The sequence below is a fragment of the Zosterops lateralis genome, assembly GCF_965231275.1.
Source record: "Zosterops lateralis genome assembly, chromosome: 14".
NCBI classification, from domain to species: Eukaryota; Metazoa; Chordata; class Aves; order Passeriformes; family Zosteropidae; genus Zosterops; species Zosterops lateralis.
In genome coordinates, this window is record NC_139774.1 from 12,897,393 (window position 1) to 12,966,726 (window position 69,334).

General features: G+C 49.4%; 3 protein-coding genes and 1 long non-coding RNA gene across 5 annotated transcripts; 1 reads left to right on the forward strand and 3 right to left on the reverse strand.

The window, feature by feature from the left end:
* Positions 1-4,764: 4,764 nt before the first annotated feature.
* Positions 4,765-18,179, reverse strand: LOC310915033 (LON peptidase N-terminal domain and RING finger protein 1-like). The gene is made up of 12 exons (XM_083871578.1): positions 17,792-18,179; positions 14,046-14,164; positions 13,512-13,634; positions 13,177-13,302; positions 12,371-12,506; positions 11,525-11,618; positions 10,299-10,413; positions 9,551-9,672; positions 8,990-9,148; positions 8,363-8,525; positions 8,131-8,277; positions 4,765-7,039 (listed from the first exon to the last, which is right to left on the reverse strand). Exons 1-12 carry the CDS (start codon positions 18,162-18,164, stop codon positions 6,842-6,844), a joined length of 1,875 nt encoding a protein of 624 aa, XP_083727704.1. The 5' UTR covers positions 18,165-18,179; the 3' UTR covers positions 4,765-6,841.
* A 10,094-nt stretch (positions 18,180-28,273) lies between these two features.
* On the reverse strand, positions 28,274-29,068 carry LOC310915286. The gene is made up of 3 exons (XR_014591159.1): positions 28,997-29,068; positions 28,774-28,901; positions 28,274-28,331 (listed from the first exon to the last, which is right to left on the reverse strand). It is a non-coding gene; the product is annotated as an uncharacterized lncRNA (long non-coding RNA).
* Positions 29,069-34,177: 5,109 nt separating this feature from the next.
* On the reverse strand, positions 34,178-44,736 carry FAM114A2 (family with sequence similarity 114 member A2). The gene is made up of 14 exons (XM_083872018.1): positions 44,683-44,736; positions 43,291-43,496; positions 42,980-43,076; positions 42,444-42,539; positions 42,012-42,124; positions 40,914-41,048; positions 40,590-40,748; positions 40,112-40,235; positions 39,077-39,156; positions 38,345-38,473; positions 37,991-38,130; positions 37,183-37,255; positions 36,580-36,633; positions 34,178-35,850 (listed from the first exon to the last, which is right to left on the reverse strand). Exons 2-14 carry the CDS (start codon positions 43,492-43,494, stop codon positions 35,752-35,754), a joined length of 1,503 nt encoding a protein of 500 aa, XP_083728144.1. The 5' UTR covers positions 43,495-43,496; positions 44,683-44,736; the 3' UTR covers positions 34,178-35,751.
* A 47-nt stretch (positions 44,737-44,783) lies between these two features.
* On the forward strand, positions 44,784-56,603 carry MFAP3 (microfibril associated protein 3). Of its 2 annotated transcripts, XM_083871708.1 has the most exons (4): positions 44,788-44,858; positions 45,369-45,446; positions 49,405-49,854; positions 51,231-56,603. In XM_083871708.1, the coding sequence occupies exons 3-4, from the start codon at positions 49,575-49,577 to the stop codon at positions 51,974-51,976; spliced, it is 1,026 nt and encodes a 341-aa protein (XP_083727834.1). In that variant the 5' UTR covers positions 44,788-44,858; positions 45,369-45,446; positions 49,405-49,574; the 3' UTR covers positions 51,977-56,603. The 2 variants fall into 2 exon arrangements, with proteins under 2 accessions (XP_083727835.1, XP_083727834.1); XM_083871709.1 differs by lacking the exon at positions 45,369-45,446 and having other exon boundaries at positions 44,784-44,858.
* Positions 56,604-69,334: the final 12,731 nt, after the last annotated feature.

Here is a 69,334-nt window from a genome sequence, read left to right on the forward strand (position 1 = left end):
GGGAGTGCTCAGAAGAGCCAGGGGAAGCCTGGAGGAGAGAGTGAGACAATGAAGAGGGACGGCTGTGCCACAATACAGCCCTACCTGCAGCTTTTCAGTAATCACCCAACTGGGCTGGTTCTTTCCCCCCTCTCTCCTTTCTAGCTATTAAGATTTATGGGCAGGAAGGTGCCCAGCTGTGTCTGAGCACAATAAACCTCTCGTGGCTGCTAAAAACTGACGAGCTGCTCTCCCCTCTTGTTAGCAGTCAGGAAGATGGAAGGAAGTGGGAGGAATCCAGAGGGTGAGCTTTGCTAATGCCTCACTCTTCACTGCCGAACCCAGAGCTATTTATGGTGCAATTATCACCGCAGACAGACTCCTTTATCACTCAGCCAATATTCTGGGTAGAAATCCTATTGCAGCCCAGCCACTCCATACATCATCAGGGCTCAGGCAATGGCCAGGTGAAGAGGTTTGCTGGCAGGAAACATATCTGCCAGACACTGCTGGGCCCTGGCACCTCCACTCACCCTCTGTTTATGGCCAGGGAGGAGGCTGTGTCCTCCTGCCCTCCCAGCAGAGCCCAGTGCAGTGGGAGCAGGTGAGAACAGTGTAGGGTTGTTCTGTACAGTGATGCCAAAAGGGGCTTCCCACAGGAATCTGCTCCTGTTGGGCCATGATGGATGGGTTTTACTAGGAACACAAACAGCAACGAGACTTCTGGATTGGGCATGGCTCAGGGTAGCAGTGGAGGGAGAGGGATGGCAGGGAAGTGAGTTTTGAACCCTCTGTGATTTCATAAACGAGTCACAAGGCAGGGAGGGGAGTGAAGCACCTTACACCCTGGCCATGTCTCTGAAAAACAGTTCCCTGGGTGCCTGTGTGCTCCCACAGCTCTGGGACACCCTCCTCACCTCCTGCCTGGTCCTATTGCCTCAGTTAGTGCTGCAGGAAAGTCACCTTGGGTGGGCAGCACAGTTCCACCAACTGAAATTTGGATTTTCTTTTCTTTTTTTTTCTCTTCCGAGAACTCCTTTTACTCCAGAGAGGAAACTGCCCCATTCTCAGTCTGTGCTGGAATCCCTCATGAAGTTTGGCTGCACTTCTCTGTGGGGCTAGAGGGTCTTGGAGCAAGCTCCCACTCAGCTTGGGACAAGACCAGATAAGATTGAGTCACAGATGAGACCAGTGAACTGAGGTTTCCTCTTTAATATCTATCTTGAAAAAGACTGTAGTGTAGATTCTCTGCTGTCTAACAAGGGCTGAGCGTCCCCTCCCCACTGGAAGATGCATTTCTGTCACCCATTTCATTTCTCCTATTCCAGACCTTGCCAGGACCTCGATATATCTGGAAGCCTCTTCCCCTGTGCCAGACGTGGGTGGTACTGGGCAGCTGCTGGTGAGAACGAGCAGGAACACACACCAGGCTGCTGAGTCATGGAGCCTGATTCTCCTGGAGAATTGGACTAAACTCCCACCCACGTCACTGTTCCCACTGCCAGGGCAGAGCTGGGATGTGCCCTGCTCTCTGCTCCACCAGCTCCCCTTTGTCTTTCATTGCACAGAGCTGGGATCTATTTATTATGGGATGAGCCTCAATACTTGCAAGGAGTGAAATTCTTGAGGCACAGGAGCTAAAATAACCACCACTCACACTGCCTGTTTACCTTCTAATTGTCACTGACTCCTGCCTTTTCACGTTCCTGGTGCTTGAAAAGGGAAGAATAGATCTAGGCAATGTAATTTAATACACCAAACATATCAGCTTAATTGCAATCCCCATAAGCCAGGCAGACAAAACTCTAAACAAATTCGATTGATTTATTTCAATTTGCACAAGTCTTCCTCTCAGACTGTAATTAATGGAGGGAAACAATTAAGGTAAACACAGCCCAGCTGAGAGAGCTGTCCTTGCTAAAAGTCACATTTTGTTTTAATAATGCTGTATTTATAGAAGTTCCACACTTTTTACAAGTTTCCCATTTCTTTGATATTTAATCACTGCTGTAAATATTTTGCCAGGGCTCAAAGGGTTTTGTGAAATCAAGAATCAGCAGGGAGAGCCCAGGTCACCAATGGACACTTGGGAAGGATTCTGCTGTGAGCAGAGACTCAGGGGTTAATCCCTCCTCCAGGTGCTCCCCAGGACCTGAAAGGTGATCCTAAATCAGGCTGTGTGGGAGTGCTGGGAAGGAGCCCCTTTTACTGTCCCAAAGCCAGGACTTCCCAGATGCAGGCTGGTAGCATTGCTGCTGTGAGGAGGTTAAATGGGTTTGGAAAAGCCTTTGGAAAAAGGTTGTCACTGTATGTCAGTTTATTAATGGTGTGAATTACCAACCGTCATGCTGAGGCAGCTCCACCTGATGCATCATCCCAGATTTCCTGCTTGGATCAGGGCTTGGCTTTGCACAGTTCCCATGTGCAGCATAGCCAGGGAATGCCAGTGCAGCACCTCCAAAATGACACTGCACAGGAGACAGAGGCATTTGTCCAGCTGCCACTTGATCTCTGCCCTGGTCACCGTCAGCACATGCCTGTGATCACCACGCTCTGCTCTGCACAGCGCTGGATTTCACCCCCCGGTACAGCCTGGCCAGAGGAAGGGACAGCACAATCATAAGATCCCAAACATTGTCACAGTGTGATTTTTGGGGCTGTCCTGTGCAGGGCCAGGAGCTGGACTCAATGTTCCCCTTCCAACTCAGGATATTTGGTGTTTTTATGATTCTACCATTTCTCCAGGTGAACAGGCAGGTCCCACTCCAACTGCTCCAGCAGTCACTTTTTTTTTTTTTCATCACTTGTCATTTTCCAGCTTTGAATACATCCCGTGGGTGAGTTTCTTGAAGAGACAGCACATCTGTCTTCATTGCTTTCCTTTGCTTCTTTTTTCTTCTGAAAAAGCAGGAACAATACGACCCGTCTTTCACTGCACCAACTGGTATTGCTAAAGGGTGGAAAAAATTAGGTGCTGTTTTTTTTCCTTTTTCTTTCCACCTTCATTAACTTTAACATGTACTCTGCTCCTCTTACAGCACAAACGTAGCATTGCTAGAGAAGAAAATCTTAGCTCCAACAATCTTGTGTTGATTTTCCGCTCTCTCAAGTGCCGACTGGTCTAATTAGTTTGGAAATGCACCATTTGTTAAAGGAAGATGAGGCACAGTCTGACACCTGCTGTATTAATTATTTACCTCTTTATCTAATTGCTTGCCCACACTGTTAGGTGAGGGAAGTTGTCACCCATGTCTCGATTTGAAAGTATGGCATGGAAAGGGATGAAATGATGCTGCTGGGGAGGGGGTCACATTTTGGGGTGATGGAAGTGGGGCCAGTGCTAGCACTGGTTTACACCTGCCCATGGATATAAAAACAAGTGCAGGATACATCCCATCATCCACAGAGGAAGGCTGGGTGGGATGGGAAGAGGTCCCATTGGGAGAGTGACTACCAGGGACCTTGTGTGACCCTGGGCAGCACATTTCCTCTTCCCACCCCAGTTCCTGCCTGGGCACTGATGATGGGGAGCAGGACACCCCCAAACACCCCAGAGCCCTGCTCCAGCCCCAAGAGAGCAAACTGGCTGGAGTGGGGACAGGAGCCTGCAGCACAGACCTGGCATGCCTGGGGAGCTGGAGGTGGACTCAAAGTGACTGCACAGGTCCCCAGCTCTCCTGTGCTGATGGACGGCTCAGAGCAGCCCTGTTGGGGCCAGGGCTGGGAGTGGGGCTGATTTTGGGGCTGAGGGAGAGAAAAGCCAAGGCTTTGACAACAGCTGATGCTGCACATCCCTTCTCCTGTGCCTTCCTCCTCGCCCGCACTCAGCCTCTTCCTGACATCTAGTGGGAGCAGGGCAACACGGCAAAGGGATCCCTGTCAGCTCCAGACTCCCGGGCACACCCCAGCCACAGGTCGGGCACAAGGCTGGGCTGCCAGAGCCACCAAATGGACTGGCACCAGCCACAGGTCACAGCTGGGCTTCATCAGGGCACAGTTGCTTCTATAGAGCATTGCTGGGGAGGAATTCAAGGTGTAATTCCTCATGGAGGCAGATATTAATGGGATAGCAGGGACACTGCTCTGAGCCGTGGGATCTGTTTAGGGTTATCTGCCAGCTCAGACCACTTGAGCCCTCTCCCTCCCTGCTGCAGCTCTTCCATGTTCCCAGCAAAGGTGCACAGCAGTTGGGCAGTTCCCTTTTGTCCCTGATTTTGGATAGCACCTTTGGGAAGCAGAGGGAAGAGGCGAGATGGGAGCAAGAGACAGGTGAGCACTGTCCCAGCAGGACAACACCTTCCATCCAAGACCACCCTTTCATTTTAGACCCCATGCACATCGCCCCTGATTCTCTCATCCCTAATGCCAGCTGCCAAAAGCTAACCTACCCCCAGGTCCCAGCCCTCTGCCCATGGCTGCAAAGGCAGGACAGGGACAGATGCTGGCCACAGCATTTGGGGACATTGCCTCCAGGGTCATCACACACTGGTCAGCATCTACTGACCTCCCATCTCACCCTTCCCCACAGCCTTTAGCTGCAATGACAGGCAGGAGCTCATCCCTCCTGTCTTGTTCCACAGACATTCTGTGAGCAAAACCACCTCTTTTTCTTTCCTTGTTGCCATCTGCCCTTGCTGGACTGTGATCACTGTGTCTACCTTGCTGCCTGGAGGCCAGGGCATCACCTCTCCAAATGTCCCCACATCTCCCTGGGGATGGCCAAGCACTTTTATTAATGAGCAGCTAAAAGTTAAAACACCAGCAACAAAAAACAACAACAGCAACAACAACAACAAAGGTCTTTATTTTGATGACCTGAAAGAAAACGTAATTCCAAGAGCAAAGGTAGTCATAAAAACCAAACAAAACAAAGGTGCTCCAAGCAAACTGGAGCAATTTGCACGGATCCCTTCCCAAAGCAGCCAGGCTGGTGTGGCTCTGGTCCCTGGCTCCTCCCTAGAGTGACATGGTGCAGAGCCACACTTCTCCCTGCATCCCCCCCTCCATGCCAACCCCTTGCTGGGGGGACCCACAGGGACCTCTCAACCCTGGGGAAATGGCAGCTCAGGATAGGTGAGTGGCTTGGGGTGGGAATGTCACTGGGTGAGCCCACATTGGCTCAGAGGAAAAAAAAGGCACTTCCTGAACTTCAGTGTCATCCTGCCACCTGCCCTAGGACTGCAAAGCATCCCTTCATCACCTACCCCAGCCCATGCCAACCTGACACTCCAGGGTTATGGCTCCTTGGGAGTTGTGGTGCTCCCGGGCCAACATCATGGCTCAAAGGCAGAGGAGCAAATCCAGCCCTGAGCTGTCCTCAGCTGCCCTGTGCTCACAGAGGTCCCTGGGGAGCAAGCCCCCAGTTCCTGACTGTCATTCCAGGGAGGCACTTTGATGGAGAGGAGGGACTTTTCACTCCTGGAGGCAGAAGGACAGGGAAAGGTGGTGGCCCTGAGCATGGATCTCTCTGGAGCTGTGCCCAGTCTCCCACCCCAGGCTCAGCCCAGCAACACGTGCAGTATGGATCACTGCCCTGATCTTCTCTCCCACACACACATCCAACAGCTCTCTGAGGGGATGTAGTACCTTTGAGAAATGTAGGGATAAAATTCCAGAAGCAATGTTAATCCAATAACCAAGTGGATGTCACTCCATGAATTGAATCCAAAGCCACTGAAATTATGGATGAAAGACAAAAACCCGAAATTTTCAGAATTTCCATTGTCTGTCCAGAGAGTCTTTGCCCTGTGTCTAGAGACAAGCAGGAGCCAAGCACTCGCTCCCCTGACATGTGGCTCATGGCCTCAGACACTGATCCTACCCCCTCCCTGCCTTTCCAGAGATTTGGATCCCTTTGAGTTCACTGTGCTCTTTTGGGGGATCCTGAACTATTCTGAGTTCCAAGTGCAAGGGTCCAGCCTCAGCTGAGATCCTGATTTTCTCCTGAGGAGTCAGAAAGTTGACAAGAAACACAGAACAGGGGAAAACTGCATTAGTCAAGGAGCAGGAAGTCTCACAACAAAACTTCCAGGCTTAACTCCCTTAATCAGCTCCTCCCAGCCCCCAGGTCCGACACTGTAACCTGAACCCAGCCAGGGTTGGGAACAGCAGCCTTTGGGTAGGGGGAAAAGCACCAAAACTGACAAAATCCCCCTCCCACGGCAGTTCACAGCATTGGAGTGGCTGGCAGTGTCCTGGGGAAGGGTCTGGTGAGCAAACACAGCACAGCACTGAGCAGAGCAGTGGGAAGGGGATGTCTGGACCTGAGAGCATTCAAGGAGAACCATCTCCTCACCGTGTGGCCATGGAGGTGCTTAGGAGCAAGACCAGGAGTTTCAGATTGTTTAATTTAACCTTCTTGTTCAAACACAAACTAAGTCAAAGCTATAAGCAGTGGCAGAGCCGTCAGCTCCCAAGGAAGCCATTGGAACTTCCCTGCTTCCCCAGTGCCACCTCTCCCCAGCCTCTAAACCTCCTGTGTGAATCAGGATCATCTACCAAAAGCCCTAAGCTGTCCTTCAAAGTGGCAGAACCACAACTGAGGGGCAATCCCTGCACTCAGGAGGAGTGACCCTCCCTAAGGAGAATCCTCCTCAGTGCAGAACCCACTCAGTGAGCCACTTTGGCTTTGGAGACACAGCCCAGCTCTGCATCCCAGTATCCCCTCTGGTGGCACAGCACAGCAGCAGTGGCACCAGGCAGCTCCCAGAGGTGCTGACACGGACGGCACAGTGTCCTGGGCACAGCCCACCCAGCTCATGGCTGAGGTCACTTTTTTGTTTAGGGATGGGGCGGCTCAAACCACAACACACAGAGAGCCGGGAGTGGAGTCTGAGGGAGGGCAGGGCAGGGCCGGGCAGGGTCAGACACGGCCCCGGGGGCTGTGCTCGGGCAGGAGGTGGCGGGGTGGGGGCTGCTGCAGCAGCGCTGTCAGGATGTGCTGTAGCTGCGACAGGCGGGCGCGCAGGGACGTGCAGGAGAAGAGGCTCAGCTGGTAGGACGGGTCGAGGGGCAGGATGGAGATGAGCCACCAGCACCACGTCGGGCCGTCTGCTGAAGCCTGGGGAGGAGACAGGGAGAGATCCCCACATCAGGAGCTGCGAGGTGAATGCAGGGGTGGCCCCCGGGCAGCATCACTGATGGGAACAGTTGTTCTTGTTCCAGCTTTGGCCAAGATGCTCATCTGAACAGCCCTTTTGTCGTCCAAGCTCAAAACTGCTGGACAAACTAATTTAATTTCCAGACAAGCATTCCCCAGAGAGCCTCCAGATGCAGATGTAGCTGGTAAAAAGTCTATACTAAAGAGACAATGAAATATGTTGTGCATTTCCTTGTTTAAGCCAGTGCTTTTTGTAAAATCCTTCATGGCCAATGTTTTTGGGACATTGGCCATCTTGAAGAGTTGAGGTACAGGCCAGGCAGGCACAGCTGTTGGGCACTGCTTTTATAAAGTGGATTTTTTATAACCTGAGCCAAACTAAGAGGGAAAAGCTTGATTCAGCTGAAGGAGGATGAAGAATTTTGTAATTCCTGAGCACATCATTAACATGACTGTTGGCCAGGACAGCCTTAGCCTGGGACAAGCCAGCAAGAGTATATTTGTAACGATCCAGAGAGGAAACACTTTCTTAAAGGAGTGAAAATTAAATTCTGGGATTTTTTTTCTCCTTCAGAATCTAAATTTATCAGAGCAGTATAACCAAATTGGATCCTGTCCTCTTAGCTCCTCAACTCTGCCCAGCTTTGGGTGTCTCAAAGGATCACAGAGAAAAAAGAGACTGCAGACTCAAGCTGCAGGATTTGCTTCTTTGCCAATTTGTTTCTTTTCTTTTTCCCAAAGCATTTTCAAACACACAGAGTTCAGTTTCTCAGTTCTCATCTAGGAAAAGACTAGGGAAAGATTTTAGAACTCAGTGGTCAGTTTCCAAGACCAGTTTAAAACCATAAAGAAACATCAAGCAGTTTACAAGATGAACCCTCCCAACTCTCTGAATGAGAGATGCTGTAACAGGGGTGAAAAAACTGGATTTCTTTTGTTCATCCTGGGTAGAAGCCAAGTAGGGAAGCAGCTGGTTAGTGCAGAACAGCTCTGCTTCAGAGGCTCTCTTGGTACTCTGTGTGTTTGGTACATCCCTTCCCTCTGGGCATTACCTGGATGTCCTCTTCCTTTTCTGGCAGTGGTCCATGCTGCATCAGAATGTGCCTGGAGGTGAGGTCCCCGTGCTCACAGAACCGCTGGGCCAGGCGGTAGGTGCTCTCGTGCAGGCACTGCAGCTCCTGCAGCTCCTCCCCGGACACCTGAACAGAGGCAGAAGGGACACAGGTGTCCATGGGGAGGATCTGTCCCACTGCAGCCCAGGGTTTTGCCCAGCCCTGCCCTCACCTTCTTGTCCTCCAGGTACTCGATGTCAGCAGTGTGGTAGCCGTCCCTGTGGCCGCGGCTCAGCACCCGGAACCGCTGCCGGCCAATGGTGTCCACCAAGGACCTCCCGTCTGCCAGCACCTCCACCTGACGGATCTCCAGCATGCAGCCATAGTCAGCAAAGCTGCAGGGACACAGGGACAGGAAATGGGGGCTGAGATGGGGTAATGGGTGGCAAGAGAGCTGCTTCTCCTAAAGGTACTGTCTCCAAAGCAGGAAAAGGCCCAGGAATAAGATGTCCGAGCAGGGGCAAATTCAAAGATTCAATAAAGTCTCCTCCCAGTGCTCACCAAGAGGAGCTGGAGGTCACAGCCAGAGAACCACTCAGAGACATCCTGAGTCAGAAGCTGTTCCAAGAATGTTGTATTTAACAGCCACCACTGGCTCTGTGCAGCTCCTTGACTGGCCTCATTCCTTGATCCCATTTCACCCTGCACTGTGGGGAATGCACCACCTCCCTGCTGATTTTGTCTGCAAGATGGCACTGATAGGAAACCTTTCTGAACCACTCAGTATTTTAGACATTTGGGGCTAGGGCAGAGAGGGGCAAATCAGCTGGGGCAGGGGGAAGCCTGCCCAGGATCTCACCTTTTCCCATTCTCATATATGCACATGCCAAACCTCCTGGTGCCACTCTCCTGGCACCGCCGGATCATCAGGCGGTACCGAGGCTCGAAGACGTGCAGAGGGCAGGGGATGCCAGGGAAGGCCATTGTGCACACAAAGATGGGGATGTTCTTGGTCAGGCTGAGGGACAGAAGAAGAAATCACTGTGACGCCTCTCCAAGCAAATCCCATCCCAATGGCTGTGCATCAGTTATGTCCCCAAACCAGGTGTGTCCTTAACCACAAGAAGTGATGCTCCAGCACAGAGCAACACTAACATTCCACTTGGCTCACCAAAGGACCAAGGACAGAGTCTGCCCACAAAACAGCTTCGTGCAAAGATGGTCCCTCACCCACAGGTGGCCCATGGGGCATGTCCACACCCACCCAGCACTGCTGCAATGTGGTCCTGGAGGTGGGACAGACATCATTTGGGCAGAACTAAGCCAGAGCAATGGTATGGGGTGTGGACAGTCCTCTCAGAGCCCCTTCCAGTCCCCATGTGCACACACAAACAGACACAGAGGAGCGGTCCCTGCTTACTTGGAGAGCTCTGCCATCTCTGCCTGGTGCAGCTCCCGGCGCTCAGCCAGCTGTGTGGGGAAGGTGGCCAGCATGATGTCCTGCAGCAGCACTGTGGGGCTGTACCTCCCAGCCTTCAGGTACTGAAAGGAATCAGACCCAAAAACAGGTTGGAGAAGGTTTCCCTGAAGAGCAGGGAGGAAACCCTGAGGCCCTGCTGACTCTGAATCATGCTCACTTTTATTGGAACTGAAGGTAATTTTAGACCAGAGAAAGTAAAGGATAAAACCTATCGGGAAGGTTTTGAGCAGGATGGGATGTCAGCTCCACTGAGACCTCCAGACACAGCTCAGAGCCAGGGCCCATCCAACACAGTGTCCTGTCTTTGACAGTGATGCAGTCCTTGTATGACAACCTAATTTCCCTGATGGTCTCATCTGATTAAAGATTAAATCAAATCTCCAGGCTAGCAGGTTTTCCATCCATTTCCATTTTTTAAGGTAATTAGCATTTGCTTCTCTCTCCCTCTCTCTCTCTTCTCCTGTTTACAATCTCACTAAATCACTGTGGCATCTTGTGGAAATGAATCTCTTGGTCTTAATTATCAACTGTCTGGTCATTCCCATGTGAGTGGAGCTGACACCTCTATGCCAGGGAGCTGCTAATGCAAGAGCACCTTCCCACCCCAGCCCTGGGCACGCAGCCAGCTGAGCTGGAGCTGGTTCCCAGCTCTCCCTCAGGCTCCATCTCGTGGGACTCGTGCCCTCACCTCTCTCAGGCTCTGTTTGCAGAGGGGGCAGTTGGGCCTGTGGTCCAGGCAGCGTTCCAGGCACTCCTTGCAGAAGGTGTGACCACAGGGTGTTGTCACTGGCTCGAAGAACATCCTGCAAAGGGTGATCAGAGTCAATGGATTGCAGAGAGCAACAAGGGGGAAGGAGCACAGATAAGTCTGGCAGAGACTTTAATTAGCCTTTTAATTAGAAAGTCTGGGCTCAGACTGCTGGGCTTGCACAATGATGAGAACTATTCCAGGCCTGAGCTCTGCTCCCCCTCACTGCAGGGTCTCCATGGAGTCCCAGCAGACTCCACCAGCACAGACATGGCACCCCTTGGTCCTGCCAGGGCTGTGGTTCCCCAGACACCCACAGTGGTATGTAATCCAAAGGGCAGTGACAGGAAAGTTCCTCCTTCTCCCCTGCTCCAGGAGCAGAGCCAGCAGCAAGCACCCAAGTTTCTCACAGGTAGCTCCAGGATCCAAAATTAAATTAAGGTCTCGAGAAAGCCCTGATTCCTCCTAAACACTGTTTTCTTCTTTCAGAAGAGACCCAAATTCATGTAATTCAGATCAGATACAGCCTCTCTCTCCCCCATGCACAGACCTGGAAAAAGCTGCCATGAAGGACCTTGACCGACTTGCACGTCTGGCAGTGCAACACCCACCCAGCTCTCTGCCAGCAGCCACTTGCACAACGGCTCCACGTCCTGGGACACACCAGGAATAACAGCCTGGTTTCAGCATGACCTGTGGCAGTGCAACACCAGTCCTTCCCCAGCCCTGAGCCAGCAGACAAACACAGGCTCTGCCCCATTCCCTTTTCCAGCTGCACCAGGCAAAGAGCTCAGAAATGCTCCCTTCTGGGCCTGCAACATCCCCATCATGGAGGGAATTTCCCTGGGCAACATCCCCAGCCTGCAGGTACAAAGGGCAACCACTGCTTTTGGTCTTTGACCCCACTGAACATCCCCCCCTCCACCTCTGTGTCCCTGGAAACAGCCTCAGTGATGCTGTACCCTGAGACAGGGTGATCTGAACTCCTCCAGCCTGGGAGGGTGTCCCATGACCCTGCCCTCCCCTCTTATCTGTACCAAAACCTACATCTCAGCAATTGTCAGGACTGAGCTTGCATTAAGATGTGAAGAAAGATGCACACCAGTAAAGAAAACCCAGGAGGTGCTTATTCTTCATCCTAAAAGCTCTCCTGCTGGAGAACTCACCGTATGCAGAGGGAACACTCCAAGTCAGATATGCTCAGTGACTCCCTGAGGCATGGCTGGGGACACTTTTCTGCTGCTGTTTCCTCCTCTTTATCTAGTGGCAAAAGAGAAGAGAAAACAAGCCCATTTCAACATAGAAAATTAATCTTTGCTTTCTGACCTCATTCTGAGGCATAACTGCCCCACAAAGTGTCAAAGAAAAACAAAACCACTAGGAAATGTAACATAAACCCCTCTATTAACCCATCTGTTCATCCATGCCTGGTGTGTCAGTGGGTCTCATGGTGCTTCATAGAGGAAGGTGGTACGTCCTTTTTTTGCATGGAGGGAAACTGAGGCACTGGCCAGCAAAGTGGCCCATAAAGCCCCAGGATGGAAGTCTCTGGAGACCTGCCATGAGCCATCATTGCTTTATGCAAACCCAGGTATGTGGCAGCCACCTGGCTGGACACTGATGGCAAATTAATGCTGGTGGAGGTGCTGCTTCCCCAGCTCATGGCATGTCCTGTCCTCCACGCAGAAATTTAATCTAAACCAAAACCCACGGGAACCAAAGAAAGCCTCTCCCTGACTCCACACAGGGAACAAGTGATGACTGGTTTCAGCAAGAACTTCTCACCAAGCTGGAGCCAAACATCCACCTGCTCACACAGGAAGATCAGGTGGATCTTCCTCACGTGCATGAGAAGCAGTGAAAGTCCTGGCCAGAGCTGCCCCATCATGTGCCCCTGGGATATTTGTTTGTTGAGCTGGACACAGTGCAAACACCAAGTTTTCAGTGCCAAAATGGATTCCAAACAAGTATTTTTCATGACTGAACATTGTGGTACCTTTGATGACACTCACCCAACAACCACTGGCCCCGACTCTCTGCTGAAGTCTCCAGTTCTTGCCATGGCCCCGGCTGGGACAGAGTGGCTGTGTATTGGCTGTGCTCAGACCCAGCATCCCCTTGGCCATCTGACAGCTCTCCCTCCTCATCCTAGGCACAGAAAAATGAAATTGAGCCCAAACTCCCTTCTCCCTCTGAATGCACAGTCCCATCTGTCCCACCAATGGCACCGGGAGGTTTCCCGGTGTGTTGCTGCACATTAACACCTTGCATGTGCAGGACAGCAGGAGAGTGACGTTGCTGCCCATCACATGGTTAAAACATTGGTTCACTCTGTCCAGACCTACCAACTGTTATCTGGGTGTATCTGAGCCCATTTTCTGAATTCCCTCTTCTCTCCAAACATTTTAAGTTGGGCCTTTTGTTTATGGAAGGCAAAACTTTTAAGTTTGTTTATGGAAGGCAAAGAGGAAAATACAAGCTTCCCTTAACAGCTGCTAATGGTCTGAACTATTCTCAAATGTGGTTTTTAGATTAAAAAAAAAATAAACTCACTTTTTCTTTTTTTTTCCCCTGAATGTACTGAGATGAACAGAGAAAGTCTCCTCTGTTTCCTGAGTCTCCACAGCATTAGCCCTGCTGGTACCTGCTCTCCCAACCTTCATTACCTGCAGATTCTCACCCCAGCACACAAGGTAAGCATAGCTACATGTCCTGCACAACCTCCCATTATCACACCTCCTTTCCCATCACTGGGCAACTGGGGTGTCCCAGAGGGACATTAAGTCTCCTTGCAGACTCAGGTATTGCAGACTCTTACCTGAGCTTGTGTGGAAGATGAGAGTGCTGGGCTCCCTCCATTGACCTGGGAACCAGCTGAGCTCAGGGGAGCATCACCCAGGTGTGCAGCTGTGCATGGCTGAGGAGCATCAGATTCCTTGATGATCTGCAAGGACAAAGCAAGGGTTAGGGGATGCTAGGAGGAAAAAGCAAGGAGGTGGGAGGGCTGCCAGGCTCCCTCTTTTTCCCCAAAGCACCCTTCTGCTCACTGCAGGAGGTGTCTGTGCTGGCTGAGCACTCTGCTGGGTCCTTCAGAGGACAAGGACATCTCCCTGTGTGATGTGAGAGCACAGGAACATGGCAGAGCCCACACACCTTCTCCATCTCTCTCCGAGCTGGCTGGAAATGGGGACTGAGTGTCAGACAGTGTTTCCACACCAGCAGGGCTTTGTCTCTCTGCCCCATCTCCAGGAGCACCTTCCCCTTCCTGAAGAAGGCCTGCAGAGCAGAAAAAACATGTGGTGACTATGAGACAGTGACCAGCTGAGCATGTGCCCCTTCAGCTCCTGTGCCAGCCCCAGGGGAACGTCCCTTTGCCTCCTGCCTGCTCCCATCCCAAGTCAAAGCACCCAGACATGTCACTGCTCTCCTGATTAGATCTGCCTAAAAAAAACCCCCAGGACTCTCCAAAGTGCAGCAGTTGCAAAACCAAGCCTAGGGAGAGTTGGAGAAGGAGTGAAGGATGGACACGGTGCCAGACCTCTCCTGTCACCTGCCACCTTGATTAGCAACCCAGTGGGTCTGTCAAGTGCATTTCTGAGCGGGATGAATGCAGTGGAGCACTGAGGAGAGGGGGAAACTGCTGCTGTGCAGTAGGATTTGGCTCCAGTCACTGTGGCCTTCACTCACCTCGTGCTCTCCAGGCTCAGCCCTGCACACGGCATCCAGGTCCTCCAGTGCCTCTGGATACTGTCCCAGGGCCACCAAGGCCTCTGCCCGGCACAGCCGCAGGGAGCTGCAGTCCAGGGCTGCAGAGAGAAAGGTGAGATGAGCCCTCTGAGGCAATGGGGCTGCAGGAGGCTGGGGAGAGGCCACCACAGTGGGACAGTCCCTGTGCCACTGCCTCACGCTGAGCACAGCCTGGTCTTCATCAGGGGACACTGGCTTTATAAGCCTCTGCAAGGAAGTTATTTCCCCTAAATATCCCGTTTTAAATTGAGGCTCTTCCCTTTGTTTTTTACCCTCATCTTCCCTAAACACCGTCAGCCAAGAGGCCCCACCACTGCCTCAGGGCTCAGCCATGCTGGGATCTGGGCTTTCATCCATCTTTTAGGGATGGAGCAAAAAAGCTCTGCCATACATGTAGTCCTTACAGGGCTGTGGCCACAGGAGGCTCTGTGATGTGACTCACCCAGCAGAATCACAATAACACGTTACCAAACAGGACTGCAGTGCCCAATACCTGAATTTCCAGACCAAACTGGCTGTCACTGCTCTCCTGGGGCAGACAAGAAGCCAAGGGGGATGTAAGAATCTGCCTGCACCACATAACCTGGGGTTTCCAAGTGTAAGAAAAGGATGAGATTTCCCAAAACTGAGGAAGAGAACTGAGGATCCAGTTCCTCATCAGCAAGATGTCACTGATGGGACATTAGGGTGCTGGGGACAGGCACAGATCCCACAGACATTGATAGTCATGACACCAAGCATTACATGCTCCTGTCTTTTCCTAAAAAACTGGCACTGAGATCCTCTTCTTTCCCACCTTAGAAAACCACATAAAGACCTTGCTTCCTATCAGCACTGCCAGTAGCAGAATTGGGTTGGGAGATGTCAGGGAGAGTGAGGAAGCAGCACCCTAAGAGCCCACACTCATGGAGTAAGGTGTAGTAATGTTTGTGGGTTTGAAATGCAGAGATGCCCAGACCCACCCCGTTATATCACAGCTCATGGAGGTGACCTACATCCAGTGCAGTGCTGGTGTTCCAGCTCGGGTAACAGAGCTGTCATCCAGCCCTGCATCCCCCCAGCTCTGAGCATCAGCTCAAAGCTGCTGAGGGTTGGGGACTTGTTGCTCCCTGGTCCATGTGGGGAGGCCTCCAGTGTCATGCAGGTCCCCCCCCACTGGCTCCCAGCTCCCTGTGGGATGATGGTAGGTTCAGCACAGGTAACATGTGGTGGCCCTGCAGGATGCTGGCACTGAGGCCAGCCTTGTATCATAAATTAGGCACCATTTGCAGGCACTGCTGCTGCATTTACTGTGGCAAATGTGGTGTGGGCAACATCACCTTGCTGAAGGGCCAGGAGGCTCTCTCAGGGGCAAGCTGGGTCCATGAGCCTGGCTGGCAGCTGATCAGCAATCATCAGGAAACATCACAGTTGATGATGTCTCTCTGCACTTCCAAACCCAGCAGCATTTCCTCCTGGCCCGGGTCAAACACGGTGCTGATGCAGCTCTGCCAGCAAACTGCAGGTCAGGACTGGCAGCTCCACGACAGCTGAGTGCAGGAGGCACCTGCCCAATTCCCTGCCTGCCTCTGCTGTCACTCTGCCCAGGCACCCACCACTTCTTATCACACAGGAGGAAACTCTGCCATGGCTATGGCTCCTTGTCCCTGTACCCAGCACAGCACAGTGAGACTTTGCTCCCTGCCTGGTGTCACCCTAACCCAGAGAGCAGCCGAGCCAGGCACAGCCACTCCTGCACCAGAAGCTGCACTGGCCATGCTGAGCTGTGCAGCTGGTCCCTGGGAGTTTGTTTTCCTTTATAATATCAGCCAATATTAGGGCTCAAGTCAGGAATTGTGAGAACCTGCTGCTCAGTACTCTGTCCCCCATTTCATCCAGAGATGAAATATCCCAGACCCTAACAACAAGCAGGGATGAACAAATAGGTACAAAGTCTAGAGGCTTATTTTCCAAGTGGGCAAACCCATTCAAACATTTGCACAGCCTAGCAATAAAGTGACTGATTTGGCCAAAAAAAAAAAAAAAAAAAACAGATGTGTTAAGTGGGGCAGTGAATTCTGCACTTCTCTGCTGCTGCTGCAGCTATTTTTGATTTATGATATCATTACACACCAGGGCTATCAGCCAGCTGGCAGCCTCAGAGACTCGCCAGCCTCCACGCTCCAGGCATGTCAGAGGCCTCCTGTGCTACACATTACAGTGCATTTTTCTGTTGTTCACTCAGAAAGAATGAAGATAAAAAGTTGACAGTTTATTTCCACCCAAGCAGAGCGAGCTGCTCTCCAGGCTGGGCTGAGCAGGGCACTGAACACTGGACTATCACACCGCACTGCACCACAAATAAACCATCCCCGTGGGTCAAACATTTATCAGTGGTTCTATTTCAAAGCGAAAGGCAGCCTGTAAAAAATTGTACAGCTGGCTGCAGGAGTTGGAAAACACATCCTGAAAGCACCACCCACGTGGCTGAGGCTGGCAGCCCCAGCGAGCACAGGTTCACTGGAGCTGAGTGAACTGGAGCTGCAATTTCCTTGTTGCCCTCAGCCAGACTTTCCTGTCTTTCGGGGAACAGAATGTGCAGGGGAGAGTGAGGACGGAGTTTGCACTGTTTCCTCTTTAAAGTAACAAAGGATTTTTAAAGAAATGTCTTATTGTACACCCCAACCAGGCAAAAACCTGGCAAGTGAGTACTAGAGAAGTGTGTGTGTGCCTGTACTCCGAAGGAGGGTGTGCAGGGAGAGACGGATGCCTCTGGAGGTTGCATAAAGGGACTTGTTTTCTGCTGCCAACACCAGGATCGACCGGTCCTCTCAGCCCTTGGTTTCCAGGCTTACCCTGAACCTCTGGCACTTGTCTAGCAGCAGGCGATGAATAAGAGCCTGCGCTGCGGGAGGAGAGCTCAGCGCTGTCATAGAAACGCCGCGGAGAAATTCTGCCTCCGCCGCCCCAACCCCCTGCTCCAGACATATTGTATAACCCCTTTTATTTAAGTATTACTTTCCAAGAAATCCACTTACAGCCACACATTAAAGCAGATCAAACCCCACCCCCCCGGGGGCCCGATCCTGGCCAGAGGCGGCTGCAGAAGGCGCCGGGCCGGGCGCTGACCCGCACCATGGGAATGGCACAGCAGCTCCGCCAGGGCTCTGTGTGTGTCCTCGCCAGGCTCCGGCAGAGAGAGGACGTGTCCATCCCCGAGTGGACAAGCCCCAGCCACTTTACATAACGGCCACCCCCTGGGCAGAGCTCTTCCTCTGACCCTGAAGCGCCGCCGGGCCGGGAGCTGTGAGTGCCCGCCGCTCCTTCCTCCTCCCCCGGAGCACACGGGATGGGACACGGCCCGGCAGGGGATGAGCAGCGCGGTCTGCGGGGCATCCCACCGCTCCCAGCACCGCGGGACAGCCACGGGTGTGCAAAAAAAATGCCCAGCAGCTGCGTTCCCCCTTCCCATCCCCGCCATCCCTGCCCTACGACACTCCCGGCTCAGGACCGTGCCGCGTGGAGCGCACGGAGCCGCGGGGACACAGTGACCTACATCGCAATCCGCACCGGTACTCACCTGCTGCGGCCGCCCAGCCCGTGCATCCCTGCGCTGCATCCCTGCTCTCCGGGGCTGCTGTGCTGGCCCCCAGCACCCCGCACATCACCCCCCCGCACCCCCAGCCCCCGAGCCCGGCGGTCCTTACCCAGCTCGACCCCTCTCTGCGCCATCCTGAGCGCCTCCGGCGCGTCCCCGCGGGCGAGGCGGTGTCGGACGCGCTGGGCCAGCCCGGCCAGGCGGCGCTCCCGCGGCACGCAGCGCTCCAGGAGCCCGCACAGCACCACGCTGCACCGCGCCTCCCCGGGGCCCGCCAGCTCCAGCCGCTCCTGGCACAGCGGGCAGCGGGACGGGCCGGCCCCGCCGAGGCACGGCTTGCAGAAGGAGTGGCCGCAGGACGCGGTCACCGGCTCCCAGAGCAGCAGGCGGCAGCGGGGGCAGCGCAGCAGGTCCGGCCCCAGGGGCTGTTCGGAAAGGCTCTCCCCGGGCGGAGGGGAGCCGGGGCTGGAGGGGCCGCTCATGGCGGCGCTGGGGGAGCTGTCCCTACAGCCGGCGGTGCCCGCACGGCCCGGCCGCGCCCCCGCGCATCGCCCCGCTCCGCTCCGCCCTCGCCGCTCCCGGCCCGGCCGAGGCTGCGGCTGCCGGCCCGGCCCGCCCCGTCCCGCCGGAGGGACCCCGGGCAGGCGCCGGTGGCGGGGCTGTCCGGGCAGCCATTGGCCGCCGCCGCCCGCCCCGCCCCGCCCGCGTTTCGTAACGGAGCCCGCCGGGCCGGGGGCGAGGGGCGGGCGGGGGGCCCGGGCTGGTGTGCGGGTGGGTGCGACCCCCGAGCCGGGATGTGGGAGTGCTGGGGCGCTTCGCTAGCGATCCCCCCAGCCGGGATGCGGGGATGTTGGGGAGCTCTGGAACAGCCGGGACGCGGGGATGTTGGGGGGCTCCAAAGCACCAGGATGCGGGGATATTGTGAGGCTCTGGAGCAGTCGGGACGCGGAATGCTGGGGAGCTCTGGAGCAGCCGGGACATGGAGATGTTGGGGAGCTCTGGAACGGCCAGGACGCAGGGATGTTGGGGGGCTCCAGAACAGCCAGGATGAGGGGATGTTGGGGAGCTCCAGAACAGCCAGGACACAGGGATGTTGCGGGGCTCCGGAGCAGCCAGGGGTGCGGGGAACGAGCCGGACACCGGATCCGAAATCGTGCGCCGGGCAGAGAAGAGCTCTGCACTAGATGGGCACGGGGTCCCAGAGGGTCTGGGGCACCCTGAAGCAGGACCAAGGTGAAAAGTGCTGGGGGTGTTTCAGGGTGCCCCAGTGTGGGGCCAGGGCAATTTGGAGCCACCCACGGTGTGGGGTGCCTGGAGTATCGGGGTGCCGGTGGAGCAGGGCTGGGGCAAAAGTCCTGGGTGACACAGGATGCTCTGTGATGGGGACAGGAGGGTGGGATGCTCCAGAGTGGTTGGCACAGGGTACCGGGGGTCCCTCAGCTCTCTGAGGCTCTCCAGAATGGGAATGGGGTGCTGGCTGTTGTGGTGCTCCAGAGCAGGGCAGGCTGGTGAGGCTGGGTTGCACCAGATGCCTCTTTGCATGACCCTCCATGGAAACCCATCATGTTTGGGGCCAAAGAGGCATTCTCCAACATACACTGCATCACCCTCAGATGCTCTACTCACCCAGAATGGAATGAATTCAGACTTGTATGTGGACAATCCCCTTCCCACTTGCAGACCCCCAGGATGGGTTTGGTGTCACAAGGGAGATGCTTCCATTACCACACAGTCGTACAGCAAAAAAGTCAGCAGCTCTTGCACAGCAGGTGCCGAGGAAAACAGCTGAAATCTGGCAGCTCTGGAGCTCAGTAAATCCCAATTTATATAAGGATGATGTACATTTCCCAAGGGCTCCTTTGTGTGTCCCCAAAACCAATCCAAACCCACACACACACTGGCAGGGCTGCTCAGGGAGGGAGATCACCAGTGGGACATCAGTGCTGGTGAAACCCGTGCCCCACTGAGGGAGTGGCTGGTGGAGGTTTGGGCTGTGGAGCAGGTTTTGTTTCCAAATCTATTGCAATTATATTTAACAGCTCACGAGTGGTTTTAAAAGCTCAACAACTAAGCATTTTATGTGGACTTGATAGGCTTTATTGCTTTCTCCGTTATCTTTTTAAGTGATCCCTCCAGACTGGAGAAATCTCAGGTGACACTTGGTAACACTGCCCTGAAAAGCTGGGCATGGCATTAGGGACAGTGGTCACCCTGGGAGCATTGGAGTCTGTCCGGGACTCTGCCCAGCAGGGGACATTTTCCATGTCCCCATCTGCAGGGTCAGCTTCTAGTTTCCCCCTTCTGCCCCTGCCCCACCTCAGAAGACCTTGCACATCCCTTCCCCCAGCAGTTCTCCCATGGTGGACATTTCTCAGATGGACAAAGCTCATTCACACCAGACTCTCCTTTCATGGTTTAGTTCTCACCATGGCTCATTTTCCCACCAAAACCTGACTAGAAAAAAAATTGCCACCAGGTAAGCCTCACCAGTTTTGCCCCAGTTTACCCCTCAAGAAGTGCACGTTCCTGGCTCGTGAGCCATGAAATTCAGGTGATTTTAGCTACCACAGCCAACAAAATGTACAATAACCTGTTTGTGTGGCTCAGCCTGGGAGCAGCAGCCCTTTGCCAGAGGCAGCTGCTGCCAGGTGAGGAGTGCAGCATCTTTCATCTCCCCAGCCAGTTCCTCTGGGAGACACTGGGCTGTTCGCCTGGGACCTGCCTCGTTCTCTCCCTCACCTCCTGATTCACTCCACAAACATGTGTGGAGTCTCCAGCGCCTCACAAGCAGAACAGACGTGCTGCTGCCTTTGCATAATGCAGTTTAAAATCAATCAACCACGACACACGAGGCCATCACAAACCAGGCTTCATTAGCACCAGTGTGCAAGAACATTTTGTTTTCTTCAATCCGTCCAGAGCTGAGCTGGTTCAAAACTCCAAATGCTTTCTCTTGTCACTGCCCTGTTCGTGCTGACTCAGTACATAACTGCAAAAGAAAAAAAAAAAAGCTTTAAATACTTAATGCTAACCATTCTGCTAGCCAGATGAGAACTTCACGTGTTGCATAACAGAGGACAGATCACACTGTGTTTAGAAACTATTTGCAAAGCACAACAGGAATTTATTTATTTTATTTTTTTTTCAGTTTAGAGGTGGGAAATATCCCAGGGTCAGTGCAGGGTGAGGAGTTCCAGGTGTTGCTGCAGCTCCTCCTCTGGCTCCCAGCCACACGTCCACTTGTGCTTCAGGTCCAGCACAGCCTCATTAATGTGGTCCAGACTGCTGAGCCCAGCATGGGGATCAGGGATTTCACACCAGCTGTGTTTGCTCATTTTTAGTGCATAAATATTTGTTGCAAGCACTGACACTTGTTTTTGACATGTTAGGGTTTAAGGAGTGGCTCTGAGGTGACAGCACCTTCCCAGTGTTGCCTGATTTTTGTTCAGAGATGAGGCCTGCGTGCTCCTTAGGGCGTCTTCAAAGGCACCACAAACACTTGTAAACAGGAACATGCGCCCTGAATGCCATGAGCCCTTTTCCACACTGCTATCCCTGCTCTACCCACCAGCTTCCTCCAGCACCATCAGTCAGACCTGAAAGTCCTGTTGCACAGAGGTGAAACAAGTTCTCCCATTTCTAAACCCGCAGAAGGAGAAAAGCATCAGGATTCCAGCCAAGGAGGGGAAGTGTTGCTGTCAGCAAGGGCCACACTGTGGGCTCACAGTGGCATGTCCAAGTGCCAGGCAGCTTGCTGGGTGATCAGACAAAGAGCCCCAGCACCTGTGCAGACACACTTGTGCCCCAGCAGTGCTGCACCTGGATCCTGGCTGTCTGCAAGCCTTGAGAGTTGGCCTAAGGAATTATTTTTACACCTCAGTACGTGCATATAACATCCAGGGAGTTATTTGCATCATCCCCCCTTCCCCCTCCCACCCAAGCCTGTCAACAAGCACATCAGCTTCCTGGAATTTTTTCTTTCTTTCTTTACATCATAGTATTTCTAGATCCAGGATGTTATTCAACCATCAGGTTTTCCTATTTGCCACATGTGGTTCAAAGCCTTTCCCAGGAATTAGAACAAAAGGAAGTGGAAGCAGGTGGTGTGGGAGACTCTTTGTCCAGAGCTCATCTTTTATAATCTGCACCTTTGCTCTCAGGTCTCTGTGTTGCAGTTAGGGGAGCTGCTGCAGGCCTGGTTTTCTCTTGGCAGAGGCAGGCAGATTGCCACAGTGCTCTGTGAGGTTTGGGATTTGAGTTCTGCACTGTGCAGAAAGCAGGCACTGGGCACTGGGCAGGAAGCAATCATATAAATTACATGGTGTGGTTCCCAAGTCCTGAAACTCTGCTGGTTGAGTGCTCCAAGAGGTCCTGACTCTCAGTACAGAGGATCAGATATAAACAGGGTTGGGGAATTAAGAAAGCTTTAATACTTTTTCCTTTTGACTCATACAGACTTTGCCTGAGGCAGCATCATTCCTAGAGAATTGAGTTGACTTTGACATGGATTGGTGGGACAGGGAGCTGCAAAGTAACATTATCTCATTGTTCATGTAACTAGGCTTATGCCTGAACTTCTGAGAACTGGAGAGTCACAGTGAGGGAACCCAGATTCCCATCTGGCTCATTTCAGTCTCTCCAGCCAAACATCTTGGCAAAGAGGTTGGCAGAACATTATTGCTGAGTCTTGGAAGCAAGTCACTCATAAAATAGATGGAGATGTTTTTTTTCCACAGCATGGGCAGTCATGTACAAGCCACATACCCCTGAGGAGAGAATACAAAAACAGATCAGAACTGTCCCCATTATCCCAAAGGAAGCTCTGGATGGGTGACAAGACCATGGGCTGTGGTGCAGGGTGCTGTAAGCTTGCCTTGATACCTTGCAATTGTTTTATTGGTATTTCTATTGAAGCTGAAGATCCTCCAACTATAGAGATCCCAGGGAGGAACCCAAAGTCAGCAGGGCTTGTTCAGCACCTCCTAAACCCATGGATAATGTAACAAAGTGATTAAAGGAGGAAAAATCATAACAAACCAACTTCCTGAGGACACTTTTACATTGCAGTAATTTCCACCACTTCCAAGAAGATTGGTGTCCAGAGGTGTATAATTTCACTCCTGCCCTCCTCCCCGGGGCTTTAGCTAGCTCAATTATTAGGAGGATTTGGAGAGAATTATACCAAGGATGAGGTAAGATCTCAGAAGAGGCCCTTTCCCCAGGACCGTTGTCCCAGGCATTTATTCTTCGAAATTCCAGGGGGGAAAGAGGTAGAACAAAGAAAGGGGAGACAATTTATATCCTCCCGGTCAGGGAGATAGCTGGATCACAGCCAATGGGGTCCAAGAAGGAAGGAAGGGTCACTCTAAGTGGTAAGGAACTCCAGGGGTCAGAATGGAGAAACCATTCCCCTAGAGAATTACAACACAGAGGGGGCTGCATTTCAGTGGGCCAGACCTGGAGGTCAGATCACCCTCTTCATCTTCTGGATGGGGAGAGCAGATTTGGAATCAGCCTTTACTGCAGGGTCAGACAGAAGTTGCCAACCCCACAAGCTGCTGTGTGTCTGACCCGTGGCCAGGGATGACGCCGTGGTGACCCATCACTGCAGCTGGGGACTCACCAGCTGCCCTGCCCCACTCCCTCCCAGCTCTGGTGGCCTTGGCCCCTTGCCTCAGCAAGAGGCGAGTACGTGCCGCCTCCCTCATTTCTTCCTTTTTCCACTTTTCCTGTGTAGGTCCCACCCACCTGACAGAGATGCCAGCAGGGCTGGCGGGCACCCAGCGCTGCCTTTTCTCTTTGCCAGAGGAGGCTGCAAGTGGCAGTGGGTGGGCTCTGCAGCTGGCAGAGCCTGCTCTGCAGGGATGCCTCTGGGCTGTCAGGCCACATCCAGGGTCTGACTTCCTCATCCTCTGCCATGGTCCTTATCCCTTCAGCTCCAGCATCTCCACCACCACCACTGTGTGTCCTTCTTGGTGAGGACAGAAGAGGTCTTGCAAAGCCAGTGGCTCAAATTCCATCCAAAAGCCATGCCTGACTGTGTGGAGAATGAAGCACCTTGAAATCTTGGGGAGAAATGCAGAGAGCTGCTCAGGGAGCACTTCCCCTTCCCCTCAGGCAGACAGAATGAAGCCCTGAGCACATCCTGGGCAGCATTTCAGGCAGGATGAGCAGACCCGTGTCTCTAGCACAGTTATAAACCTGCTGCCTGTTCACAGCAGTGGTGGCCTGGGCAAAGCTTTCTGCTCAAGGAGCAGACAAATATTTCTGTCTGTGCTTTGTTGTTCCAGGGGCTGGCTGGCCTCCACCTCTGCTGCACTTTGAACAGCAGGTGAATCATGTTTGGGTAAGGCCGACGTTGCCCCGCCAGCTCCTCCTTTCATAACGCACAGACGTCACGGCTCTTAAAGAGGTCAAGTTGTTAGTGCTCGGAACATTTGTCACCCAGAAACCTGTCCTGGTGGATCTGCCAGAGCAAATTGAGAGTTTTTTTCTTGGCAAGAAGCCTGGCACCATTCCTCTGTGGGTTTTAGGAAGGTATTGCAGCAAGGTTTGGGGAGTAAGGAACCTGCTCTGCTCTTCTGGAAGAGCAGTTGCAGAATCCTAGAGAGGTTTGCAGGTGCTGGAAAAGATGTGTATCCTTAGCATCATTTTTATGAAAATTAACCCCCAAGAATTAAACTCTGCTATAACTTTTAGCTGCTAATTAACATAGCAAAGAGTCTTGAGTCACAGATGTTCAGAATGAAGGGACAAGTTGTAGAAGGATGCAGCACAGAGAGGAGCAAGTCTGAGTGCTGTGCAGGAAGCAGGAGCAGGGATTTCACCTTCTGAAACATCCTTCACTTGTATAACTCCAGTTCCATTTGGGTTTTGCTTTTCTTCTTTTTCAGCTCAAAAATAGAAGAGTGGTTTCATAGGAAACCTCTGCCCAGCACTCTGCAGAGATTAGCAGATCATAAACAGGGCTGCAGGAATCAGCTTTTCTGGGAAAGTCAGGATTTTTAAAGGATTTTTAACTGTTTCCATTTTTTTTTTTTTTAGTGGAATGAAAAAGCAGCTTGAAATTTTCCATGGAGAAGGTCACTTGGGAACAGAGGAAAGATTTCTTTTTGATCTTTACCTTAGAGAGCCTTGTTTCCCTAATAGGACATTTTATATAATAAAGCCCCTCGATGCAAGATGAAAAGTCTCATCACAAAATAAAGGTCCAACCTTTCTGTTCTGAAATTGTTGGCATTTATAGAAAAATGCCTCTATTTGGGGGCATCTCTGCATGAAAGGGTATAGGAAACAATTCTTTCTCCACACCTAAACTCTCTTGGTATCTCTGCTGCTGTGAGGCTGCAGACAGCCACATGCTGTGCAGGATCCCTGCAGGCACCCCCAGATGCTGTGAGCAGGGGCAGCACAACTCCTCCTGCTCTCTGAGGACCAGCCAAAGTTATTATATAAATTTGTGTAAACAAGACTTGCTTAAGTAACTCCATGGCTGCCAGTTCCTCTTGCTGGTCTTCTTTTCCTACTCCGCCCCTCCAGAGCATGGTGTGATGGGCATTTGGCCCAGCTCTGTGCTCCATGCTCCTCTCCCAGCCAGCTGAAGACACAGCAGCTCCAAGGAGCCCCTGGTTGAACCTTGCAGATGCTCCAAGCAAAGGAGGTGGTTAAAACACCCCGGTGAAGTCAGACCTGAGGCCCAGCAGCACTTGGGCAGCTGCTGCCTGTCACGTCTGTGGGCAAACACCCATCTCAGCACACCAAGGTCATGCTGGGGGATGTGTCCCTGAGGAGAGCTACTGAACTGCTGTGACTGAAGGTCCTCAGCATCCCCAAAAGCCAGATGCTCCACCTGCCTTTTGCCTCCTCCACTAAGTGTTTTTAGAGCCCTAATCCCCGTGGCTGGCACAAATGTTCGTGCTCTACACCCATTCACGTCAGCTGGCTTCAAGCCAGGGCTGAGATGCAATGAGGAATTAGGGGCACCAGAGAACTTGTAATGGTTTTTACCTCCACAGCTTTTTGGGGAAACTTGGCAAGTTCAAATGAAGGCAGGACAAGGGGGCAGAGGGGAGAGAGCTACGGGCAGGGCAAGGTGCCAGGGGAGAAGCTCAGCTGATGGAGGACATGGCTGGATGTTCACACACCAGTCCCTGGGTGTGTTTGGCCCTTTGCTCTCCTGCCACAGGGATGTGGCTGCACGTGCTGTGTTTGCACAGAGCTTGGTGCAGTGGCCTGAATCAGGAACTGTGAAACACAAGCAGGAAACAGGAAAACTTCTCCTGGCTTGGCTCTCACCATCACCCTCTCACCATCATCACTCTCACATCACTGCAGAGAGTGCCCAGCCCTGGCCCTGAGCATGTGAAGATGCTGAGATTGGGGCAGTGTGAGGAGATGGCTGTGGGGTCAGCTGCAGACAGACATTTGCAGGCTCCACCCATTTTGGGAGCTGGGGCACAAGGCACAGAAAACAATTTCAGGGCTTTTAGATGAAATACCTGTCAGCTGGAAAGCAGAATCCCACTCCAGTGAGATGCAACACCTCTCAGCTCCAACTGAGCAGCTGCAGGCAGGCTTGACTTCAGAGTCTGGCACACCACGCTTGAAAAGTTTCCAACCTTTATCTTGAAAAGCAAAGGCAAGGCCTCTCCTTTTCATGTCCAAACACAGAATTTATTCCAAGACATTACCATCCTGTAGTAGCGTGGCCTGAGGGAATTGTAAAATTCTGTAACTCCATCTACTATTTGGAAGTAGTTTGTGTCTTGTGCAAGAGTCCTGTGTACTTGCACAGAGGGAAAAGTAAAATATGTAAAATAACCCCACACAGGATTAATTTACATTACTGCACCCAAGGGTTCATGAAGCAATAAGGTAGTTAAAATCAATCCTTCCCTGCTGAAGCCAAACCAGCTCATTGAAACCCAGTTTAGCTTTTGGGGTTGTTTGTTTTTCCCATCTTCGTGTTTTCCCTTTAATCTTTGTGCTGGATAATTAAGACAACATTCCTCAGCATCTTTCCTGCTGTTTGTTGTGCTTATACAAGAGCCGGCTGCATTTGTTCCATGGAAAGAACATCCAAAGCCACATTCTGTGGTTTCATGTAAAATCCTCCACGGTGTTGACTTTTAATCTCGAGTTTGCCTGAAATCTGCATTAGTCAAGGAAATACTCATGAAAATAGACTTCTTAAGGAAACAAAACAAGGCAGCAACACAGCAGGGAGAGCTTATGCTCGAGTTTGCATTGGACTTTTTTATTGATGGTGAGACTTCTGGGCTTGGCCTGATGCAGCAGCAGTGAGTCGGGATGCTGGTCCTCTGTCCCCCTCCGAGGGGCTGCTGGCTGGACCCTGCCAGCATCGAGGGCCCCTGCATCGCTCCCTGCCCCCGCATCGCTCCCTGCCCCCGCATCGCTCCCTGCCCCCGGAGCACTCCCTGCTCCCGGTGCTCTCCCTGTCCCCGGAGCGTTCCTTGTTCCTGGAGCGCTTCCTGCTCCAGGTGCTCTCCCTGCCCCCGGAGCGCTCCCTGACCCAGTGCTCTCCCTGTCCTCGGTGCGCTCCCTTTTCCCGGTGCTCTCCCTGTTCCCAGTGCTCTCCCTGCCTCTGGAGCGCTCTCTGTTCCTGGAGCGCTTCCCGCTCCCGATGCTCTCCCTGCCCCCGATGCTCTCCCTGCCCCCGGAGCGCTGCGGGAGCCTTACAAAACAGCCGAGCGGTTATGAAACCCGTGGCCCCGCTGCCAGGCGTCTCATTCCCGGTAGATGGCGGTGCCAGCTCATTTTTCCTAATTTTTCCCACTTATTTTTTTCCTGGCGCCGCGCCCGATGCCAGCCCTCGGCGGCTGCGGCGGGGCTGGGGATGAACAGGCAGGGCCCGTGCCCTGGGGTCAGTGCTACAAAAAGAGAGAGTTTTGTCGGAGTTTTTCCCTCCTATAACTGTTTTTCGTATGTTTTTGATAAATTTGAAATAAGTTCTAACAGCTCAGCACAGTACCAGGTGTCTGTCCCCACTCAGGCTGCTCCATCCCACAACAAACAGCGTGGAGGGCACAGGGAGGATGCTGGTGATGCCAAATCTGGAGGGACTGTGCAGAGCCAGGCAGACAGAGCCCCTGCATTTCTCTCCAGACTCTGTCATGGTCTTGTACAAAACCTGCTCACTCAAGTCCCTGCCTTTTGCTGGTCCCTGCCTTTTCCTCACCTATTACTGCCTGGAGTGTTTCCTTCTGCAGAGGCACAGATAGCACTGGGTAGGCAGTGTGACTAAGGGAATAAACAGCATTTCTCTTTGGAGGTCACAACATCTTTATTTAGCTAGGAGTGGCCCAGCTGCCCTCCAGCACAAGCTGCTGTTTCCATCTCCATCTCCTCGGCATGCCCAGGGCATGCACTGCTGCTCCAGCATGGAAAAACTAATCCTCGTCTTCCTTCTCATCATCCTTGGCAATGCCTTGGTCCTGGGGCAGGAACAGAAAGAAAAGGGACAGCAGTGAGGGCAGTGCTGAGTGTCCCATCCCAGGTATTTGGGAGCAAACCCCACAGGGCTGGGGTGCAGGGGGAGCCAGCCCCCAGCACGGAGCTGGAGGTGAGGTTACCTCCTCTGAGTCACTGTCAGAGCTGCTGCTGCCTCTGTCCTCTTCCCCCTCTCCCTGCTGGGATGAAGAAGGAGGGACAAGCATTACTGGGAACCCTGGCACTCTTTGCTCTTTGAGCCAGAGCTTCAAGTCAGAGAGACTCCTGGTCCTGTGTGTATCTAGAGCCAGGCTTGGCACCGCTGGTGCTGCTGTGGAACCACGTGTGACCATGGCACCACAGAGCCCTCCAGAGACAAGAGCAAGGATTTCAGTGTGTGCAGTGCAGTGTCCACACCAGGCAGCATCTCATTTGGAGAGAAAAAGGAGGGAGAACTAACCAGGAACGTTGGGAACAGAGAGGCAGCTGTGTCTCAGTGGAAAGCCATGGACACTGTGATTTCTAGGCTGTGGACAGCATAGCTCCATCTACTACAGGTGTGGGTTTGCCATGGGTCAGACGGGGCTTCCCTTTACAGCCAGGATGGAAATGGTTCTGCAGAAAACTCCATCATTCCCCTACCTTTTCTTCTTCCTTCTTACTCCTCTTCTGCTTCTCCTCTTTTTCTCCCTCAGTCTTTTCCTTCTCCTTTTCTTCCTTCTCCTCTTTCTTGTCCTTCTCCTCTTTGTCCTTATCTTCCCGTCCAAACCCTAGAGCAGGGCACAGAGGAGGGTTCATTGCCAGCGTGCAGCATCCAGCACACACCAACCCTGCAGGTGCCCCTGGGCCCACACCAAACACTCACATTTCAGGATTGTCGACATTTCACCAAGGCCAAGGAGCTCTGGGGCACCAGACAGTCACACCTATGGAACAGAGAGCACTTGAAAGAGCAACCAGAGAGTGGAGGAAGGTGAATATTTCAGGGATGAAAACATTCAGTTTTCACAGAGGCCCTGTGTAATTCCTGCCCCCCAAAACAGCAGGGAAAGACATGAAACAATCTGTGCACAAAAACCAGAAGGGGCAGACCTTGTGCCCACCCAGGCAGCCCCCTCTGCCCAGGAAAGCAGCAAGTGGAGAGTGATGGAAGCAGAGAGATCTCAGGGCAAATGTGCAGGGAGATGCCTTAACTCCTCACCATGAGGAGGTGCAAATCGCAGAAGTATTTCAAATTAAATGAGGAAGAAACAATTAAGAGCAGGTGTAGGGACTCCTAGGAATCCCCAGCAGAAAGTAAACCTTCCCTGAGGGTCAGGGTGATGGCAGAGAAGGAAATGGAGACAGCAGCAAGCAGAGAAGAAGCCAAGAGCAAGGTTAAGAAAACTTCCAAGCATTGATTAGGTGCCTGAAAGGTGACGGGTGAAAAGAAAGGAAAGGACACAGCTTGCTTTGAAAATAAGAGGCCCAAACAAAGCCTAAGAAATAGCCTGGGCAGGTCAAACCCTCCTTCTCATACACAACCAGGGCAGCAGGGGCGAGGGGATCAGGGAAGAGCAGATCCGCCCCTGCTGCAGCAGGTAATTAGGAAATAGTTTCTCTTCCAGCCAGTGATGCAGGAAGGCAGAATATTAATGCTTCCTTTTAATGGTTTTTAGCCACAAAATGACATCACCTGCTTGGTATTATTGGCCCTTTTGAAGGAGCCAGTTGCAGCCTCTGAGCCAATAACATTGATTTTGTATTTTTCTAGGCAGGTTTTTAAACCCCCAAGATGCTGCAGGGGAGCAGGAAACAGTGGGGTTTGGGGTGGCATCAGGGGAGAGGGAGCTTGGTTGGGAAGGAAAGGAGTGTGGGAAGTGACTGATAGAAGATGTAATCAGTGCAAAGTTAAAAATCTAATTAATAATGAACAGCAATCTAATTCATCTCCGTAATTAAGAAGTGCAACTACTAATTGAAAATAATCACATTTTAATCTAAAATCATTAAAAATAATCAAACATTAACAAAAGAAAAGGCAGCCCTGGGAAGGGGTAGAAGGTGTAGGTGATGCTCTGATCCCAGGTCCTGCTCACCAAAGCTGCCCCCATGGTGTGCCCAGCCCCAAATCCAGGAGGATGCTCCGGCCTTGTGCCTTCACTGCCAGAGGGGAGCAGTTAGGGGAAGCACAGATAGGTACAGATAGGAAAAGCACAGAGGTGGACATCAAGCTTGCTCTAGGAGATGGGCAACCAGACCAAAGTCCAGCAGCCAGAGCTGGGAACAGATAACTCTGCCCCAACATATGGCAAAAAATGCCTCTGTGGGGGGTTAAACCCCTTTAATTCCCCCATGCACTGCTCCCTCTGTCCCTGGGACCAATCCTGCTGATTTCCAAGAGATGGGGAAGGCTCTGACAAGCTCCTGTCTGGGGGGTGCCACCCAGCACCTTGTGCAGCCCCTGCTGTGGGTGCTGGCTCCTGATGGCTGCCAATGCTCAGCTTTTCCCATCCCATCCCATCCCATCCCATCCCATCCCATCCCATCCCATCCCATCCCATCCCATCCCATGCCATCCCAGCAGATCAAGTTTTGCCTGTTCCTCTGGAGCCTCACCCACCTGGCATTGTGCACAGGCAGGTTTGCCTGCCCCAGATGAGCTGGTTTCCTAAAGCCCAGGCAGACAAACCAGCAAAACCCAGTGACCAGCTGATGGTCCCCACAGACCAGCTGCACTTGTCCATAGCCAAGCTGGGCATGAGGTGCAGCTGGTTCAGACCTCTGGCTAACGGAGCAAATCTATTTGGGGTATTTTTACCCTTCTAGGTGAAACCTAAATGGTATCACCCCCCCAGGCACAACAGGCTCACAGTGAGCCCACTCCCATCTCAGCCAGGGGACTGAAGTCCATCCCACAAAGCTCAGGCCCCCATTGCCACCCCCAAGACCACACAGAGCATGAGCTGTCCCAGGGATGCTCCTGCTGTACCCTCATTCATCCTGCTGCCCTGCTCTGCTTCTCCAGCCTGTAAAATACACAGGTGAGTCTGTAAATTCCCTGGATGGCATAAGGGAAAGGGCCTTACCTAGAGTTGAAAAAGAAGTGAGCTCCTCAATGCCTGGCTGGCAGCAACCAGGGCTCTGAGTATTTGAGTGTTGTGGTCTCCTCCCCAGTCCCACTTTTGGAGCAGAAAAACTGGCTCTGCCATCCGTCATGGACAGCACATGACACCGGAAACGTGACCAGTCCCACTGGTACCCACAGGAGGCATTGCCTCCAGCACAGGCAGGAGCACAAAGACCTTTTGCAAGCGAGTCAGGGCAGCTCTGGAGGCTGCAGACATCCACGGGGACCAGGCTGGGACCAGGGAGAGTGTTGAGGACTCAGTCTGGGAATGTGCTATGGTCAGGACCCTGCTGGAAGTACAGAAAAGGGGCTTTGGAGGATGCCTGCTGTGGGTGGGGTGTCAGGCAGCTCCACGAGGTCCAGGCAAGGCTGGACCAGGCAGAGCTCAGCACTCCCAGCTCCCTCCAATGCTTGTCCTTGCTGCTGGCTTTCACTCCAACATATCATTAAGTAAATACCTGTCAGCAGAGAGCAGTTACCAGCACGTCTAAACACTTGCATAATGGGCCTTCCCTCTAAGGCAATGCCCTCATTTCTAACAGCACCAGCACAGGATAATAACAGTAACAATAGTGTCAGAAAGGGCTTGTGTACCCGGCTAATTTGTTTTCCCCATCTAATAAAAGGAATTAGCTCTCCCCTAAGATTTGTCCCATTTAAGGCCTTTAACTCTACAACAAAGTTGTTCCCACAATAATTTGATTTTCATTTACAGTGATTGCAGGGTGTGTGGTGCCCCCTCTGACAGAGTGAACCTATCTCTGGGTAACCCGTGCAGGGAGCAAGCAGCTCTACAGGACTCACTTGTCCCAAAACCCTGGCTATTTCTGCCCCAGGCCTCCTTCACCACAGCCTGCACTGATCCCAAACCCAGAGCAAGAGTCCCATTGGCAAGTTTAAGTCAGAAATGAGGGATGGGTTTTAATGTTGAAGGCAGATAAGCCCTGGAACAGCTCAGCCAAGATTGTGGCAGTCCCTGTTGCTGCCCAGTTTGCAATCAATAGCTCTGGTGCTCTTACAGATACTTCAGCTCACACACAAATCACTCAGGGAACTCCTGCTGCCAGCACTTGGAATAAATGCTGGCAGCAATCCCATCTGTGCCAGCATGACACAGCCACCAGGTCAGTGCAGCCAGGGAATCTGGTGGAGATGTGCACATGGAGCACCCTGACAACAGGTCCAGGGAGGATCTGTTTGGCGTTGGGACCAGCACAGGCATCCAACCCACACCTCTGAGCAGCTCCTGCCACCTTTGGAGGATCCTCCCCCACAAATACCAAACTCAAACTTGTTTTTAACTGGTGACCTCATTGCTCACTCCCTGCCAGCCCCAGCTGGGCTCTCAGTCCTCTGATGCCTCCAGCATCCCCCAGTGAGAACAGCCCAGGGGACAGCCCTGCATTGCTCTCTGGACACAGGGACACAGAGCATCACCCACAGAACCAGGACCATCCTGAGCTGCAGGCCAGGCTGCAGCCACCAGCACCTTCCTGCAGCAGGACAACAGAATGCCAGCCAGGGACACTTCTAGGTCCCAACCCACAGACTGCACAGGCTCTGGTCTCACCCTGCAGCAGGCACAAACTGCCCTTGAAGAAGGGAAAGCAGCCTGCCAGCCAGGACCCAAACCATCAGTGCATGATAACCTCATGCTGCAGTCACAGGAGACTCCCAGAAAACATGGATTAGCACAGTGCAGACCACTTTTGTCCTCTGTTTCTGTGCCAAGGAGCCTGTGACTACAGAACACCCATCTCTGTTTAGGTCACATCATCACAGACCACTCTTTATTTTGGATTCAACGTACACACCTGAAAAGGAAATTCCAGAGCCCTCCTCTTCCTGGCCACGAGCTCCCCCATTCCTGCCACGAGCTCCCCCATTCCTGCCTCTGAGTCAGGCCCTTTAATTTGTGCTGTGGGTGACGTGGGACAGGTGCCCTTTAGTCAGGGCCACCAGTGGCAGCATAGCTGCTGCTTCTTCCAAATGAGGACAACTGCTCATCCTGCCAGAGGTTCTGCTGCTACTGACCATGCGTGTTTTAATAATGGAAAATGAGTCCCTGGGAAGGTGTTTGGCAAGGCCTGGGAGCATATCCCAAAACCAATTGGGAAGCCCAAGTCTTTTTTATGTTTTAAACCTTTCCACAGCAGTTGCCAGGAAGCAGCTTTTACAGCTGCAACTAACAGAATCACTCCCAAGGAAAGAAAACAATTGTGGAAGGCTTTTTTTTTTTTTTTTTTTTTTTTTTTCCCTCCAAGTCACTGCCAGCATCTTAGCTGACTCTTATCTATTCTCAGCCACCTCTCACCTCCCTGAACACCACCAGAAGTGTTCAAATTACTGTCAGCTCTCATTAGGTTCACACAGAAGGCAAGGCCAAGCAGGAAGACCTCCAGACAGTTGGATGCTGAATTCTGATGAATCCTTCGGGTAGAAAGGTTTCAGCAGCCGTGCAAGTGTTTTTGTTGTCTATCTATTGCAGTCCTTGCACTGGCACACAAATGAAGCTGGTGCACGTTTGATTATTGGCTGCTATAACAAAATCCAGGTGGGCACATGACTGAAGGAATTACTGTCTGCATGTTAAAAAAAAAATCACCTCATTTCCTTTAATTATTAAACTACTCTACACTAAAGCACTGCAGATCAGTAGAATTTATCTGCAAAAAAGCAGCTGCTGCTTCATAAAACCCCATTACCTTTATTTCTTCTCTTCTGACATTCCTGTACATTTTGGCTTTCTGGCAGGAGCAAAGCTGCCTTTTTGCACTGACACAGGAACTGGAAGCTCATCTGTGGGAGCTCTCACTCCCCAGCCTGGATTCAGAGCACTGTTTCCTGTCATGAGAATTATCCCAGCTGTCCTGGCCCCAGAGCTGCACCCAGCTCTGCCCCAAAAAACACAATCAAGGCTGACAAAAAAACCCACAGTTCTTTTATTTCAGTCGTGCCCACTGCTACCTTGATAGCTTTTAACTGAAACAGCTGTCAAAACAAATCCTTTATTTAATAATGCTATTAACCAAAAGAAGAAAAAAAAAATACAGATTTTATTGTAGTGCAGATTTTTTTTTACCCCAGACACACTCCTTTCAAGTCCAGTTTTAAGATGCCAGAAAAAGCTTTCCTTTTAGAGATCTGATCAGTCTAACCATGACTAAGGCAGAGTTTTTTCCACATATATAAAATCAGAGCATTAGCCAAAAGGTATTCTAATACAAAAAAACACTTCCCCACTGCACAACTAGAGCAGAGGAATGTTCTAAGCCTTCAGTATAGCAGAGATGTGCAAGACCTGCTAAAACCCAGAGGATATTCAAAAGGGGACTTGAGCATCATTGTTACCAATGAGCAAGTGCAGAGGCAGGTGTGACAGTCACCTCTGATTAGCCATTACGGATTTCTTGAAATTCCATTTTAGCCATGCATTCCTGCTCTTGTGATTCCAACAGAGGCTGCAGCCTCCCCGTGGGCAGGCTCAAAAGATAAAGGAACAAAGCAGGGAACTTGCACAGCACAAAGAAACAGATACCATACGTGGAGCAGTCTCTGAGGCAAATTAGGACTCCTATTAACAGAACCAAATTGCTGCCTCTCTCCCTACTTTAATATATACCTTCCAAGAAGGAGCATTGCATTATAGTGTTTTTCCACAGGAAGAGAAGACAAGCAGTATGTGAGTCTGTGAACAGGCTGACATGTCAAGCTGCACTGAAAAAGGGGAATCCTCCTGCTGAATTCTCTCATTAAAGTGCCCAAACACAAATCAATCCCTTTTAGCCAGCTCTCATTTATTGCTATAAAGCCAAGTACCTGCATTCTCAGGGCCAGATCAGCATTTTCCCAGCTCATGCTGAAGCAAGCACAGCGTGAGACAATGAGAAACAGCCCCCTGGTGAGAGTCCCTGTCCCACATCCCTGAGTCAGTACAGACATCTTCAGGAAGCTGAGCTTCTCTTCAGCAACAACTGCTTGATCAGGAATCCTCTCTGCTCTATTCTAGGAGCTGCAAAGTTCACAATCACAAAAATTTGCCTTTTCTTGCACCTCCTATCCAATATTCACTTCAACACCAACAGATAGCAGAGCTATCAGAAACCCAATTATGTCTGACTTAAAAATCACACCATGATTTTAGCTAACTCTAACTAGCCAGCTGCTACTCTTCTCTTCAGCACTGGAGAAGCTCTATGGACTGTGAACACAAAGAGCTTATTAACACATACAGCAGAGAGATTTCAGTGAAAAGATACAGACAGTCCATGAAACAGAGAAGCAATCTGCACTTTAAGTCTGTCACGTTGTCCACCAGCCTGGACTATGCTAATCACATCTCTCAGTGTGCTGTAAGAGCTGTCATTGCCAGACTGCACTTAATCACCATTTTTGCAGCAGCAGTGAACAGAGTTCATCTTTTTCCCTTTAATAAGAGCCATTACATCATTCTCCAGCATGGAAACTACGAAGTGGAAAGGTCAAAAAGTTCTTAATTAGAAGGATTTTTATTACTGTGATAGTTCCGTTCTAGCCTCAATAAGAGAGATCTGCAGTACAGGCAATAAGAGCTGGAAGGCATCTTGGATATAGGAAGCACTGTTTGAAGCCTGTGAAAACAAAAATCAAAATACACAAATGAATAGCCATGCTACCAATCAGCTTTACTCACCACATACTCATTTCAAACAGCATTGATTATTGCACAGAAAAAAACAGAAGCCTAGTGCTTTTGCTGGATTTTAAAGGCTTCCTTCTAGAAATCAATTTTATGTCAAGTTTTTGAGGGGCTTTATGCCACTAGGCAAAAAAGGCAAATGGCTTAAAGACTGCCAAACAAGATCAGTTCTAATCCAAATGCAGGATACTGTTTTCAGTGAGAGAAGAAAAGTGTTTATTTCTAAGTGAAGCATAGCCTGCTGTGGCAGGAAGGAAGAACACATGAACATGAAAGAACCCTTTCCTACCACACCTCAGAGCTCTGCAAGCTTGAGAACCAATTTCACAGTAAGGAAGTGCTGGGACTCTTGCCTGCTAATTTCTGAACTTGTCTAAGGTTTAACTTTGGACATTTAAATTCTAAAAACCCAGATTGCTGAATTTAATATGTGCCTCCTGACCCATCGTATCTGTGAGCTGACACTCACTCCTCACTAAGTAACTCATCTCTTGTGCAAATCTACAGACAATTATCAAAACTTTCAAGTTATTAGACAGGTAAGCACAATTTTAGACCATGGCCTAGGGAACTTGGCATGCATAAGGATCCTAGAGTGGGAAGAAGCAGCACATCTATTTTTAAAGTATTAGCTTAAAGTTTTAACGTTAGCACAACTGACCTCCAAAAACACTCCAGTGATTAAGGGATTAAGCACATCTGCTTTCTCTTTGACCTGCAGAGATCAGACATATATTATCCTGATTGAAAATTTGATCACATTTCTTGAAGCGAGATAAAGCTAAATCCTCAGTAAGTTCAAAACCACCACTGCTCCCTTGACTAGAGGAAAGCTAAGCCACAAGCTTAGCAGCCTTGTAACATGCAAATCAGAACAAAGTAAACTGCATGTGCCCAGCACAGGTTGGGTATGAATACACATCACATCTTCTAATGAACTGGGGACAAGTGGAGGATCCAGAGATGATGATACCATCTTCGGGAACACCCCAGTGCTTTGGGAAATCCACAACAGGCTCACAAATTTTATTTGCCTCTGTCTCCTTAGCACTGTGAGCATCATCAGTTCTCACCCCCACTCCGTGCCAGGGTGTCAAAAGCTCAAGATGCCACAGTTTGAGGAACCCTGACCTAAAACATCAGTTGACAAGTTAAAAAGTGCACAGGTAAACATGAAAAACCAAAAAGCACTTCATGGCAAAGATCCCAGGGCTGTTATCAAATAACCACACGTCACTCCTAAGAACTGAGGTGTGACTCTTACCCCTGCAGTTGTTAAGCATGTTGTGAACTCTTTAGAGAAAACCGACAGTTCTTTACACAGCATGATCGTCAGTCTGTGGAAGAAGACAGGGAAAACACTGAAGTAAACACAGTCCTCAAGATGAAATTTCTTTCAGCATTCCTCTAAAAGATAAATGCCCTGTTTGTATGCTTATTAAGTTAAATTAAACCAAAATTGATATAAATGGTGTATGAAGATTCAGAAGTTTCCCAAATAAAACAGAGAGGGGAGAGATGGGGAAATAAATAATTAAAGCAGAAGATCTTAAAGAGCACTCAGAGGACACACAACCATTCCAGAAGGAACAGTACTAACTTGTTTTTTTTTTTACTGGCAAGTGTCATTTTCTGCATTAGGAAGTACTGCACATTTCAGACACATGCCAAGTGTCTTCTGTGCAGTAATTCTGCCATCTCATGTACCAAGCATACTAAATGATTAACAAAGAGGTAATCAAGAATCACTTTTGTACAACTGTTTTGTCATGTTTTAAATCTATGCCTACTGACTAACACAAACTTAAGGCAAATATTCTTCTAGGCTACACAAAGCTTTCAAGAAGGGTTTCCCCTTTCTTATCAAGAAATGCCTTTAAGCTGGAAAGAGACAGCTGAGTTCTTCTGGAAGATAATGATGCCACCCATCAAAAATTCACAGACTTGCCCAATTCCCAAATTTAAACGCCAATGCAGAATTCAAGAGCCCTGCATTGCATGGATTTTCAAAGAATTATTAGACGGTTTAATCAGTAATTATATGCTATCCATTTACTGAGAGATGCACTCACTGTGAAAGGGACTTGGCTCTGTCTGTGGCTGTCACCTCCTGTTTCTGGCCGTAGAGAAACAAAGCTGCAGTTTTGTGAAACATTTCAATGGAGCAGGCTGTCAGTTCTGCCAGGCTTCTTATGGCAAATGCATGAATATCCTGCAAGAGTGACAAAAACTCTGCATACAACATCAAAATGTGCAGCTTCCATTATTTAAAACAAGTCAATCACACAACATGCTATCACTGCCCTTTCAGACCTCAGAACCCACACAGAAATAGAAACCCATAAACCCTGTGAGTCACAACTGTAACTCAGCAGTCAGATAAACACTCTGCAGGGAGATATTCTTTTCCTTGATTACTCAGTTACCTCTACTGATTTCTTAGCATCCTGGTCACCATCTTTGGATTCTACTTCTTGATTTTCTTCACTTTCTTTTTCTTCTTTAGGAAGACTGCTGTTGAACTGTGCTATCCACTCATGAGCAGATGTCCTCACCTGCAGCAAGATGTGCCATAATATTTAATGTCTGGAATGAAGACCCCCTGCACACCACAAGACAACAGAGTATTGGATCTCTCCAGAGGAAAGAAGCAGCTACAACTCCTTCTGAGCTTCTGAGAAGAGCCAGGACAAATGACCCCAGTGCCTTCAGGATTTTACAGAAGTTTGGCTGCACTGATGTAGTTGAGGGCAGTTGTTTCTCTAGCACCAAGGGCTGGAGTTTACCAACAAGACCAGACTATCAGAGGTGCTTTAAAAACATGTCTGCAGAATGCTGCTGCCACTTGGTGGATCTGAAGGGTAGTGAAGTGATGGCAAGAAAAGTGATTCTTTCTCATACCAGCTCTTGAACACAGTAAAACCAGGTGCTTTGTACCAAGAGCAGACCTTCAGTTCATGACTGTAGGTCTTTTCCACCATGGTGGCTGAAGGCTCACATGATTCTGCCCCATAAAGTTAAAGGCCCATCTCCATTGCCAAAGGATCTAAAATATGGCTTGGTTTTGTGCATTTGATATTTTCACAAGCAAAGCAGGTGAAGAGAAGCCCTTTCTGTGAGGAAACCCTCCAGCTTTTAGAATATGGAAAATAACTCACTGTGATCACTTTGTCTGGCTTGGAGGAGATGTGCAATTCTGAAAACAACTCTGTCACTTCTTTGGTGAACTCCTCGTCTCCTAAAGGACAGGAAAGGTTAAAGAATCCACACAAAGGACAGATTCAGGAATAAGCAGCACTTCAATGCACAACTAGTTCTGCACAAGTCTGTCAACTGTTTCCTTTATTTCTCTTTGAATTGTCACCTCAGGCAAGAACGCATCAAACCCAGCCTTTTCAAATACAATTTCTAAGGTAAGTTCTGCAAAGGTGGAGACATCAGTGCCTGAAGGTTAGTTCTTGCTTTCTCAATTCTGTTTTTGTAGCTAAGGTAACTCGTTTTTTTTATTTTTTTACAGGCAGCCTTTTATAACACACTAACTTGCACATCACCTTGGAGAGTCTGAAATATCACTTAGAGCCTATGGTTCCCCTATTATATATGACACAGCAGATGTGAGATCCATTATGTGCAAATATAAAAGATACATTAAATGTTGAATGATAGCAAGTGCAGGTGTGTAAGCCTTCCCTGATGAGCATTTAGGTAAAAGGAATGCAAGAAATTTACATTTAAATCCATGTAATTCTCAAGAATCAGGGCTCTTGTGTGCAAAGGTACCTCTGAATCTTTTGCTCTGTGTGGCTAACTCTCATTTAAAAAACAAATAAAAAGGCTTTTTGCTCTCCCAGACATTGGGCAACTCTGTTCAGTTTTCCCTTCCCGGTCAAGGAAAAACTCTCTCTCTCTGAATTAGCATCTTGGCTCAGGGTCAGTTGTATCAACTGCCCATGAGTCAGACAACTCTAACCCTGCTCTGGCAAGAAATCATTCCTGCTACAGAATTACTGCACAGCTCCTCAGAGATGAAGGGTGTTGCTACCTGTCATGCCCCTGGGCAGAGATGGCTTTAGGATTAAACATCCAGCTAAAGAATAACCTAAATTTGGCATCATGCCCATTGCTACTGATCAGGGCTGGCTGGTTCTGCACCGAGAACCAGCTTCTCTTCTCAGAACCCGAGGCTCTCTTACCCTTCTTTTCTTCCTCTTCTTCTTCAAAGAATTCAGGTAAAGAAAATGCTTCTTTGAGTTGTTCCATTTCCTCCTTCAGTGTGTTCAACTCTTCTCCAGAGAGGGCATTCAGAACTGCTTTCACCTGGTTAGGGGCAGCACAGCCAAAGAGAGAATCAATAAACCCATCCAACAGGATGGAAAATGCAGGCCAAGGTAGCAAACCAGGGCGTGAGAGGAAAGCAACTTGTGAAAAGCTGGAGACCTGCAGGAAATGAGGCTGGCTGGGGTAAAGGGAATGGCTTTAAGAGCTGAGGACAGGACAAACTGCTCCCAAGGTAAACACCAGATCCTAATGCAAGGATCAAAGTGAAGTTCTGTAACCATTTTACAGCAAGTTCTGAGCACTTGATTTTACATGTATATACATATATTTCTAATCTCTTTTCCCCTGCTCAGTTGAACTCAAAATAGAAAGCAAAATGCTCAAGGCCATTACCTTTGATTCACTCTCTCTGGAAAGCATCTCTAAGGCCTCCAGATGCGAAAGACCCTGAAACTCATCAAACAGTAACCCATAATGGGCTTTCTTCTCAGTAGCCATGGTAACCTCGGTAGCTGTCTGCTGCTCTTCTTTCTCCTTTGCCTCTCGTAAGACCTGAAAAAGAAAAGCAGAGGCCTCGTGACAGCGCCAGGAGATAGAGAATACAGGAGGAGAAGGTTTTTGGCTCAATAGCAAAAATGGTTGCTTAATGACAGGACCGCAAAAGAAGGGAGAAGAGATGAGAGAAACCAATGAGGTGCTGATTGGGAGCTGCTGTACCTGAGATAACGTAGAGGTTCTGTTTATGAGGCCCTTTGTTTTTTTGAATCCAGGGTCTCCCTCAGCTATTACATCCATTGTCTTTTTCCCGATGAATTCCAAGGCATCCAGACCTCCACTAATAACACTTTTACCCTAGGAATCAGATTTGGATAAAGACAGTACATAAAACTCAGAGAAGATTACACAATGGGAGGAATTGAATTGGGAGGGTTTTATCAGCAATCTTATAGTGGGCACTCACATAAAAGCCAAATTGGTCCTTGTCACCCTAAAATTCGACCCTAATCATCACAGAGAGCAGCAGGACATGGAAAGAGCCACAACACATTATCACCCAACAGCTTATTACAGCACCCAGACACCTGCAGCAATCTGATGGGAAATACATTTTTTTTTTTTAGTTTGTGAACAAGCTGGTTCTCAGCACATTACAGAATTAAGTTCTCATCCTTCCAATGAGAAAACACCAGACCTGTGGATTTTGACTGCTAACTTTTGTTTGAGCCTTAAAAGCAGAAAACAGAAGCCAGCTTTCCATCTGCAGCTCCTTCAGATTCCCAGGCAAATTGACAAGACAAAAGATCACAAAAGCAGTTTCTAAGGGTAATGGCTTCCTTTGAAGTGCATTTCTGATGTCACAGGGGCAAGAGCTGATTTCCAAGCGAATTGGGCTAGTTTCACATAGGTTTTTGAAGAGGAGAATGGATTTAATCTCTAGTCCTGTCGAAATCAGTGGAAACACTCCAGGAATGAGTCTGACCCTGCATTTAGCTGACTACTCCAAAGGAAAGGCAGAGATGACACAGTACAGAGGTGACATGCACAGAAATGCACGCTCTGCACAATCCACCATTAGGATTTTTTTGTTGTGTACCAACATTCACTACTGAACTACCAAAATTCAAGACATCTTTCACATTAGGTGCCAGTTAGAAGCAAGGCCCAGGATAAGCGTTGTCTGAAGGTTAGAAGAGTTTATCACCATGCATCCCACAAATGTCAAAATTAAGTTTCCTCTTACAATGTTTCAGATGAAAGGCCAAAACCCCAAAGCTCCCTTAAACCCCTTTTCTTCTGCATTCCCAACTCACTCACTGTGCTTTGGACAGCAGTAGAGATGGTTGATAAAACTTCAAGAGCCCCAGCAATAGGGAAGGAGCTGCCATCATCAGCTGCATCAGCGTTGCTGGCAGCAGGATTCTCACTTCCTGCATCAGAAGGCAGAAAATTAACTTCCTGACTTCCAAAAAAAAAAAAAGATCCTGTCAGTCACAGAGTGGAGAAAATCACCAGACACCAAATATCAGCTAGGAGCAAGCCTACAATTCAGATTATTTTCCTCTCTACTTTTCAGATCTAACAGAACTAAGCAGGAGAGTATTATTTTAACGATTTTATTATCAATATATTATTTTAATGATTTTTATTATCTCTAGGTGCAAGGTGCAGAGTAAGGTGATGTTATTTGAAGGCTGATTAAGTTACGAAAAACATTCCAGGGTTGTTCTTATGCAGTACAAAACTGACCTCTTGAAGCATCTTTAGACTCTGAAGAGATTTCACTAGGACTGGGGATCCCAAGGGTTGTTTCTGCTTTTTCTATGACATTTGAAATACCTTGACCTAGAGATGACAGAAATCAGAACAGAAACAGAATTAGAGCTGCATATTCTTTTTTATTATTCCAGATTCCTTCTGTTCAAAACAGTTTCACCAGCACTAAAAACTCCTTCCATCCAGCTCACCTACCAATGTAATGAAACAAGGTTTCATCTTAGCTTTTAAATAAAGCTGTAAAGACTGACAGAATACCAGTTTAAAATACCAGGTGAAAATTACACAAACGCCTTAAAAACTCGAAAGTAATTCTGTCTGTGCATACCTCCTTAATCTACTGCACCTTTTGGTACAAGCTTTTCCCATTACTTGAACAATTCTCCTGACATTTTTCCAATAATGGCTGCTATGACTGAAATCCCCTTCTCTAGAAACAAGTTCTAAAGCACAGGCTTGAGACACAAAACATGATTAAAATATTTATCAAATACCAGCAAGAGCCTTACCTACAGTAGCTACGGTAGCAGACGCAGTTGACAGAAGAGATTTCCCCCAGCTTCCCCAGTAGCCCCACCCTGTCTGAACTGCAGGAGGATCTGAGACCTTTAATGAAGAAAAACAGAAGACTGATGCAGGCATTATGGTGAGGAAAGCAACACAAGCAGTCTGTGCCATGTGAGTTTTGTGCAGCTTTTTCATTTCAGAGAACAGCAATATGAATTTTTCAGAAAGAAGTAGGGCTTGTGCTCAGAGCTCTTCTGTGCTCAAAGCCATCAAATGTGAAGTCACATCTTTCAGAGCAAGCACAGGAACATACCTTGACGGTTTCACCTGCAGGCTTTTCTGTGGCAGCAGCCTGGATTGGGGGCTTGGGTTCAGGTCTTTTCCGAGTCACAGGCACAGTCTCTTGTTCTCTCCCTTCATTGCTCTCAGAGCTGCCAAGTTCCTCTGTCTTCTGTTCATTTTCAGCTTCGTAAGAGGTTTCATCTTTCAGATTTTCACCACTGTCTTCCTCAGACATGACTACAGACATCCATAGAAAACACAGCAAATAAAATAATCACTCCCTTGCACTTTGGCATTAGGTCAAGAGCATCACGTTGGTGTTCTAAATAATTAAACACAACAGTGTTGCCACACGTACCCAAATGTGTGTACACCAAATTATGTCTGACTAGAAGAAATGTCACACTTGAAAGTTTAAAGTCCCACAGGGACACGTGGCTTTACCTAACAGACACACCCTTTCCACAGGGGAAAAAAACAGTCTGCTAACTCAGAAAAACAAATGAAAGTACAACAGGGCCTCAGATAACGAAATCTATTATATATTCCATCAAGATAAAAGTAAAAACAAACCGGTTGGGATGGCTGCTTTGCGGAGTGTAGGAGACAAATGGGGACAGCTGCCAGAGAGCTGAGCAGGCAGGGAGGCAGCGACTGGGACACTTCTGTACCTGGGGATGAGCACTGGAGGGCACGGACACCCCTAAAGAGCTGCGATGGGCTCCAGGAGCTGCGATGGGCTCCAGCTCATCCATCCCAGGCCACTACAAGGGCATGGACACCCCTAAAGAGCTGCGATGGGCTCCAGCTCATCCATCCCCGGCCCCAGCAGCCGCCGCACGCCGCGGGCCGGGGATGGGGAGCCCATGAGCGGGGCTGTCACTGATCCCGGGGCCCGCAGTCACCCGGCCGGGCTCCTCTGGCAGCAGAGACTGAAGTGACTTGCAGGGCCAGGCGGGGACAAGGCGAGAACCGCCAGGGCCTGGGATGGCACCGCGGTGTCCCCGGCCAGGCGCTCACTGATGCAATCGGGGCAGCTGTCCCCGCCACGGCCCCAACCGAAGGAAAGCGACAGCCCCGGGTGTGGGCTGGGGACCACAACCCATCTGCCCACGACTCTCCACAGCCACTGCAGCGACCACGGCCCTGGCTCGGCCCCGGCACCCTCCGCAGCCCCGGAGGCCTCCCTGTGCCTCCGCTTCCCCGGGAGACCCCCAAAGTCCCCTCAACCTGCCCCATACGGCACCCCAAAGTCCCCTAAACCTCCCCCTCGTTGTGGGGCTCCTGCCGCACACGGAGCCCTCCAGGTATCCCCACCACCCCTCCCTGGTGCCGCCTGCCCCACAGCGGCCCCCCCAAAGCGCTTCTCTCCGCGGGGCTCGCAGTGCCCGGCAGAGCCCCCCGGGCCCGGGCCGCCCCTCACCGTCGGCGGTCGGCTCCGGGCGGACCGGGATCAGCGAGGCCGGCGCAGAGCGGCCCCGGCGCTGCCCCGGAAGCGGCCTCAGCCCGGGGAAGCGCGTCCGGGCGGCGGGGCCGGCGGTGGCGGCGCTGGAGCTGCGGGCCGGGCCGGGCCGGGCCGGGCCGGGCACTCTCGTCCCGGTGAGAGCGGCGGTACCGACAGGGGCACCCGGCAGGGTCGGGATCGGGGGACAGCGGCGGAAAGGGAGGCCGCGGGCCCATGTCCCGCCTCGCTGTTTTGGCGTGGAAATAGGGGCAGAATGGTCTGGTTTGGTGTGGAGGTGGTGGAGGCCTCCTCGCATGAGGAGCGGCGGAGGCCGCTTGGTGTGGTCAGGCTGCAGAGGTCACCGGGGTGTGCAGCTCCTGCCGAGGGGCAGCGGAGGGACAGCCCCGAGCTCTGCCCTGTGTGACAGGGACAGCACCCAGGGAACGGCTGGAGCTGTGCCAGGGTGGGTCTGGGCTGGAGATCAGGGCAAGGTTCTGTCCCCAGAGGGTGCTGGCACTGTCCAGGCTCCCCAGGGAACGGGCACGGCCCGAGGCTCCAGGAGCGTTTGGACAGCGCTCCCCAGCACCGGGTGGGATTGTTGGAATGTTCTGAGCAGGGCCAGGATTTGGACTGTGGGTGATCCTTGTGGTTTTCTTCCGACTCAGAATATTCTGCGTGTTTGTGTTCCTGGCATGACATCATGCCCCGGTGACACCCGCCCGGTGCCCTCGGCTGCAGTGTGGGTGAGTCATTTGTCGTGTGTCCCACTGCCACCACCAGCCCAGCGCCACCAGCGCTGTCCCACAAGTGAGCTTGGAGCACACCGGGGCTGTGAGGACAGGGTAATGTTTAGTGAAACTTTGTGCCTGGTCGTTTTTTAGCTGACAGGGCAAACAAACCTGTTTTGGTGCGCGGCCGATGCCATGCCATGGTGAGTTAGCCCATGGCAAGTTCCAGGCAGCCAAGGGATAAGCACAGGAAAACAACAAATCCCATCACTTTTACCCTAGGAATCAGATTTGGATAAAGACAGCACATAAAAGATAAAGACAGCCTCACCAGTGAGCCTGGCCCTGGGGTGTTGTGGATTTGCCCCTTAGGTTGGTTTTGGGGCCATGAGTGCTGCCACTCCCCCATAGACTTTGGCTGGTGCCAAAGGTGAGTCCTCCCTGCAGCCTCTCCTATGCTGGGAGCGCCTGGAATGGCTCTTGTCTGTGTTCATAAACTTCCCAAGAGTTCCTGTCTGCAGGGCTCTGCCAAGTGCATCTCTCTGGTTTGACAGAGGGTCAAGAGAGGCTTGCAAATGGTATTTCTGCAAGACACAAGACACAAGCAGCCTGTGCTCTGTCAGGTGTGTGTTGGTTTATTGCCTCACGTTACTCCAGGTATGAAGTGATGGTATAAGCAGTGAATGTAAAACCATATAACTTGCAACCTCTTGGGCCCCAGTTTTGCAGTGCCATATAAATGTGTGTAATTTTAAGTACTATCAGGGCTTCCACTGACCTCAGTGGGACTTCTTAGAGTGCTCTAAGTTAGACACAAATGCACTTCTTCAGGGTAGGAGCCAAAGATGACTCATACAAGCACATGCATCACAGATTTTTATCTTTCCACTGCTATTTGTTGCTGCAACTTATGGTTTAATAAAGGTTAAATGTGTTGAGCTCAGCTTCAGGTTCAGTTGTAAAATAGCCAGTTTCTATTCTGGCACATTTCATCTTGATTGAGCTTAACACTTTGTTGAAGAATTGTGATGTTGGCACTGATCACGCTTTATCCTTTTTGGGACCCTTTATCAGCTCCAGCAGCTGTTTTGCATAAGTGCAGTGGATGAAGAATATGGATTTTGCAAATCATTTTATTGTTCCCAGCACTCGGCAGTGAGAGATCATTGTCTGCTTAGCAATAATGGCTTTTCCAAAAGACAAACAATTTCTAATAAATCAGACCTCGAAGAATTTAATAGTAAAATTAAATGACCCATCACCAATGGTTTATGCATTATGCAGGCTCGGTGCAAGTATAGTGCAGAGCATATGCAATTACTGAAGATAATTATTCTTATGAGGGAAAATGTTGCTGAGCATTTCTTGTGTTAAATAAATGAGTGAGATTCCTAATGTCATTTAGGAGAAACGTCACAGACGCTTGGAAACCTTAACAATTCAAATTTAATAATTTAAAATGACAATAGCACAGGCAAAGTACAAGAGGCACTGGGATTATTCTCTAATAAATCTAAAGTATCAGTTGGGAGGTTATTGTTTTAGAAGACTGGAAGTTATTATGTGCCTGTGATTCAAGGCTGAAGATGAGGGTTTGTGTTTGCTGCAGAACTGTCGTCAGTTTTAACTGCATCAGGCGCTGTGAAGTCAAGTCTGATGCATGCAAAAGTGCATTTTTAGCTGAAGGCACCTGGGTCATAGGGTGATGTCTGTGAAGGTCTGAGACCACAGCACCTTGCTTGCCACCACAAGCTGTGACAGACCTTTAAAGCAACCCAAATGTCAGTGGTCACAAACCACTGCCAGTCCACGGTCTGTCTGTGTGGGGTCTGCATAAGGTTGCCAAAACAAGCAGCTCAGTGTCAGCAACCTTTTGCAGACTCTGAAACACTCCAAAAATACCAAGGGTCTAAAAATGGAAGGTTAAAACCACTCCCTTAAACAGAATAATAGTTGTTGATCAACGGCAGTCTTAGTATTTTTTTTTTTTTCAAACCTGTGCTGTTGCTGTGGATAGGATGCTCTTCTTCAGAAGCAGCAGGACTCAGCAGCACTTTCCCTAAAGTGTAGCTGGTGAAAAACAGGAATGAAAGAGGCCTTGGTAGTGGTTTTAACTGTTTAGCTGTGGGAAAGTAGCTTCTCCAGCACAATGGCATAATTGAGTTCTCTGCACTAGTCTCATCTTAAATGAAAGGACAAGAGGCGTGATAGAAAACAGAGTGAGGCCAATGATTAAAAAAAAAAAAAAAAAGAAGAAGGCAGATGAAGGGATTGTTTCTTTACAGAGAAACAAGTAGGGAGCCTGTTTTCCAGTTTCTCTTGCAGCATTCAGTGGGTGAGTTGGTTAGTCAAGCTTGAAGGAGAGTTGGACACAGCTGTCTTCTTTGCCTTCTTTGTTAAACTGGTTTTGGCAATAGCTGCAACAGAGATGGAAATGGGTCAGATAACACATTTCTCATCAGATGTCAAGTCTGGAATCTGGTTTGACCTTCGACAAATTAACTTATCTGAAAAAATTCCCAATCTGGATGGCATCAGCAGAATTCCCCCTTTTGAATATGCTTAGTTTGTCTCTGATGAAAGACAATGGCTAGGAATCACGTTTATGTTTGCTACATTATTTTTCAGAAGTGCTTTAGGTAGTGTTAACTGGTAATTCTAGAAGGATGAAAAGAGACTGTCTGCATTATTTATTAAGTAAATGGGTCCCTTTGTATTGTGATATTTATGAAATTCCCTTCCACTAACATCTGTTATTTGTAGAAGAGAAGGTGGTAAATTTGAAGTCACACAGTCAATGGTATGAAGTGAGATATTTTTTAGGATAACATTTGAGCTTGTGTCTTCTGTACTTCATAAATGTTTTTTTAAGGCTCTGGAGCAGTCTAGATGGAATCATAACTTCAGGGAACTCATATTGGATTAGAAATCTTCTTGAATCAGGCTTCCAGGAAAATTGATTACAGATTGTCTCTTATCAGTGTCATCTCATTTTGTTACAAGTTGGTTTTATTCTGGCTTATGTGGAAAAGACAGAAAATTAAAGGCTGTCCTAATGTCTAAAAATATCTTTTGTGCACATTATTTGAAGAATATCTGTCCCTAAACAAAACAATTTTTTTACATTGCTGTGACATTTGGGTAGAGAAGACAATGAAGAATATGTGACTGCTGAGATGAAGCAGCATAAACTAAAAGATTTTCAACAGGAGCTCATTGTAAAACAAGCAAGAATAGCAGCAAGCAGACTTAGAAAATGCAGCAACAGCAAGAGATATTGTAAAAAAGGGAAATACGTGTAGACATCAGTGTCCTCATGTTCAGAAAGGGACTTCCTCTTCTGGCTGTAAATAACAACCAGGAGACTTCTCCCAAATAATTAAATCATATTATATAGTATTTAGACATCTAATACAGTTATGCCCCTAAAAGTAGATGTAAATGCTAAAAATCAGATGTGTGTGTGTGTGCTTTGGTTTTTCTCTGGATGGTAAATGACAGACTGGTTTTAGAAAGCCAGGGCTTAAAAGCACTTTGATATTGCTGGAGAGGGAGGCAGAAATTACCTCCTCTTTCTCACTTTTCTCCCTCTATTAAGAGAGCACTTTTTCTCTGCTAACAAATGCAGAATCCACTTTTAAAGATAGTTGTGCATTTCGAGTAGTCTGAACAATTTGTTCTTTTCGTAAAACCTTTTTCCCCTTAATGATTATTGTTCCAGAGATTATTTATTTGTTGGGAAGATGAACATCTAGTGGACTGGAGGTTGTGCTAATGCCTTCTTACTCTCATTTTATTACTGTGTTCTGAGCAAAGCTTTGATTTGGAACCTCTCAGCTGACAGTTTATATTATGCTAATCGAAATCTGTTTACTGGAAATTAAATTTGAATACGTGGTAACCTTGCTGTCATTAATAAACTTACTGCTTTTTTTTTTTTTTTTTTTTTTTTTTTTTACAGTTTTACTTCCAGTTTCCACTTCAAATATTGATGGTCCTGAAAGTGCATTTGGATCCCAGACATTTTCCATCACAGAACAAATCAAGAGCCTCCTCTCCTATCTCAGAGCAATGCAGACAGCTTAATATCATATGACCTCATTTCTCCAAATTAAATGAAAGAGGAATTTTCCCCAGCTTTCCATGAAGCTCAGCTATTGCCTGTTAATTTTGACTGTTAGTGCTGATCTTTCACTTGGATTCACAGTGGAAAATGTAGCTGTTAACAGGACAGTTGCTTTTGGGTCTTTCAATGCATCACTTCATGCAGTGTCTCAAGCTTTAATAAGTTCTCCAGCACACCATGATATCATAGCCAAAGAGGGGACCAGTATTTTAATTGAATGTAAACTGAACATCAGCCAGTATGAACATATCCTTTGGTATAACTCCAGAGGACACCTGCTTGAACAGAAAGATGAAGGTGAGTTTTCCTACTGTTTTCTATCCATCATTATTCTCCTTTTAAACAATATTGGAAAACCCCTGGGACTTTATTACAAATTTTCTCTTCCTATCCTCCTGTTTTTACAATTGAGAGATAAGGAGAGCAAAGCAAGTCCTCTGCCCTCTGAAATGTTACATGGGAATTACACCTGGGTACTTCTGTTCCAGCCCATCCATCCTGCTTTGGTGCCCCACAGAATTACCTTGTTCAAGAGTCATCCCAGTATTCCATACAGGAGGAATGAGTCTTCATCTTACCTGATACAAGCTGATAGTTTTATTTATTATTGCTCTTGTTTAAATAATATTTTTCCAAATGCATGAATTAAATACTATTCTTCACAACTTGTGACCTTTTGAGCTGGCAGTTGGTGCTTTAATTTTGTTACAGGACATTTTACGACATGCTTAGTACATTTATTTTTTGGTTTGTGCACCAGTGAGACTGTGGAAAGTAACACAGTATGTAATGGCCAACGGTGGAATTCATGCTATTTAACCCTTTTGAACTGAAGGGGAATATCTTTTCCTAGTCATTGGCTCTTATAGTTTTATCCCTGCAGTTCTTTATTTAAAAAAATGTTTTAGAGATGCATGTGTTTTTCTCTATTAGTATTAATGAAGGTCATCAAACTAATTGATAGGATCTTGTTGGAGGCCATCTTTCTGCCTTAAGTATTCACTAACCTTTTTGTAGTTATAATGCCATCTGGAGATTAGTTCAAAGTAGAGTAATTAGAAGAATAAGTTATGAAAACAGTTCAAAGCAGAGCAATTAGAAGAAATGAGTTATGAAAACAGTTTTCCCCCTAAGTTATAAATGCACAGCAAATGCTGTATAAAGCTTCTTGTATTGATTTCTTTTTACTTGAGTTTTGCATGTCAGCACTGCATGCTCAGCAGAAAACTGTCTTGAGAAAATTCTGGGTTCTTTCGCCAACAGAGCCATTTACAGGCTGATCTTTTTCATGGGTCACTTGACTTTTGACTCTGAACATATGGAGAATTAGACTTTATAGAAGACGGTCTTTTAACATAGGGTGAGAAGCCCTAGTTAAGAATTAGCATCCCTGTCAGAAAGAACCAACAGCCCAGAAGCACACTGGAAAAGTGCAGATGAGAGAAGGAAGTAAAAGCAGTGTAGCAAGCGTGCAGAATAATTTACCATTAAGCAGTAGGATGGGTAAGTGGGTTATGGCTTTCTGTGTCACAAGCATGGAAAGGACATTTCAGTCCTTGGTGTGCTGTTACTATGCTAGAAGTGGACTGCTCGCTGCCAAGCTTTGACTCTTATTGATGTTTACCCTGAGATTTTTGTTTCATGAGCTGTGTTTATTCCTTACCCCTCTGCAGGTGACCGGTGGAGGATTGCTGACAACTCCCTCAACATCACAAAGGTCAGCTTTGCTGACCGGGGCCGGTACACGTGTGCAGGCATTAATCATAACGAGACCTTGTACTACACAGTCACCCTGAGGGTTATCTTCACCTCGGGGGACATGAGCATCTACTACATGATTGTGTGCCTCGTTGCCTTTGCCATCACCCTCATTCTGAACATCACCCGCCTGTGCATGATGAGCAGCCACCTCCGCAAAACGGAGAAGGCCATCAACGAGTTCTTCCGCACGGAAGGGGCGGAGAAGCTGCAGAAGGCTTTCGAGATCGCCAAGCGCATCCCCATCATCACCTCGGCCAAGACGCTTGAGCTGGCCAAAGTCACTCAGTTCAAGACCATGGAGTTTGCTCGCTACATCGAAGAGCTGGCCAGGAGCATTCCCCTCCCGCCCCTGATCCTGAACTGCAGGGCCTTCATGGAGGAGATCTTCGAGGCCGTGCGGGTGGAGGACCCCGAGGAGGTGGGGAAGGAGGAGAAGCCGCCCCCCGGCTGCGGAGCAGAGCCCACGCTGTTCCCCGGGGGCGCCGGGATGAAGCGCAGCCACTCCCCGGCCGGCGACTCGGATGACGGCTCCCTGAGCGAGCAGGGCCAGGAGATCGCCGTGCAGGTGTCCATCCACCCCCAGGCACAAGGGCAGGGCATCGACACCGTGTCCCACGGCAGCTGCCACTCCGTGCCTGCCGAGGAGGGCACCTGCTGAGCCTGGTGACACACAGAGGGGTGAGGGAAGCTCGGGTGATCCAAGGGTGGTTGTGAGAAAAGGGTCTGCAAATAAGCTGCCTCAGTCCCATGTGCACAAGAGTTTTTCATGTTGCAAGAGCTAGTTCTGAAGTGTGTATTTTGTGCCAGTGTTGATTTAACAATTCCAGTCTGCTAGAAAAGGCCGTTTGGAATATTGTGCGGGGGACTTTTCTTTCTAAAGCAGGCTTGCTATATTTAAAATAGTAACAAAACAGCAATTCTTTGTCCTTGGCTCCTTGGTAGCTTTTGATACTTCAGATCTGTGTGAGAAGTGACCAAGCTGAGCAGTACAACTTGCAATAAGAACTTCTCCTTTGTGAGCTCCTTCTTTCTTCACGAAGTTGAGCTGAAATTCCTTTGAGTCAGTGTTGTTGTCCTGATGAATTGAGTTCTGTGCTCTTTTTGAGTTGCCCCTTGGTGCGTGTAGTCCATCACAACCACGGTGAGCTTGAACAAATCTAGTTTGTGTCACGTGCTTCTGTGTTGCTATCAAAATGTACTGTACTTTGGAAAAGAATAGTGCCAGGATCTGCTGCTGGATTAAATGAATTGTTGTCGTTTCAAAGCAGCTTAGAGAACAAACAGGAGGTCTGAGTTTTCTGTGCATCTGCAGGAAACTTGTGTATATTCTAAAAGCTTGTTGCTTAAACTTGGTGCTGATTTCCAAAGCGCCTTACCCTGGTCCTGTCCCACAGAATGGAGCAGTGACAGCACTGCTGGCACTGCCTGGCTTTTCATTTTGCTGATTTCACTCACTATAGAAAATCCAAAGTTTTGTATTGTATTTGATGTTGTGGTGAGAAAGGGATGGCAGTAATCACATCGTGGCAAAACTAATAAATGATGCTATTGTCTGCAGACAGGTGTCTCAGGCACATCTTCCTGAGCAGCATTATAACAAAGCAGGTGAAAAGTAGTGACACTGAGGAGCTGTGCTCTGGCTGGTCCTGTCAGAAGGCAGTGGCAGAGAGAGTGGAGGGCTGGCTGAGCTGTTTGCCAGCTGCTGTTTGCAGGAGGGGAGTGACTCACTGACAGAGCCCAGCCTCGTGTGCTGCAGAGGTGGCAGAAGGGAGAGCTGCAGCTGCTGACATATGTACACACACAAGTACTTCTCCAAGGATCTCCCACCTGGCTTCCTCAGCTGTAGAGATCCAGCCTCCAGGAATCAGAGTGCAGACAAGAATCTACTTTCTTCTTCCACTCTTTGGTGCTGTTTTTTTGGTTTTTTTTTTACTCCTTAACATTTGTAAGTTGTATCACTTGAATAGCATTTTTTATCCTGTTGAGATTTAGTAGATGTAAAGCTTGTAAGCACTCCACAAATTAATTTCTTACAACTACTGGAAGCATATTGCCATATAATTTTAACAGCTTGGCAACAGGAGTGCCATTTAATTTCACACAACTCTTTTTTCTTTCCTTATTATTACAGAAATGTCAGTTGAACAAGTGATTCTGGAGGGCTGCTCAGGATTCTTAAGAGGATTTGACGTTACATTTACATGAGTAGAGGTGGAAAACAAGCAGGCACAGTGATGATGGCAGGGTAGGGCTGTCTGTGGTAATACCTGCTCAGAACGAAGGGGCTGAACAAATATAGTTACCATATCAGAGAGAGGGAAATGATATAATCTGTTACCATTTTAAACTACCTTCTGGGGAAATACCTGCAGTCAGCCACCAGTTAAATCACCCTAGTTGCCTTTGGCCTGTCAGGTAAGAGTGGTGTTAGTCAGGAGGGAAATTTCTAGCCTTTATTACAGTAACATTCCCACCAGCTTGGTGCCATTTCCAAGACTGTAGCAAACTTTGTCTGCTTCAGGGGAAAAAAAGCCTTCTGTACACACTTTGAGTAACTGCCTCAACAGTGACTTCTTTTTTTGCTTCCACAGTTTGATGGCACTTTATGTCCAGGTGAATAGTTTGTATAATTTTGTGTAACCTGTCTGGTTTCCTTTAAGTTTTTTTAGGTTATCAGTGTTAAAAGATACTCTGTGGATAAATATCTATTTCTCATAGAAGGAGGAAGCTGCTGGTTTCACTTCTGTGCTCCAGTGGGTTCTGCAGGTTTGTTGTACATGTCTGAGGGGAGATTTGGCAGTTTGTCCCCTTTAGGATGCACTGGGCCCAAAGAGTTGAAGGCTACAAGAGAAAATTATGTATTTCAATCTCCTTTGTGCCACAGGCTGTCAGAATGTACCTGCACCTGCCTTATAAACAGCTCTCCTTGCTTTAGTGCAACTGTTGCATGATGTGCAAGGTATGGATATGTTACTCCTAAATACACACACACTGAGAGATGCCACTACAAAATCCAAACTGTTTAACTGCTTCCTAGGAAGCAGTTTTGATTGACAGATGTCACATCAGAAGTGGCAGCTTACGGGCAGCAGAATGACACTGGAGGTGGGTTAGATGGGTGTCAGGAGAGCAGTTTCAAGACTGATTTGATCTTTTCTGATTTTTATACTTTATTTACATAGCTCTGAGTTCTTACTGAGCACAGTTACCTGGTGTCTTCATACATCCTATTGCTGGTTGAGAGGAAAGAGTGACCATGCATAAAGGTCCTCAGAAATGCAGTTGCAGTGTCAACTGCTGGATAGCAAAGCTGAGAGTTTTCCTGAATTAGGACAGTATTTTATTCCTTAAATAAGTTTCATTCCTGGGAAGGAGGTTGTTTTGTAAGGATTTCAGTGTATAGGGAGTACCTCCTGAATGTAAGAACTGATCCTACTCCCACTGAATTCAATTAGAGAGGATTTGGAGGTCTGTGCATTTTCCAGGATTTTTATGCATCTGAAAGCGAGGACGATGGTGATGTTAAATGGTAAAAGTGATTTCCAGAGAATGAAATTTGACACCAGTTTCCAAACAACTTGTGAACTATTCTTGTTACCCTGAGAGTAGATGTGTTACCCTGAGAGTAGATGTGTGCACTTAATGTCTTTGATGAATCTAATTGAGCATTAACATTGAAAGTGTCTCTCTCTTAACATTTTGTAGGATGAGGAGAATCTACAATGGTTTCCTTGCTTTAAACTAAAGCCTCTGACAATCACAAGGCTATTCTGTCTCTTATTTGTGACTTATTTTAAAAATATATAAAATCTACTTGTTATCCAAGAGTACCTAAAACTAACTTTGTAGTGATTATTTGTATTACCTGGATTGTAACATAACTGTTTAATGTAACCACGTAGGATTTCATACTTTCATATAATGAATTGGTAGATTTGCAAAATAAATTGAAAAGAAAAACCTTGCTCTGCTGGAATTTTCTGTTTTACAAGTGAGGAGTGCCTGTCTCGCCAAGATTATGTAGCAGCTGTATTGAGCTCAGCAGAATGTTGTTAATCAGCCTGACAGAGGTTATTGGGATATTCAGTCATCTGAAGGACCATTCCTGCTATGACATCTTCGGATCTGTCATTTTTTTTGTCTCAAAGTCTTCAACAGCATCTAATAATTGTTTCCAGCTGCTTATACAAACAGGCACAGACCTGAAATGGTTTCAGGAAGGCCCTTGTTTGCTTCTTTGTTTCACATAGTGTGTGTGACCTTCAGCCATGAATCTGTTTTATTTGTTCTTACCTTTTTCACATGCTGGTACTATTCTATATTGTAAGCACCTTTATTTTTGTAATCCCTCACCCCAAACACCAAAAATCCACCTTTCTGAGAAGCCCTCTGTAGTGCCTTCCATGGGGGTGTGCAAGTGTGAATGAGAGCAGAATTCACCCACATTGCTTTTAAAGAAGAGTCTCTGGTTGCCAGTCTCTGCGCAAGGCAGATAATGGCTTTACAGCTGAATATTTGGGGATTTTCCCATGAGAATCAGCTGCCTAAAGGAAGAATTATTGGACCCATACTCCTCAGGCTAGGTCAATACTCAGTCAGCATCTGCTTTCTATCTCCTTGTTATGAGAGATGCATTAATGATAGCAGTTCGGTTTTTTAAAGCTCCTGTAACCCGATTCCTCATGATCCTATCCACAGTGAACAAATTCATCTGAATCCATTTACAGCACTTTTCCATCTGGTAACAGCAGATCATTGAAAAGGAACCTGCATTAAGGATGATTATACTTTAATTTTAGGTGCACACCTTAAAAAATACATTTTTTTCTTAACGTTACAGCACTTCTGTGAGTGAAGTCTCCAGCTGGAGCCACAGTGGAGACACCACAGTGTCATTCAACTCAGGCAAGTTACAGCTTTATCGACTTCCCTTCCGCCAGGTCATTTCACACCAGCTGAGTCTCTTCCCTCTCCTCTTTTTTTAATTGGATAGCAGCTCATTCAGATGTCTCCAAATACACTGCCAGCTTTTTTGCATGTGGAAGTGAGAATTACACCATCATTCAAAAAAAAAAAAAAAAAATCATTCTGCTAGATGCTGAAATATCAAAAAAAAACCCTGAAAGCTGGGAAGTTGTTCTTTATCCCTGGTAAAACACTACCTATTCTTTGGTCATGCCTGGCTGCCAATGAGTGCAATAATACTGAGCAATTAGGCCTTTCATTTGTGTTAGGTTAATTAATTGTTTGCACAGTGCCCTGAATATGGAATCATTTTCCTTTTGGAAAGAATAAAAGGATTAGGATGGCTTTATCCCAAGTCGCTCTGAACGTCTTTTTGTTTATTTAATGGGAGAAAAACCCTCTGTCGCCCCAAACGCAGAGCACACACTCGAGCGTTACGGCTGCACGGGGACGTTCCCATCACTGGGGCTGTGAATGCATCCACATATGTCCATCCATCTGCAGCCAGGCTCTGTATGGGATCTGGGGGTCCTGCTGCATGGCAATGAGCCTGCAGAGGCTGCAGGGTTTGGATGGCAGCGCTGCCAGGGGCAGCAGAGGGATGAGCAGCCCTCGGATTTCAGCTGCCTTCAGCACCACGGTCACTGTGAGCTTTGGTGGTGCTGGGAGGGCAGAGCTCTGCGACTGGACACTCTCTGAAGAGGATTGGACTGAGGGAATCCGAGGCAATTGGAACCTGGGCTGGGATTTCATGAAGAAAGGACCCAGTGGACACAATATTGCAGAGGCTATTGCCATCTTTTCTTTATGTTTGTCCTATTCAGTGTCTCTTCATGCTACTATATTATTAAATATATATTTCATGTTAAATGGTTCTACAGACGTGCGAAAAGCCATTTCAGTGGAAAGTGAAGGAACATACTCCCAGCCTTAAGTGCAAGGCAGAGATTGCTGTCACACAAACTTCCACTGAAGGGGTTGGACATAACTGGCTGGAGTTCCTCTGCCTTCCCTGTTCCCTGCTCTCCTTCCTATAAGACCTGTTATGGGCCATCTGCAAGAGCTGACGGTGAAAATACTGTCCCATGCTACTTTCTCTTCCTCCAAAGATCAGGACACTGCCCTGGGTTTGAAGGGAGCATGAGAGGCCACCCAGGATATGTTCTCAGCCACAGATGTCCATCCTGGCTTAAAAACAGCTGCTGGCAGAGATGTCGCATCTCCCAGGCAATCTGTTCTCCTGCTAAACTCTCCAGACTAGTGGAAAGATTTCCCTAATATCTGCCATAAATCATTTCTGAATGCATCACCCATCTCATCCTTTCCATGCCTACTGCTGCTACAGCTGCAGCCCAAATCAGGGCTACTCCAAACATGCAGGAAAGGAATTGGAGGGCAACACAAAGCAGGGGCCACTCTTGGCTTTACGTGCCTGTCTTGCCTAGAGAAATCATTCTGTGTTCAGCCTAAGATGGCAGAATTTAACTGGAAGTCAAACTCCTTTTGTTTATTTAATGCCTGGATGTCTGAGTATTGCTTCTTGGGCTTTGGACCTTCTTGCTGACTATGCTGGGTCATGGAAGTGTCCTTGATATCAGTGCTGTTCATATCAAAGGAGTAGCTCCAATATTCTGGGTGTAGCAGTCTGGTGATAGCTTTGTATTTATATGTGGTAAGGGTTGGAAGGCAACCACTGCAAAGCACGAGCCTGTCCCACCATTATTTCAAGAGATTTTCAGCATTTTACTCACTTTCTTTCCTTAGTCTCTTCACTTTAGTGCATGAAAATACTCAGAAGCATCTTGCCTGGTCAATGGGAGCATCCAAGTTTTCATTTTTTTCTTGCCCTTTTTTTGTTGGTGGTTTTTTTGTTGTTTTTGGTTTTTTTTTCCTTGTGAGTTTGTTCTAGCTTAACTCTCCTAAATAATGACCAGGGAGGAAGACAGTGGACCAGAACAGACATGAAGGAGTTTGGACAACTGTCCTAAATTAGAGGACAGGTTTGCTTTGGAAATCCTATATGCATCACACTCTGTTACAGAAAGTTGGCTTTAACAGCAAATCTCCTGCAGCAGGGTGTCACTTCACTTCCACAGATTACTTGAAATGCTTTATTAATTCGATGACCTTGTGGGCTCTCAGAAAAAGCCATTTCTCAGTGTTTTGGGGAAAGAGAACCTCTCTGAGCTAAAGGGACTGTTTTGTTGCTCAGATTTATTGCTTGGCTGACTTAATTCACCATTCAAACACGATGATTTTTAGCTGCTGGGCAGTGGGCCTTGCAATGTTGAAACTAATTAACTGCTAGAACTCTTCTGAGCAAGGCTGTTTTCTTACTGGGTTTTGGGGCTTTTTTTTTAATCCCCAGAAATAAAGCAAACACGATCCTTGGAACACAGGGTTGCGTGGATACGGTATCAGCACAGACACAGCCCCATGTCACAAAGGAAGAAAGGCTGCCAGCTGTTCCTGCTGCTGGCTGTGACACCACACAAAGGTAAGAGGAGAACAGAGACAACATCTGAAGACAGAAGACAGGAGGGGTGCCAGAGTCATGACAAAGGGAGAACTCAGAGAATGGCAAGAGAGGTCTCCTCTCTACAGCTCTGGATGCAAAGCCATCAAAGACCTGAGGTGTGGGCCTGGCTGGCAGGCCAAGGGCAGTGGCTCTGCAGCTGGAGAGTCCTCACACCTCTCTCTCCTTCCTTCATCCCCACCAGTGGTGTGGCAGACTGCATTTCTGAAAGAACTTTGAACCTCATAGCACAGATAGATCTAAAGAGCTGCAGTTCCTGCTGGAAGGACCTCACTGAAGCCTTGAGGGGGAAGATAAGGAAGGGAAAAAGAGGTTGTTCTTTGTCAGGATGCACCTGGCTGCAGTAAGCTACCGATTGTTATCCCATCAGGGACTTCTGCTCATCAAAATACTTTCTGGGAGAAGTTTATAACCCCTGCAGTACTTCCTGGTGGTGTCTAAAGATGGCATAAAACAGTCTAGAAGCTCAAGCAGAGGCAAATTCAGTGTCGGTACTCCTTACAGTGTTTTTTCAAAGCACTTCTGCCCTGCTCCTTGCTCTGAGTCCATAGTGCAAGTGAAATATAAATTGCTGCTGCTCACTGAGATCAGGGAATTCCTCACTGGCTCCATGGAACTCCCCATCTGTCTTTGTTCCTGACAGTTTGATCACCTTTATTATCATTTTTAAATGCAGAGCTGCAAATACCATTAGTGGTCATGCAGAATGGCAACTCTCTTGACATGCCTCAACCACAGTGACCTTCCTTGACTGGCAGCAGGGAGCACAGGCCAGCCCCTCTTCCTCCTGTGAGTTTGGGCTGGGAGTGTCAGCCCCAGCTGCCAATTCACCTCTATCTCATTGTCTTCTTCCCTGCATTTCAATTCCAATGTTTCCAGGATTTCCAGCTTTCTTCTGCAGTCTCACAGTCTAGCTGCTCATTCCTGAAGCACAGGAATTTAGACCAGCATCCCTGTGTGTGTGATCAAGGAAATCTTATGTCACTTGACTTGCTCTCAAGTGCAGAGGATCAGCAGCATGTGGGAGAATTCTGCTTCCCATGGATGCTGGTGGAGCTTACCGAGCCAGGAGCTCCAAAAGGACCGTGAGGTTTCCTGCCTGCAGATTCTCTGGGTGAAGCAAGAGGACAGTTAGTGCAGGTTTGTTACAGGGAGGTTTTTGAATAAGAGAAAACAGAATTTGGTGGCTGTGAGAGTCCAAAATAGGACCTGGGGATGTTGTACTCATGAGCTGCCCCATCTCTTGGCTCTCAGCCAGAGCATGTTCCAGCATCCTCTGGCTTGGAAAGGTGTCCTTAGATGTGAGGTGATGGTCTGTAGTGACAGAGTCCCCAGGCAGGTGCAAAGGAGACCTGCTTTATTCCAAAAACCTGGCCTTTTTCAGCATTAGCCAGTTATCAGCTATACACTTTTAAATCATAACAAACATAATTCAACCAACCACCATACAGCACAATGTGAACATGCAGTGGTTACATAACTTGTTTTTCTACCCCTAATTCAGCTGAGTCACTTTCCCATAGCCCTTTTCTCTTAGCCAAAGTAGCAGGCCTGAGCCATGGTTTTACAAGGCTTTCCTTTTGTAAGGTTTTACCTAAATGCAGCACTTAGAGGCAGTACAGGACACAGTCAGGGTGTGAGGGGACAGTGCTGAGGGCTGAGCACGACCCCTCAGGCATGGGGACAACAGCATGGACCAATTCTCTTCAGTCCATGACATTTCCCTGTGCATCAGTGGAGCTACCCCTGGAAAGGGGCACATATGGTCCACCTGTTTATCCTCTGCCAGCCATCCCTGCTGTTCTCTCCTTTTTCCTGTGAGCACCTGTGAGCTTTTCTTCCCTCCACACTGTCCTTGGAGTGACGCAGCAAAGTGCCAGGTGTGCCTTTGCTGCCGCTCTCGTCTCAGCAGCGAAGGCTTCCTTTTGTTCAGCTGAAAGGGAGCCTGGGTCAAGGTTCTTGTGTGCCAGGCAGCATCCAAACATAGGAACACACAGGTGAGCTCAGAGCCAGGATCTGGGCTGGCAGTGGCAGAGGGGAGAACCATGCTGGAGACCAGGGAAATGTGGATAACGTAGGGAGATGGGATGGGATGGGATGGGATGGGATGGGATGGGATGGGATGGGATGGGATGGGGATGGGGATGGGGATGGGGATGGGGATAGGATGGGGATGGGGATAGGATGGGGATGGGATGAGATGGGGATGGATGGGATAGGATGAGGATGGGATGGGGATAGGATGGGGATGGGGATGGGGATGAGGTGGGATGGGATAGGATAGGATGGGGATGAGATGGGGGTGGGACTGGACGGGACGGGATGGGGTGGGATAGGGATGGGAATGCAATGGCATGGGGATGGGGGTGGGGATGGGAATGGGGATGAGATAGGGATGAGGATGGAGATGGGGATGGGGGTGGGATGGGGTGGGATGGGATGGGATGGGGTGGGAGGAGATGAGGATGAGATGGGGATGAGGATGGAGATGGGGATGGGGGTGGGATGGGATGGGATGGGGATGGGGATGGGGGTGGGATGGGATGGGATGGGGATGGGGGTGGGATGGGATGGCGTGGGGTCCCTCTCCGTGCCGGTGGTGATGGGGACACACAGGCAGCAGTCCCCAGGGCAGGGCCGGGCAGGAGCTCCTCGCCTGGAGCCCCGCGAAGCCCCGCTAGAGGCAGCTCTTGGTTTGCTCAGAGCACGGAGGAGCAGCGAGCGCTGTGCCCGGGGATGCGCTGCGGGCAGGAGCGATGGAGCTGCTCCACAGGCGGCGTGTCAAAGCCTGGCTGGGCAAAGAAACCCTGCGGATGTCAGCCTGAACACAAAGGAGGAGGGATTGCAGGGACACGAGGGGCTCAGGGGCTGAAATGGGCTCCGGGGAGCAGCGATATCCGAATGAAAAGGTTGGAGTTTGAGGTGTGTGCCCCCCTCCTGCCCGCACCGAGGGCAATTCCCAGCTTTGGCATCCTGCAGCGGGAGGGTGGGAGGCGACAGCCAACAGGGAACAGATTTGCTTTGTCCTTTTTTCTCAGTAGATTAACAGATCCAGCTCTGGCTGAAGTATTTAGTGATCACAACCACTTAATTGCATGGGGAAAACATTTCCTGGCAGTGACTTCTGCGCCCGTCTTGGCTCGCCGGGTGTTTCCTGGCACGGCACACTGCGGTCCCCAGGGAGGGCCAGCCACAGCAGGGATGGCACAAGCCCTGCCAGGCGGATTCCACCTGCACTGGTGCCCCGGGAGGCCCTGGAGAGGCCGGATCCTCTCGCCCACCCTCCGCTTGGCCAGCCTGCCGGGAAAATCCTCGGTGGCCAGAAAGGTCCTCGGGGCCGCCCAGCCCTGGCTGTCGCACCGGGTTCAGCCTGGGTGAATTCCAGCGCTGCTCTTTTCATTTCAGAGCTGCAGGAGGAGCGGCTGATGGTCACCTTAAAGGAATAAGCGGTGCATAAAAATATTTGATCAATTAAGCCAAATGATTTGGCAAGCGACGGCTCCCGCTGTACCCATCCTCCTCACAATTGTCTCATTATCCTGCCCTAAATCAAGCTGTCACAGCTCTCTTTTTTTTTTTTTTTTTTTTTTTTTTTTTTTTTTTTTTTGGCTTGGAGGCGAGAGGGAGGGAAGGAAGGAGCTGCTTTCCAGCGTTCACCTGCAGAACAGAAACCCTGAGCAGGGAGCGGGTCACTGAGTCACCCCGAGCATCCTCCCGACCCCTTCCCCCTCCGCCCGCTGCTCCCCATCACTCTGATCTCGGGCGGGGGCGGGATGTGATCCCAGCCGAGCTGGGGCTGCTGCGGGGGCTGCGGTTCTATCCCGGCTCCTCCTGGGACCGGAGCTCCTCCAAGTGCTGTTCCCAAAGCCACCGGCTTGGTCCCTTGCTGTCGCCGGGGAAGGATCCCTGAAGGGGACACAGCTCATCAGTGGGGCAGGAAGATACCAGGGATGGGCTCTGCACCTTCTCAGGTGCCAAAATAATAAAGAGGGCTTGGATCCTGCTTGCTCCCCTTCCTGCCATGTGTAACAAGTGTCTGGGGAAGTTCCTCTTGCCTCAGCTGGGACAAAAGGCACTTGGAGCCCCTCACTTATGGGCACCCCTTTTCACAAAAAAACTCCATAGGCGATTGCATCAAGAGGTTCTTGATACAAGCAGGTCCTAGAGGGACTCTGTGTGTGTGAGCCCCAGACAGCAAACGTGGAATCTTTCACTATTTGTTCTTCAAGAGAGAAGCAAAATCTGGCTCTTTGGGAGCCTCAGTGCTTCACAGGCCCTAAAGAAATCACCTGAGGACACATCTCCTGTATCCTCAGGACAATGGAGCATCCCTCACCCTACACACAGGGTAGGAAGAGTCTCAGGAAGACTCCTCCTCCTCCTCCTCTGTCCTCCCTAGTGACACCCTGGATACTGTGCCAGACCTGTGTGATTCCCCGAGTCTGCTAAAATAATTAATGTAAACTAATTCTTATTATTTTATTAATAAATTAATTAAAGCCTCATTGATTCACTCTGCTGGGACAGCGAAACAGCTGCACACTCATCTGTTCATGCGAGCACAGCCAGGCAGAGCATCCCCTTATGCTGCCTGCCCTGCACAGACACAGCCCAAAAACAGACCCTTCCACCCAAGAAAATTTTCAACCCAAAAAGAATTAAGAGGGGACCACGCAGAGCAAACACAGCCCCTTGCAGGCAAAAGTGCTCGGAGTGGAATTAATAAAAACTGTGTTGTTTTCTTCTGCCAACAGTGTCAGGGCAGAGCAGAGCAGGGCAGGGCAAGGCAGGGATGCTGGCTCTGGGAGACAGGCTGGGACTTTGCTGATCCCTGGGACCTGCTGTGCTGCTGCAGGCACCACCAGCTCTGCTCTGAGCAGCCCTCGTGGGTGCCGTGTTCAGTGCACACTGTTTGGTTTTGTTGCCTTTTTAATGCTGTCAAAACATGCGATGCTCCTGCTGCTCTCACAGCCTTGCTAATTGGCTGCAAAGAGCAGATTTCTGTTCGAATTACAGCTACTTTTGAACTCTGAACTTGCCTTTAAAATACGATTCTTATGAGGGTTTGGTCCCCACCCCTTGCAGGGCTGTGAAGCAGCACAAGCAACAGCTCACTCCCACAGTGCTTTCTGGAGGACCAAGGGCAGTTCACACATCCTGCAGGGATCCCAGAAGGGATTTTCTGCTCTCATCATGGGCTCCCCCCAGCCTCTGGCATCTCTGGAAACAGAGGACTGCGGAGCACATGTCAATCCATCACCTGGAAAATGCAAGCAAGACCCTGTCTGGGGAGCAAGTCTTGGGCTGAACCAGCAGATGCTGAGGTATCTTCAAGCTTTCCCACTCCCACCTCCCGTCTCCATGCTCCAGTGACAGCTCTTTCCCTCTCTTGGAGCACAGATGTGCAGGTAACTCCTGGTGCTCTGTGCCCAGTGAAGCTCCTGCACAAGTCACGGTGACCCTGTGCCCTCTGACTGTCCTCCAGCCACCCCCTGCCCATCATCTCTGCAGCTCAGGTGCTCTCAGACTGTTTTCCAGCTCTGCCAGGAACAATTTGAGCTGCACAGCAGGGCTGGAGCCTTCCTGATGGTGCACGCCTGGCAGGCTCTGGTTTTCCTTAGATGAGGCCAAACAGGAGCTCTGGAAAAGCCCAAACGAATCCAGCAGTAGCAGCAGGAGCAGGGCTGGTGATCTGAGATACCTCCAGGAAGATTGGCAAAACCACATTCCAAGCCTGGCTGTGGCCCAGCCCCTCAGCAGAAGCGATGAGAGAAGGAATGGGGGAGATGGACAAAAAGCTCTGACCCCTCTCTGGTCACCCCTGAGCCTGCACTAATGAAAAGCCAGGTAAAGCCCAGGTGTGCAGGGCCAGGAGGATGAGCCCAGGGTGGTGCCTGCACTAACACACACTCACAGCCCCAGTGTTTGACAAGAGCCTGTTGCTCTGCCAAATGAGCCTGAGTTTGCAAGGAGCTATTTGCCAGAGCAGAAAATGTTGGTCTCCAGCACATCCTTCACTCAACAGATGTTCCAGGTCCTGCTAAGCTGTAAAAAGACTGACCAAGAGTCCCTGATGGGTGCAGATGGTTTCAGCTCCACTGGCCATCAGTAACAACCCAAAATGCTCTGACCATCGTGAACCACAAAACCAACCTGCTGCTGGGCAAGGGGCCAGAGCCAGCACTGGAGGCTGCTGGGCATGGACAAGGAGAAGCTACAGCAGCATGAAAAATCATGGCAAAAGCACCCACAATGGGAGCAGTTGGAGCAACAATTCGGGGTTTCTACATTGCTCGGTAATTTCGGATCACAGATGGAAATCCAAGAGAAGCATCTCGTAAATCACACGGTCTGTGGTTTTTCCCTTTTCCCCTGCTGTGTTATGATGGAAAATTGCAGTCGGTGTTTCCAAAAGCCATGAAATACCGTGCAGGCCCTGGCAGGTTCACATCCAGCTGAAGCAAACTCCACTCCAGCACGCGGCTTGCCTCCAAAAGAGTCACCGAACCCAACAGCTGTGTTTTGCTGACTGGAATTTGCACCTTTCCCCAGCTCATTGGGCTTCTCTCACCTCTTTCCCATCAGCATTGATTTAGAGTTGGTTGTGTGCCAGCCTTGAACCCTTTGAACACAACTGAAACCAGAGGATTTCTGACAGAAGACAAGGGAAAAGGCACGAACAGGTGGCTTTTAGAGGAAAAAGAAAGGGAATTTTTTTTAAGATATGATTCTGCAATAAAAAGGGAGAAGATGAAGACTTTGCTAAAAATTACCATGCAGCCCTGAGCAATAGAAGATACTTGGGCCCAGAAGTTTTCCTGCTGCTGCTGCCTCCCTCCATGGCCAGGATAAAGCACAGGGAGTGCCCCAGCACAGACACAGACAGCCCTTGGTGCCATGGCTCTGCCTCCAGAGCCACACTCTCCATCTGCCCAGTCCCAGCAGCACAGGGGCAAATTGTCACCAGCACAGTGGTAAACTGTCACCATCCTGCCCCTGATGCTTCCCTGCTGCCTCCCACCCCCTCTCCAAGCCCAGGGCTGTCCCATTTACCCACAAGGCTCAGGATGAGCTTTGTCCCATGGACTGGAGCAGCAGCATCTTGGTGCCACAGCCCAGGACACGCTGGGGTTGAGGATGTGTCCCCTTGATTACCCTGGAGCTATGCTAATGGCTTTCTATTTTAATTACTTGGAAGTCTAAAGATGCTGCAGGGTCTGAGTAATGCTGCACAGCACAGAAGATGGTCTATGCATCACTGACAGCCCTTTTTTTTTTGCATAATAAAGGTAAAGTGACACTAGGGACATGTGTCTTTTATGGTCCGAGGTCAGCTGCCTGCAGGTCCTGAGAGCTGTAAGAGGGAGGGGAGAGGGAGGGAAGGAAGGCAAAGTAAACAGATAAATCCCTGGAACATATGGCCTGTGCTGGGTATCTTTACGCATGAGGCACCCCACTTAATAAAAGTTTAGGATGGAAAAGCCAAATAAAATTGATAATCTGCCCAGGGAGGGTGATTCAGATGAAGCAAGCACATTACAAGGGGGTGACTGATTTACAATTTTCTTCTATTTGCGGTTTTATGACTATTACAGTTATTCTTGTGAATATAATTCATTACTGTGCTATTATTCCCAGAAGTGAAAATCAAAGGTTTATCAGCCAACACCGGCAAGCATGAAATACTGCCCCAACACAGAGCTCCGTGCTGGAATCACAGCTCACAACCAGACAAGAAGGCAGAAGCCAAGTGCTCACCTCTCCCCATCCCCAGGTCCTCTCCTGGGACACAGCCAGGGGCAGGCAGCCCAAAGCCAGCAGCACCTCCCACCTGGGCAGGGAGTGAAGCAGACCTGTGTGACCAGGATCTCATCCTCCCAAAGATGATGGACAATGAGTGGCTCAGTTATTTGGAAAAAAATAACATTGGTGAGTGCTCTGCTGGGCAGCCCTGGGCAGGCACAGGCAGGGGATACCAAAGGGATCAGGCATGCTGCCTCTCCTGGGGGCAGGGCAGGCTCCCAGGGGTGCCTTTGGCCACAGCATCCCACTGTGCTGCCAGGTTCTGGCAGGGCAGGGTGATGGGCTTGAAACCAAGACAACAGGACCAGGAGCCAGAAAGAGGGCAGGGTTTTGTTTAGACTAACAGCTCCAGCTGGGAAAAATTGACTGAACCAGGGGTTTATCCAACACAAAAGCACTGAAGAGAGTACTGAAATGTACTTGAGGTTGCTGCTCAGTGGATACCTGGTTCTGTAGCCCACATCTAACACAGAAGCCATCATTCCTGTGGTGTGGTTTCTCCAGCAGCAGCTGAAGCCCAGCCCCAGCCAGCTGCTGGTGCAGCTTGATGGCACAGCCCTCCCTGGCTGCATCCTGTGGGCTTTCAGGCTTTGTCACTCCTGCGTGCCAGCCTCAGCTGTGAAAACCAAGAGAAGTCTCTTCCAGATCCCTTTTTCTCCTCTTTTCAACAAGTTTTTGTCTGAAGAGCCACACTTCGCTCTTCCCGTGACAGATCCTCATCCTAGAGGCTTCTTTGCAGCACTCCAGATGTGCCTGACATTCTGCTCCAGCACCCAGAGATACCAGCTCTTGATTAAAAAATCTCCAGAAGGTGATGGCAAAGAGCCCTGCACAGCACAGAGGCCTTGCAGTAATCGGAGAGGAGAGGAGAGGAGAGGAAGCCCAAAATCAGTGTGTCTGGGCCAGACCAAGGGTCTCTTCAGCCCATCATCCCAGTGCTGGGTCTGAATATACTGGATAATATAGTGGAGAGAACAGTCTGAAGGGACATTTTCCTGGCATCCTCCCATCTGGGTCCCAGAGCTTGTCTTGATGCTTAATAGCTCTTGATGGATTTCTTTTTCTTCCTACAATTTGTCTAATCACTTTCTGAAGCCTTGTAAAGTTTTGGCATGTCCAGTATCATCTTGTAATTAGTCTCCAGATGATGGACATGCTGTGGGTGGAGGTTTGTGTGATTTCAAAGGCTCAGTCTGTGATACTGGGATCTGAGTCACATTTGAGGGTGGGAAAAGCAAACAAAGAGGCCAGGAGTTTACTCCTCATCACCACCCTGTGCCCCAGTGGGAAGGAACAGACTCTCTGAAGTCTAAATTGTTAAAGTGGAAATAAAACCAACACCAGCTGCATTGCCGGAGTTTGCCCTCAGCCCTCTGCTCTCTCCCTAAAAGATGTGCCACTCCCTAGAAAACAAGCCACCAGGATGAGCCACAATTGCTGTTTAACCACCTTAGATCAGGAAAAAAAACCCAAACCCCAGACTTTACCAAATGTGCCTGTTGCACTGGGGTGAGCTGTGCCTCCAAAGTGAAGCAGGTGCCAAGTTCTCTGCTGGGAAGATCAGTCTGGTGAGGGCAAGAGCTGCCATTGAGAAATGTGAGCAGCCCAGCAAAGCCTAATAACAGCCCTTCCTACAGCCCCTCAGGCTGGCAGAGCCAGCTCAGGCTGTTCTTCCCCATCCCATCAGCAGAGCCAAGCACCAGGCTGGGGCTGTCCTTGGCTCCCCCAGCCCTGCTGGCACAGCAGCCCCCAGCCAGCCTTCCGTGCAGGAGCAGCTCCAACAGGACATGCGCAAAATAAATCCCATTAAGCTGCAAACTGCATGAAGGGAAGGCAAATCAGCTGCAGCAATAACCGTGAACTCTCCCTGCTGGAGCCTGGGGACAGGGTACACTGGTGTCCCCAAAGTGCCCAGCGAGGACACGGCTCCAGACGGAGCTAATGGCACGAGTGTGGCCCAGGGACTTCAGCATCACGGTTAATTGTGATGAGCTGTAAAATTCCAGCTGGGGATGAAGGTCCCAGTGCCTGCCAATTAGTCCTGGCATCCTGAAGACAGGCTGTAATGGGATTATTGAACCAGCCCTATTATGCACTAAAGTGTTCGGGGAAGCTCAGCACAGTGCCTGGAGAGCTGCTGGGAGCACAGAGTTCCTGCTGGGGAGGGATGGAACCAGGCACCCACCCATCCTCCCCACAAAAGAGAAGCACTTTTCTTACTCCCTGGCTAAAACATTTATCATGCCAAAGGGGTTTGAGTCAGTGAATCTGGGCAGTGACCAAGATTTTGCTGTGGAAAATAAAAATGGATTTGTTTTCTCTCTTGAACAACAAACCCAAAGAAGCTGCATCAGACCCCGGCTGAGAGCATTTAAAAGGCAGTGCTGGTGCAAGAAGCTGTTTGCTTGGCAGTCTCACATACCTGTAATGGCAGGTATTTGGGATCTGGAGCTTTTTCCTTGGCATCCCTGATGAGATTTCACGTTTATAACACTGTGGTTTAGGGTGTGAGGATGGCCTCAGCCTGCCAAAGGAGCCACTCGCTGTCTCCAGCTCACAGAAGACATTTGGAGCCAGTGGGTTCACCATGGCAGATGAGGCAGGAGGCTTCCTGCAGACTCCTCATCTCAGCAGCTGCCCAAAATCCATGCCCCTCTGGCTGTGCTTGCTGCGAATGGAGAGATCTCTGTGTGATGCAGAAGAGAGCAGAAG

Bases quoted from the DNA above. Each gene is read 5' to 3' on its own strand.
- LOC310915033 (XM_083871578.1), bottom strand. From the start codon at position 18,164: ATGAGCGGCCCCTCCAGCCCCGGCTCCCCTCCGCCCGGGGAGAGCCTT. The intron at 14,165-17,791 runs GTAAGGACCGCC...TTCTCTCTGCAG, and splicing joins GCAGAGAGGGGTCGAGCTGG to CCCTGGACTGCAGCTCCCTG. The intron at 12,507-13,176 runs GTAAGAGTCTGC...TTCTGTGCCTAG, and splicing joins CATCTTCCACACAAGCTCAG to GATGAGGAGGGAGAGCTGTC.
- FAM114A2 (XM_083872018.1), bottom strand. From the start codon at position 43,494: ATGTCTGAGGAAGACAGTGGTGAAAATCTGAAAGATGAAACCTCTTAC. The intron at 38,474-39,076 runs GTGAGTTATTTT...ATCTTGCTGCAG, and splicing joins AGCCAGACAAAGTGATCACA to GTGAGGACATCTGCTCATGA. The intron at 38,131-38,344 runs GTAACTGAGTAA...TCACTCTTGCAG, and splicing joins ATGCTAAGAAATCAGTAGAG to GATATTCATGCATTTGCCAT.
- MFAP3 (XM_083871709.1), top strand. From the start codon at position 49,575: ATGAAGCTCAGCTATTGCCTGTTAATTTTGACTGTTAGTGCTGATCTT. The intron at 49,855-51,230 runs GTGAGTTTTCCT...ACCCCTCTGCAG, and splicing joins GCTTGAACAGAAAGATGAAG to GTGACCGGTGGAGGATTGCT.